This window comes from Euprymna scolopes, chromosome 26 (genome assembly GCF_053919585.1).
Source record: "Euprymna scolopes isolate OS-2025 chromosome 26, ASM5391958v1, whole genome shotgun sequence".
Lineage (NCBI taxonomy): Eukaryota > Metazoa > Mollusca > Cephalopoda > Sepiida > Sepiolidae > Euprymna > Euprymna scolopes.
The window spans coordinates 67,799,131-67,871,219 of NC_136507.1; the positions used below are offsets into that span (position 1 = coordinate 67,799,131).

The 72,089-nt window shown below is 33.3% G+C and overlaps 4 non-coding genes across 4 annotated transcripts; all 4 read right to left on the bottom strand.

The window, feature by feature from the left end:
- Positions 1-30,560: 30,560 nt before the first annotated feature.
- On the bottom strand, positions 30,561-30,633 carry Trnar-acg (transfer RNA arginine (anticodon ACG)). Its single transcript has one exon. It is a non-coding gene; the product is annotated as a tRNA-Arg (tRNA).
- A 36,769-nt stretch (positions 30,634-67,402) lies between these two features.
- Positions 67,403-67,475, bottom strand: Trnar-ccg (transfer RNA arginine (anticodon CCG)). Its single transcript has one exon. It is a non-coding gene; the product is annotated as a tRNA-Arg (tRNA).
- Positions 67,476-69,198: 1,723 nt separating this feature from the next.
- On the bottom strand, positions 69,199-69,271 carry Trnar-ccg (transfer RNA arginine (anticodon CCG)). The gene has a single exon. It is a non-coding gene; the product is annotated as a tRNA-Arg (tRNA).
- A 1,883-nt stretch (positions 69,272-71,154) lies between these two features.
- Positions 71,155-71,227, bottom strand: Trnar-ccg (transfer RNA arginine (anticodon CCG)). Its single transcript has one exon. It is a non-coding gene; the product is annotated as a tRNA-Arg (tRNA).
- Positions 71,228-72,089: the final 862 nt, after the last annotated feature.

Genomic DNA, 72,089 nt, shown 5'->3' on the forward strand with positions numbered 1-72,089 from the left:
ATGCAATCTGAACGTGAAAATACTTTAGAAGAACGATATGAAATAACATTCTGTTTTAAACTTGGAGAAATGCTACAGAAACCTATGAAATGCTTCAGACTGCTTTTGGACTATCTTACATGAATCGAGCATAGAGTGGCATAAGAGATTCAAGGAAAGCAGGGATTCTGTTAGGAATGATGAGAAGTGTGGGAGGAATAAGTAAGTTAGAACATCAGAATTGATTGGCCAAATAAAGAATTTCACGGATAAGGACCGTCGTGTGTTTAAAGAGACAATCAGTACACAGTTTGATGTTAGCGTGGGAACTGTACGCACAGTTATTCGGGAAGAACTAAAGATGAAGAAGATTTTATCCCAGGATGGGCATCAAGAGAGTTCCCCACCCTCGCTATAGTTCAGACCTTGCTTCCTGTGATTTTTTGTTATTTCCTAAGCTCAAGGAAAACCCTAGAGGCTGTTGTTATGAAATAATTGAAGAGATGAAAGAGGCTTTAACTACGATCATTGACACGCTCACACAAGATAACTTCCAGAGGTTGTTCAAACGGTAGAACAAGTGCATTGCAACCGGGGAAGATTACTTCGTAGAGGACTAGGGTTTCATGTGTGTACTATTATGAAAAGTGCCCATACAAAAAAATCTGGAAACTTATTGAAGGCCATATTAGTTTGGTGTAAAAATAATGTCGTTTTTTGACGTTCAACTATATATATATATATATATATATATATATATATATATATATATATATATATATATATATATATATATATATAAACGACATTGTTTTTGCACCAACCTTATAGATATATATGTTTATATATTAATGCAAATCTGAATAAAGATAACAGGATTTCCCTTATGTTTGTTTTTTTGTTTTATTTTTTTTGTAATTTTTTCCTCGATTTTGTGAACTAGCTTCCATGTATCTAGTTTTAAGTGATGGAATATGGATCCGAGAATTTTTTTTTTTGGTCAACTCAACCGCTTTTGATCGTTGAGATCGTCAACTCTCTTTTTCTTTCTCTCATTTTTTATCTTTCCTTCTTTCTCTCTATATATATTCAGAGAGAGAAATAGAGAGAGAGAGAGAGAGAGAGAGAGAGAGAGAGAAGAGAGAGATTGGTGAAGTTGTCTTGTTTTTTCTATTATGCACTTTGCAAGAAAAATGAATTTCATTTGAGTTTCTTTCACAATATAATTATTCCAGCTAGGAAGATTATTATACCGGAGATATATTAACTTAGTGACCGCCAATCGATCGAAAACTGCTTATTTTTTTAAAGCTTATTAAAATCTATAAAAATCCCTTATTTCTGAACAAATTTTGGTTTTATCAGAAAAATAAAACCCTGAAGTGTATTATGTTAAAAGCAGAATAATATAATATATTTCTATAATTTTAAATAGAATTTGAAGTTTTAAATTAAAAAAAAAAAACGCGTTTAACCCAGTTTTCGCAGAATGTAAATAAAATATAAATATTTTTAAAAGGTTTTCGAATCAATTAAACTAACTTTTTATGCCTAAATAAAAATTACTATGATTGGCTATAAGAATATACAAATATATTAGAAAATAATTGCCTTATTCCTTCTCTTCTCTTCCCTATCTTCTATTCTATCTATATAAATAAAATGAACTCATTTTCTCTCTTTGAGTTTGACCTTAATAGGATTAAAAATTAAGACATTTCATGCGAATGTATTATGCACAGACTGCAGCACGATATCTCTTGTGTGTTATAGGCATATTACCTATCCACTTCCTCAATAATCTTAGATCCCTATATTTTTCTGCTTAGAGTTCACGGCCAAAATCTGTTACAATCAATGGAAGTGGTAAAATCTTTTCTCTCTATTAGATTCATACTCCCCCGCGACCACTTAACACCGTTGCGGGTACGTCCACAGGGGAATTTATGAGGAAACACTGGTTTGAGTTCTTAGTTGCTTACAAAAAATGGATTGGCACTTTACCGTCAGGTGAAACGCAACTTTCGATTACAGCTATTCTATGGGTTACTTATGCCATTTTTTATATTTCTTTTTCTTTTATTTTTTTCCTTTTCCCCCTATTTTGCTTTTGGGTTGGGGGCGGCGAGTCGAGAGGTTACTTAAACGAAACGAAGTAACCTTGGATTCCAGGTTTTAGAACAAACTCTACCAGTCAGCCGCGAGCGTTATTCACATGTTAAAACGATTACTTGATTTAATATTTTATTTAGTGTAGTTTTCCTTCTATTGTGTTTGCAGTGATGTTTTTACGTGATAGTAGGGAGGAGAGCTGACTTCTTATTTTCGGATTACTTATTCATTTTTTATTTCTATACATTGAATTACTGGGAGTTTCATTAGCCCAATTACTACTACGCTATCGATATGGAATCAAACGACATTCGAATTGGTAAAAAGCGATCACAAAGAAAACAATACAAAAAAGAAAACAAAACTAAACATAGAACAAACCGTTGTACATACACATAACAATTATACGGTTAAAAATACTTTTTTGCAGAAAACAAACCAACATTAAAAAAATATAAAATCTATTAAACATATTTTCATTATACACGGTCCGTTTTCTGGTTTTATTTTTTCCCCATGTGTATTTTTTGCAGTTTATTTTGTTTATTGGATTATATTGCAGAAAACAAACCAACAATAAATAAACAAAAATTAATAAAATACCATAAACATTTTTGCATTTTACACGGTAAGTTTCTTGGGGGTTTCCTATCCCCCCACCATTTGTATTCTTTTCAATTCGTTTTGTTTGTTTGTTTTTTTCCGGTAGTCTGCGGCTGACATTGATGATTGCCGGTCTCGCACGATCAATGCTTGACGGGAATTCACGCAAATTCAGGTCCAATTGTGCAGGACTACCTTCATTTTTCCAATTTTCCCCCCTTTTCTTGGGCCCTAAACACCTTCAAATGATTTTTAACACCTTTTCTTACATTTTCTTCCCCAGTTTTGCCATTAATTCTTTCAATTTTACGCGCATGAAACAGACAGATAAAAATAACATTAAACATATTTGTGTCCTTTTGCTTGCCAGGGGGGAGGTAAAATAAAGTTTCATTTCTTCGCCAGATTGGACACTAACAAAACAAATTCCACATAAATCATTACTGGTTTATTTCGTTTACAAAATAAAGTCCGCTGTTTGCATTTACAGAAAATTTACCCCCGTCATATATTAGCTAAACAAGGGGGGGATATATATATATATATATATATATATATATATATATATATATATAAGTGAATGTGTGTGTATGTATGTGTGTATGTGTTTGTGTTCACTCGCTTCTTCTTGTGTATGCTCGCGAATGATTTGGCTTGCTAAACTAGGTCAGACTTCCTCACACCTGTTTATTTCCCTTCATAAACATTAATATAACGCCCTTATGAGTTCCTCTCCGTTGTAGCCCAGATGGTTAGGTGACTGTCATTTTTCCCCTTTCGTTTCCACCTTTACGTCAAGGCTTCGGGGTTCAATCCGACCTTCCGATCAAAACTTTCTTTTACACCTCTCTTTAACACACACACACACACACACACACACACAAACGCCGGGTACCCCACCCCCGCTAGTATTTTAATAAATTCAAATAATTCCATTATTATTATAAACTCGTACATTGTACCAAGCGCCGCCATTTTGGATATTAGGTATGGGAACCCAGTCGCGTCTAAATATTTATATAAGCATTTTCATGGCTTTAAATGTAACTAAACGGGTAAATACATTTTTTTAAATAATTGAATTAAATTATAATTTATTGATGGTAAAACATATTATTTTTAGTTTTATAATTTGTTCCTTCATAATAATTGATCAATCAAGCTTTAAATTTTTTCTAATACTTGTTAAAAGTAAAGAAAAACTGCTTTTTTCTATTTTTTACATCAAACAAATTTTTGGCATTATATTTCTCAGTTTTAATATCACTTTTATTTAGTTTTTAATTTCATGATTAAAATCAATTTTCCTTTCTTATTTTTAATTAATAATAACTAATAAGCCTCACTCGTTTTCTATAAACTAGACCAACTTAGTGGGATATCACAACCATCACCTACGGAAATTCACGTCTTCATAGTTATAGTTAACTACACTACCCGTGACCCGTTGGGTCAGTATGTTATATTAGCTATGGAATTAATGTATGAGCGTGACACTTGTGACGTAAAGAAACTAGTTTTTCTTGTGACATAATAGATACATTTCTATGAAAGTATATTATGATTGTTTATTTTTGAAAAACAACTTGCAGTCATTGGATTATAAGTGGTGTTCACAAATACCATAATACTTCAAGTTAAATTCAAATTTTGATATATCTTTTAATTTAAACGTGAAAAAAATAAGTGGGACACTGAAACGTACATAGTAAAACAATGCGTTTTATTGTTGCGTTGATTATTTATTTGTAATGCAAATTTAAAAAAACATATTTTCGGGGTTATTTATTTATGTTGGTGGTGTAGAAGAAAATGTATGAAGGTTTTTTAAGAAAGGTGTATTAAAATGGAGAATAAATTTAAAACAAAAGGAAGGAGGTGGTAAAATCGCCGTTGTAAAATTCTCTTATGGTTGTCAACGGGTTAAAGTAGATTTATTTGTAAGAAAGTTGCGTTTAAATAACTTAAACTTTATACGGAAATGAACGATGTAAAAAATGCAGAAAATGTAAACAATTGTAAATTTTGATACTTTAAACGCGAGAAAAAAACAATTGAGACGCTGAAAACGTACACAGTAAAACAATACGTTTTATTGTTGCGTTGATTATTTGTTTATGTGCACATACGTAAGCGGAAGTCGTAAACCAGATTTTGGGTTACAACACCCGTTACAAGGTCATTTGAGTTTTATAATTATATAGATTTTCAACAAGGGAGATAACAACATTTTGTAAACGGTAACAAGTTACCGTCTCTTGAAAAATCTTGCACATATAATTGATACTTATAATATTCACTCCCTGTTTTTTATTTTGTATTTATTTTTTGAGTATCAATTCTTTAAAGCATTCGTAATGTACTGGTACATGGGAAGTTTACACATTCTAAAATTTAAAAAAAATTATTTATTTTTAAAGATTTAAAAAGTATGCATATTTTAACGTTTTCGTAAAAATTCTTTTTTCATCCTCATCCGAAAGATAATAATTATTGATAACATATTCAAAACGCAAAAGATAAGAAAAATTGAACACATTCAAATTTCGGATTTCAATCTTCGATATCGAAGGCACCCTGGGAATCTTTTTTTGTTCCGTTTGTTGTTCTACACGCATTCCTCCTCTTACCACAAAATGAGTGTGTGCTTAGTGGATCGCTTGGATTTTAAGGGGTGGAATAAGGGACAACTGAGGATGGGAGTACGAAGTCTCCAAAAATATATTTAAACAACGAATATAAAAACAGTTACACGCATATAGAGTGAATTCCTTTCATATTGATGAAATGATTACCTGATTGTTGGTAGATTTTTAAAACAGACTCCCTTACGAAAATCAAAAGCACTCCATAAATTTGGCGGTCACTATATTAATTCATAGCGAAAGACCCTCACGCGCTTAATCTATATATTAATACGATAGCATGTGTGTTACGAGGGGCGTACAATAAGTAATGCCCCTGACCCACTCCCCCTAGGTGTAGAGCCACGAAACTTGGCACAGTTATGAGTCTTTCTCTACATAGGAACCACCCAGAGTTATGTATTTCTCCTATTGTTTGATGCAGCTCTGGAGACCGTTTTTGTAGAACACCCCAGGTTGGTCCTCCAACCACGACGTGACTTCAGAAATCAAGGTTGCATCATTTAGGAAATGCTTTCCTTTCAAAAACAACTTCAGGGCTGGAAAGAGGTGAAAGTCAGAGGGTGCATTATCAGGAGAGTAGGGAGGATGGGGAGGATTTCATAACCACACGCCCGTGCTTCTGATCTGGCGACATGCGAGTTGTGAACCGGAGCGTTGTCCTGCAAGAGGAAGATACCTTTGCTGATTTGGCCCCGCCTCTTGATTTTGATAGCTTAACATTATTTCCTCAAAAGTGAAGCATAATAGGCTCCTGTAATTGTGGTACCCTTTGCCAGGAAATCTGTCATCACTACTCCGTCCTGGTCCCAGAAGACTGTGAGCATGACCTTGCCAGCGGAGGGTTGCACCCTTGCCTTCTTTGGAGGTGGTGAGTTCAAGTGCTTCCACTGCATTGACTGGGCTTTGGTCTCTGGATCATAATGATGGACCCAAGTTTCATCCTGTGTAATCAGTCTTTTGAAAAACTTTGACTCATCTTCTTGGCAAATCTCCAAATTCATTCTCGAGCATCGCGCGTTCTCGCTTCTGGAATGGTGTGAGCAACCTGGGAATCCACCTTGCAGACACCTTATGCATATGTAAATGGTCATGATTGAGAGTTTCCACAGACCCTGTACTAATCTTGACATCTTGGGCTATTTGGCGAATAGTAATGCGCCGATCTTCCAAAATAGCAGCCTCAACTTGACGGACAGATGCCTCATCAATGGCAGAAGGGGGGCGCGACCAGGTCTGGGAGCTGTTTCCACAGACTTCCGGCCATGTTTGAATTCACGATGCCAGCGTTTTACAAGATCATACGATGGAGCATTATCACCATAAGTTTCTTTCATATTAAAAATCTCCTTTGGTGTGCGTCCTTTCAAATACAAAAACCGGATCACTGCTCGATATTCAACAGGCTCCATTTCACATTTGATTCAGTTCAAACACCTGTAAAAAAGAAACCGCAATTAGTTCAGAGCTGTAATTTGCCACATAACTCGTAGAGATATAAATCATTTCAGCTAGATCAGACAACTGGAAGTGGGTCAGGAGCATTACTTATTGCACGCCCCTCGTATTTTCAGTGTCATGCTAATATCTTTTTTCTCTTGAGTGTCGTTTAATTGTTATGACCTATTTCTTGTAATAAATAATTTTACTCCGAATTCTTCATAAGTTTTGGTTTTAGTTTCAAATATAGCTAAAGGAACTCGAGTTATATATATATATATATATATATATATATATATATATATATATATATATATATATATATATATATATCTTTACAAATTTTATGTCTCGGTTTCAATTCAAGCTGATGGAACCAAGTCATATGCATATATTTTTTACTTTTTAAATCACAACTTTATAATATATAAAAATCGATAGAAAATTGACTCTACAATAATATGTACGAAATCTTCTTGATTTAAAATATCATATTTAAGCGTATGTTACGACCGGACATCTTGCTAGCTTAGATAAATACTTTTCAGTTTTAACAAAATAGCTACAATAATATCAGAGCGTCTCGATTTACGCTGGAATACCAACATCAATATATTACATATGAATGAGTCTGCTGTGGAATTTTAACAGACCCCGCTAGTTAAAGAAATTTCTCTCTCTCTCTCTCTCTCTCTATATATATATATATATATATATATGTGTATATCTAATACAGGAACTTGTGAACTTAGTATGAGGTGAATATTTGAATAATATTAATGAACATAAGCACCCATATTCACTTGTCACCGAGAAATTTCCGTTGTTTAATTATGTATGCTAATTAACGTTCGCTGTGTTCATATATCTATGTAATTTATTTTTAATGATATTTCTCTTTGAGACACTAGATTTATGTAAGATTTAATTTTTTTAATTTTAATTTGTCTTTTTCTACACATAAAAAGTAAATGCAATTGTCAGTTAAATATGCTTTAAATAAATTTAACGAATATGTCGCTTCTTGACATATTTAAAACAACATATATTCTTTGATTGAGATTGTCGGACTGACTCCTAATCTTGGTTGTTAGAGTTACAACGTTTCGGCCCTTTTGCCCTCCGGCCTTCATCAGGTGTTTTGTATCGAACTGGGGAACCATTTGTTAGGAGTCTCGAACCCAACCCTTTATTATTATTACGGGGGTACCGTAATAATAAACACCTCATCTCAAAAATACAGACAACATATATTCTTTTTGGTATCATCATGAAAAATAATTGTTAGCTAAGTATGTTATATATTTATATATTGAACTAAATATTTATATATTTACATACTTTACCAAATGTTTTAAATATTTAGATATTCGGCTAAATATTTTATATATTTATATATTTGGCTGAATATTTTATATTTAGTTAAATATTTGATATACTTTTATATTTAACTAAATATTTTTATATTTATATATTTATCTTAATACTTTGTATAGTAAAATATTTTACATATTTTTATATTGAGCTTAATAGTTTATATATTTATATATTAAATCAAATATTTTATATATTTATATATTTAATCAAATATTTTATATAGTTATATATTTATATAGTTATATATTTTATGCATTTATAAATTTAGCTTAATATTTTGTATATTATATATCTAGCTAAATGATTCATACATTTATATATTTTGTTAAATATTTTATATATTTTACAGCAAGCTAAATATTTTATACATTTTATATCTATCTAAATATTTTATATATTTAAATATTGAGCAAAATATTTTGTATATTTATATATTTATCTAAATATTATGTATATTACAATCTAACTTAATATTATATATATTTAGATATTTAGCTAAATATTATATACATTTATATATTTTTATATTTCTCAGATTATTTTATATATTTACATGTTTATATATTTATATATTTGGCTAAATGTTGTATATATTTATATATTTTTATATTTAGCAGATTATTTTATATATTTAAATGTATATATATTTGACTTAAAATTACATATACTTATATATTTTATATTTATCATGATATATTATACAATGACATGTTTAGATATTTGGCTAAATATTATATATATATATATATATATATATATTTACATATTTAACATAATATTTTTCCTATTTATATGTTCATATATTCATATATTTGGCTAAACATCATATACATATATTTTTTATTTAGCATATTTTACATATGTATATGTTTATATATCTATATATTTGGCTAAAAACTAAACGTATTTATTTATTTTATATTTAGCATATTATCTGAGGTATTTACATATTTATATAGGTATATATTTATCTTAATATCATATATTTTTATATATTTTTATATTTATATTTTATATACTTACATGTCTACATATTTGACTAAATATTGCACATATTTATATATTTTATATTTAGCAGATTATTTTATATATTTACATGTTTATATATTTTATATTTATCATAATATATTATGCATTTACATGTTTAGATATTTGGCTAAATATTATATATATTTATTTGTTTTATATTTATCATAATATTTTGCCTATTTAAATGTTTATATATTCATATATTTGGCTAAATATTAAATATATTTATATATTTTTATACTTAGCATATTTTATGTACGTACATGTTTATATATTTATATATTTGGCTTAATATTACATATATTTATATTTTTGTATTTAGCATATTATCTTATGGTTTTACATATTTATATATGTATATATTTATCTTAATATTATATATTGTTATATATTTTCATATTTAGCAGATTATTTTATATATTTACATATTTATATATTGATATAATTTGGCTAAATATTATATATATTTATATATCTTTATATTTAGCATAATATTTCATATATTAATATGTTTAGCTAAATATTTTATATTAGTGTATATATAGCTAAATATGTTACCTATATGAGTTAAACGAAATGTATAACATTTTCCATTCATTTATTTAGAATTTAACTACAATTCGTTTTATATTAAATATAATTTTCCTTCTTATCGTAAAAGTAATTATCAGTATTACCATTTAAATAAATAAAACGCATTTCAAATTTTAAAAAATACGTATTGCTTTGCATTTTAGAAATTGAGGCGATCGAAGCTTTCACAAAAGTGGAGATTGGCGAAAGCTTACCTACAAATAGTGACGTATTTTTATGCAAATTGTTAATCCTATGATCGTCTATAAGAGATCTTTTAAAAACATATTTATAAGAAAGTAAAAACGAATCTGCTACAATGAATCTGGCTCCCGGTCTAACGGATTATAAATCTTCGCTGGTCTAGAATCCTATATTTCTACAGAATCACTATTCACTCATGCATAGAGTATGGTTGCCACATTTGGGCTGGTGTACCGATCGATACTCTCTCTCTCAATTAGAGTTGGTAAAAAAGCCTCTGATTTAATAGGACCATCACTGCCAGTCAAGTTCCAGTTCTCTTTTCTATCGCCGCTATGTTACATCCCTGTGCTTATTAATGCAAGTGTTAGATAATAGCCGTGTATAAGCATCTAATTTTATCATCTGTTTTTCTATCTATATATCGATCTATACATCTATCTATTTATATAATTATCTTTCTATCGATCTATATATCAATCTACATATCTGTCTATATAATTATTTATCTATGCAGCAATGAGTGGGCAGCTGAGATTTAAATGGTGACATGCGTTGACATGTATCAAACCTTCTGACCAGTCAGTTTACACCGGAAGTATCCGAATGGGGACCAGACGTGACGTGCCACGTGTCACGTGTTCCAGTTTGCGCAAGCATATTTGGAGTTGGGTTCGAGATGCCGAGAAAGACGAATGGGTTTTCCCATGAGGAAAGAGACGGTTATAGAACGGAGACATAGGAACCCCCACAAGCCGAGAAGTCCATCGATCACTCCTTTCTGCTATGATGAATACCTGAGAATGAATAAAATATGTAAAATTTTACAACGTCTTGGTCTGCGTCTTGTGAAGTATCTTCCTTAAAGCAGGTTCGGCTCCCGAAGATGGTTGAAGAAGCTCCCAGAAGCAGCCAGCCGAACAGGTTATATTATCACGTGTACCAATATATACCAACATAAAGCAATTTGAATGTAAAAAAACAAACATCTTGATGCAGACTCCCCTCTTTAGGACACTGAATTCTCAGTAGCCATTTCCTTCCACATGGCAATGTGCCTTATTTATGTTACAAGAAAAGGGTCCCCTTTTCTTGTAACATAAGAAAAACATTAGATAAGTGGAAAACGAGATTAGAATAGACCGAGATTCGAACTTGTGAGCAAGGTACAGAGATAGATTTAAAAAATGGAATGTTGAAATTTGGCTATTGTTAAATTTCACATATTTCTTTTTACACAGGCACCACCACATTATCAAGGCTAAGAGGCCACTCAAGGATAAGGGTTAAAGAGTGTACAGTAGAAATTGGACAATATAGTAATCATTAGTAATGAAAATTCGCTAAATTTGATAACTTATATGGAACGGCTCATCAAGAACTTATTTACGTTAGACTTGAACACAACCATATTGTAGTCAGCCGGAAAGCAGGAAAACGGAAGACAATTCCAGAGGCGTGCAGTTCTAAGAAAGAAGCTTTGTTCATGGAATCTACGTTTAGGTTTAGGCACAGATAAAGAGTGGGGGGATTATTGATAGTGTTTTCAGCTAAACGAGTGTTTAAATAGTTTAGATATGTTTGTTTGTAAAAAGAAATAATTGTTCATTCTTTTATGGAAATTGAATTAAAAAAGGTCAGCTGAAAAAATAATGAATAATACAATTTAAAAATATATTGAAGCATGTTTTGGGAACATGTGCCGAGCCACGTATGTTTATGCTGCGGGAGTCAATCGCGTGTAGAGCCATACATATGACGTCATAGAAGAAAGGGAGATTCTCAGTAACAGAAGTTAGGTTTAGCAGAGAGGGAAAGTCGGGGATCAGAAGGAGATGAGACCGGATCGAACAGTCAGCAGAGTCGGTCGGACAGAGCTTACATGATCAGAGGAGGGTCCCTTTAGAAGCGAAGGGAGAACGTTTAATCATGTAGGACGACTTTGAATTTCTTGACGTCATCATCATTCGATCAGTTGATCTGATAATAAAGATGTTATCATCATGTTTTTGTAAAACTGCGTCGTGTCATTATTCAACAGGAAAAGGTAATGTGTGAGACATCCTTAATATGAACTTTGTCTCCCACGTCGTTATTATGAACTTTATGTAACTCTTACACGAAATGTATCTCTCTCTCTCTCTCTCTCTCTTATCATCTCAACCGTATAAATGTATCCCCCCTCATCATTGTTATATATATATATATATATATATATATATATATATATATATATATATATGTGTGTGTGTGTGTGTGTGTGTGTGTGTGTGTGTGTGTGTGTGTCCGCCGTCTCTCTCCAATATGAATGTCCGCTATGAAACATTTAAAGCGAAAAAAAAACACAATAATAAAAGACAAAAAACAAACATTTTATTCGTAAATTAATATGTTGATAACACGTATTGCTTCTATAATGTTACCTTATTAGGCCGTCGGAAGATACTGGTTTGCTGACCTAAAATCCACCAAACAGTGATTTGATTGTTTTTTTTTATTTGCTGTTCACTTTGCAAAACTCAATCATGGTTTAAAAAGTCAAAAACAAAAATCGTGTTTATCACTATACTCATAGATTGGAAAAAGTTATAAAAGAACAAATATATAACAAATAAATGCTATCACAAGCAAGAGAAGTTACTTTTCTACCAAACTGAATACGTTTTTAGTGTTTTTATTTCATGTAACATGTTTATTCAGTTCGAAAAACATACAGTGTTTACCGATGGAAAATTTAAAACGGCACTCGACTCTGTTGAACACGATAAATTTGGGGAAATGAGTTAAAAATAAAAAACTATACAAAATACTGTTAGAAATTTGCTCAATATTTTACCGTGACATAGGCTGACATATATTCAGTGAGTTTCTAACAGTATTTTATATAGTTTTTTTTATTTTTAACTAATTTCCACAAACTTATCGTGTTCAACAGAGTCGAGCGCCGTTTTAATTTTTTTATTTTTAACTCCGTCTATATTTGTTAGAAGATCCAGTTTCTCTCGCATCGTACTGACACGTGCTTCTAAGTCGCTGTTGCCGCAATGCAGTTCCAAATCTCTCTCCTCTTTTTTTCTTTTCTCTGTCTCAGCTGCGACGTCGCCACGCGTCACGGCTTGGTTATTTGCATACGTTGAAATGCTTCTGCTGCTACATAGTGTCTGTGGCTTCGTTACATCAAGATGATATATACATTACGTATGTGTATTTCGTAGGTTATTAGCTTTCTTCAGCTATTTAAAGGGTGAAAAGTCCATTACTGTCGTCTTAAACTAGTTTTTCCTCGAACTTTTAATTTTGGATGACTATCTTTCTGTCTGATTGCTATCGTTGATGTAAAAACCAATGCAAATGGAACTACCAGGCCGCGTTTGCCGCACTCCGCATAGCAAGAGAAAACTCTGATGTAATACTGCAGCTAAATTGATTGCCTCAAGAGTATTAATAATGATGACAGCGATGATGTTGATGTTAAAGTCGAAACTTCATCAGAACGTTACCAAAAAAGAAGTAAAAGACGACCCGATTATTTTGTGGTCGACAATTTGAAAGATTATCAAATCGACTATTGCTATTCCATGGATAATACGACAAAAAACTTTAACGAAGCAATTAATTCAGAACATTGTCAGCAATGGAAAATAGCAATGAAAATCGAAATAGATGCTTTAATATAAAATAATGGCTATTCGGTAGTGCCTCTTAGTGCCTTAGCTTATCATGAAATTATAAGCATGAAAACTTAAAGATGGTACAATAGATGTATAGTGTTTGCCAATTATCTGTAAAAGCCGACTACTAACTCACGGAAAAGAAAATGATGAGAGTGGTAAAACGTAATGAGACATTAAGAACCATCTTGCATCTTTCAATCGTAGGCGTGTCCCTTCTTGTCTAAAGATTCTCATTGATGACTTTGCTCTAGATAAGAAATCGACTTTGAAATTTATTAATATTTCTTTCTCATCAAATCTTTCTTTGGGTTCAGATCCCTTTCTTTTTTTATTTTTGCATATCGTAAAATCAGTTAGCTCTATAGCTCTAACAATGTTTGCACACCTGAGACTATTCTCCATCTAAAAATCTGCTATACATATACACGTGACGACATACCTGTTTCTGCTACCTGCTTCTATGAGCTTCTTCAAACATCTTAGGGAGCCGGACCTGCTTTAAGGAAGATGCTTCACAAGACACAAACCAAGACGTTACAAGATGTTATATGTTATATTCACTCCCAGGTATTCATCATAGCAAAGGGGGAGTGATCGATGAACTCTTGGCTTCTAGGTTTTTATATGTGTCCGTTTTGTAACCATTCTCTCTCTCATGGAGAAACCCATTTAGTCGATCCGTCTTTCTCAGCATCTCGAACCCAACAAACTATGCTTGCGCAATCCGGAACATGTGACACGTGACACGTCACGTCCGATCCCCATTCAAACTGACTGGTCAGAAAGTTTAATACATATCAAAAGATGTCACCATTCAAATTTCTGTTGTCTACTCATCGCTAGATAGATATAATTATATCAGAGAGGCGGTAGCACTCTCTATATAGAGATGGCCCGTACACGCCTATATACGCCTACAAAACAAAACTATCCAAATCTCAACTAAAATCAACTTATAAGTTTCAAAAAGCACATATTCTTACAGAGAAGTGTCTTACGAATCCAGCGAGTGTCAGAACGTCGGTTAAAATGTCAAAAGAGAGCAAAAAAAAGGGTACAAAAATGGCCAATTGTTCTTCTTTCTTCTTTCTTCTTTCTTCTTCTTTCTTCTTTCTTTTGAGACGATGTATCTCGGTGTACGAACGGTCTCTGACAACAGTTCAAGCATCAATCGACTGCTCTTTACACGGAGAAGTGCAGTGACCCATCGCTTTTTAGCTGACTCCATAATTAAATAAGATTACGTGTAATAACAAGTTTTAAACACTATATATAGACATATATATTGATTGATATTTAGATCGGTAGATAGAAAGAAAAAACAGATAACAGGCAATTCTCCATCTACAAATCTACTATTGAGTACTCTTGTCATATTTGGGCTGAGTAATATATATGCCCCATTTGAGTGTTCTTGAGAAAGTATGGAAAAAAGTCTGTTATTTGATTGGCTGTACTTTTTCTTCTTTACTCCCGTCATGTGGTAGTCTGGATCTTTTTTATAAATACTATTATTCCATATGTGCCTCAGAATTATCTGATCTATTCCTTGTTTCCTTTATTCCAGCTAGTTTGACTCGCTGGTCTACTTGTCTCAAAGGGTTCAAAAGAGAGTCGCCAACCTGATAGGTCCTGAACTGTCATCTAGGCTTCATCCTCTGTCCCATCGACGAGATGTTACATCCCTCTGCCTGTTCTACAAATACTTCAATGGTGAATGCTCTGACGAACTGCAAACACTTGTACATCCCCGACGTAACTACCCCCGACAAACCCGACAAACTACTAAGTCTCATCCCTTTACAGTAGAGATCCCTAGGTGCAAGAAACCTTTTACTCCAATAGTTTCTTCCCCAGAACTGCGGGTCTTTGGAACTCCCTTCCGGGATTCTGCTTTCCCAACTGCAATGACATGCAGAAGTTCAAGTGTAATGTTAACAAACATCTTTCTACTCATCTCCCTTCATAATGACCCCGCTAATTAAGTCCCTGATAGTAGCCCCCTGCTTTAAAGTGGCACTGTGCCTTGTTTGGGGTGAAAATTGAATTAAAAAAATAAATAAATTCTTTATTTTGTTACCTCGTTGTAATGCAGTCAATCCTATAGCTTATTTTCAAGAACTGCTTGTTGAACTGTTTTCGTTTCGACTATTTTCCTCTTATCTTCATCTCTTCAAGACTAAGGTCAATATATATCTTATGTCTTTGCAATATTCATCTTTCCTTCTTGTAGCTCTTTATATCAAATGGCTTCATGCGTTGTGTAATGCAAGGGACATAAAAAAGGAAAAGGAAAGAAATTCAACTCGACTTCCTTTATTTCTTATGAAACAACCGACATTTATTTATAGATATTTATTTGCAGTTTTTTTTCCTGTCGCCCTTGGCCACGGTGCGTAACACGTGTTTCTCTGTCCTTTGGCGTGAATCCGAGTTTCTTTAATCTCTTTCGAATATTGATCCTTCGATCTTTTTTTTTTCAAATAACTCAACTACAAATTTCCTTCGAATACTGCTCCATCTCCGTGTACATGTTCTTTTTATAATGTTTTCCTTCTTCCTCACCGTGACGTCATCTCGCACCCGGTTCGGTCATTTGCATACAGCTGCCATACACATGCCCGCGCTCTATTACATTTGTATGGAGCGATTTTTATAAAAATTATGTGACAAAGCAATAATCATAATATGTATACACTTATACAGTGTTATAGAAATATCTAACGCTTTTAGAACAGAAAAGTAAATGTCATATCTTGGCCAATAAGTGATGTGTTTTTTTTAATTCTGCATGCCTCTTTTAGAGGATCTTTTGTCGAATACGGCTTACCGATCAACATAGGATTTCAAAATAAAGCACATGATGTACACGGTGTCATTTGAGGGACGCTTGAACACTGGTTTGGTTCAATTAATCAGCCCTTCCTTGTTATAAACTCTACGCTTTGTTTTCATCTCACATAACAGCCCATATGGTTGTAATAAAGATGATGTTTGAATTGGCAACTTCGTAGAAAAAAAGTCTGACTGCCCACAGGCACATGTTTGAGAGTGTCTGAATCAACACAGAGTGATAGGTGTCTATTAGAATACATAACCAAACGATAGACGAGTGCATTGTTTAATTAATTACAATTACAGCTAGTAATAACGGATTTTAAGAATGTTATTCGGGATAATTGATAAACGTTTACCTAAGGCAATAATCTATCAAAAAGTATTAATGCATATATGCTGTACATATAGCATTAAAATGCTTGTTGCATGGAATCAATTATAAATAAACACAATGCAATTCAACAGTAAACAAAATTAACAATCTATATTATATTTCTTTTAGTCTGTCTGTCTAACTGTCTGTCTGTCTGTCCATTCCACTTTTTCTTGGAAACTGATTGACCGATCTGGTTGAAAATTTGCATGAATCTTTGTTATGATAAGGTGCAGCAAACTAAGTATTATAGTATCCGTTCAATGCGAAGTTAGAGATAAATAGGGATTTTTCACAACTATACAACAATTGCATTTTACGTTATCTTAAAAAATATGTGGCCGACATGACGGATATTTTGTGTTGACTTTTGATATTATAAGGTGCAGCGAGCTAAGTATTATGGTATCCATCTCATGCGCAGTATGCATTCATATGGATGAATAGGATTAGTATTTAATGCAAAAATGAACACACATTTAACCATATTTAACCGTCAAATTGGCATGAAGCCCTCATTCTAAGTCAACGGGCTATAATTTTGGGCCCTTTTGTAACAGTCTAAAATAGCCAGTAGTAACAATAATAGTTGTTTCGATTTAATTAATTCTAATAATAATGCTAACTTATTTAATTTAATAATTAATAATTAACTAATGGAGAAAGGTTTATCAGCTAATGCAATATAAAATGCAACATTAAATAATAATATAAAATCCCAACAAAATGTACACATAGTAGACATGAAAATAATTTCAAGCATAATCACTACAGAAAGACATTAAACAACCAAAATGCAGCAGTAATTCACACTGTGTGAATAGATATGAGGAAAACATATAAATATAATATATCAATAGGAAAATCTTTAAATTTGTCACATTGTAAATTATGGTTAGATGATAAACTTATAAACATTTTAATTAACAAAAAGCAAGAATAAATAGCTAACTGTAGACACATGACACATACTCATTTTACTATTTAACCCCATATTTAGTAAAGCATACCTATACAAATTCATTATATAAATAAAAGAAATGTAAAACAATACCAATCACCTAAATAATTTACATTCAATTATATATATATATATATATATATATATATATATATATATATATATATAAAATAAAAGAAAATTATAAGTAATTTGCAACTTCTCTTCCAATTTCCGGATTTTTAATCATGTCCAAATGCATTTTATTTCCTTTTGATGGATTGATTGTTGCTATTTCTTCTGATGAGGTAAGGGCAAAATAGATTCGCCGCTTGGTATAATAATTAAGTAATTGATTTTGTGCTACTAAACAGATACTGTTAAAAATTGTACGTGTCAACTGAATTAAAACAATAAATTGTAAGATGGTCAACATCATGAACCCTAGAATATAGACTTTTGTATTTATTCATTATATATATATATATATATATACATACATATATATATATATGTATATGTATATATATATATATATATATATATATATATATATATATAGTCTGTTTATTATACAAGCATTGTTGATTACGTATGCGCATAAAAGTTTCAGTAGAATCCTAATTCAAGGAGATCACCTCATCAGACCAAAATAAAAGAGCGATATTGATTTTTTTTTCAATATCGCTCCTTATTTGTCTGATGAGGTGGTTTCTTTGAAAAAGGAGTCCATTAAAACACGTATGTATATATGTTACCAATAATGTTTGCATAATAAACAGGCTGTATACCAGCTCTGTCCACCACTGAGTACTGTTTAATTTCATTGGATTTACATCCAAGAAACCAATCTATACAACCATGAACCCCCATATATATATATATATATATATATATATATATATATATATATATATATATATATATAACTACTTCATTTACTCACATAAAATTAATATACAACGGTATAAACTTATGTGTAAACTTTAAGTATTTACTTCAAAAGTACTCAATACGTAGGTAGAGCTAGCTGAGCTAGTTAGTAAGTTATAAAATATATATGGCGATTAAAATACACTGAATATTCCACGTTTCATCCACTCTATGACTCTTCAGGCTTATATATATATATATATAATGAGAGAGAGGGTTAGAGAGAAAGAAGGTGAGAAAACAATAAAAATCGATATTAGTAAAGTAATAATTAATAATTAATATATTAAATAAAATTAGCTAATTAAAAACTAGATAAAATACATCAAATCGCTACAAAAGTTCTTGTCGTTTTGTAGAAACGCACATTTTAAATCCTTATAATTTATTTTATATCACCATGATTAATAAATACTTTTTCTTTCAGATTTTTAAAGCATCATTTTCTAATTTTCTTTTCTCTTGCAGGTTTTCGTTTTTATTCTCTCTCTCTCTCCATATATATATATATATATATATATATATATATATATATATATATATATATATATATATATATATATATATATACGCACAGAGGGGGGAGAAAGAGAGAGCGAGAGAGAGAGAGAGAGAGAGGGAGAGGAACCCCGGGATACGGCATTAATAATCAGTAAGAAAATACATAACAGTATATAATACACACGTAAATAACCAAATACCGTTAAAATAACACCGTAAGGCGGGGCAAATACCATAACCAGAGGCTGAAAAAACAGCATATTCCACATCATAACTTGAAAAAAAAACTATTCTAGGGCCATTGTATCCTGGGGTTATATATATATATATATATATATATATATATATATATATATATATATATATATATATATATATATTATGTATTAATTCTTAGAATTTACATAAACAGTGCTCAATAAGTGTGTAGAGCTAGGTAATAAGCTATTAAAACATATCAGTATTAAGGTACGCAGAATCTTCTGCGTTTTAACTACCGTAGAGAACCGTCAGGCTAAAATGTCTTCTATGCTGACGTGTTCCTACTTCATATATATATATATATATATATATATATATATATATATATATATATATATATATATATATATACCTCCCACGTTTTAAGTCATGTCAGCTCATTAGTACACATATTAATGTCTGCAGACGCTCAACCCCCACAGTCAGTGGCCATAAATAGCTTGTATTCATCATGCACTTACATCCCCCCCCAAACATAATGACACTGGGACACACCCTTTGACGCCCAGTAGACAACTTAGTTTTTCTTTTTTCAGTTTTCCTCGTTTTTTCCCCCTAGTTTCTTGTTTCTGTTTTTTAAATTACTCGACTTCTTTCGTACCGCCTTTCCGTCGTCCCTTTCTCTTTCAACTTCTTCTTCCTCTTCTTCTTCTTTTATCATTTAACTGTTTTTTTTTCCTCATTTACTCTGCACTGCTTTCTCTATTGATTCTAATGTTTTCATCCTGACGAGATACCACCTATCTAGGCGAAAGACAACTGCACGATAAGATTTAATGATGCTTGTAATTAAATGACGAACTATACTATGAAAGGATTGAAAAACTGAATGAGATAAACAAAGAATGGTTATTTAAGAGCGATTGAAAACGACCACTTTGTATTTAGCAGGCAAGCAGTTCCTTGGTAATGTGTTCCACATATAACATATTCGTGAAAATAAATTTTCGCTTGGTTTTACGGACACAAAAAGAAAAAAATAACATTGTTACGGTGTTGATAATAAACCGAGACTCTGTTGTTAACATTTTAAAAAGTAAGAAACAGAGCTCAGAGTTTAGTCGAACACCTAGCATGAAAATAACGATAGTGAAAGAATAGCAACATTTCTTCTGTACGAGACGGGATATATAAAAGAAAATAGATAAGCCCACTAGATTTTGAAGTTGCTTTTGTACTTTACTAGGACAGAGAGCAGCACCTCCTTAAATGTGTGAGCAGAACTCCATCTGAGGGCATATTTGATTTTCATGCCGATAGTGGATGTTCTAGGAATTAGGAGTAGAATGATTTAACTATTCTCCAACGACTTCAGTAAGAGATTTGATGTAGATCTTTAATGTCAAGTCTGGAGTAAAAATAAATAACATCAAGAAGAGAACCATATATTGTGTTTTAAACCGTAACCAGGGGCCGGAAAAAATCATATTCCATATCGTAATCTGAAAAAAAAAAAAGGTTCTCTTCTTTTGTCTCAACATTTTAAAATTTCCCCATTCGCCATTTTTTTCTGTTTGATACTCTTTTCTTATTTCTTTTTTTTTTTTTTTCATTTTTTCTTTCTATCACTCTTGTTTTATTTTCTTTCATGTCTTTTTTTTTAGCTTTCTTTTTATTTTGTTTCCTTATCTTTCTTTTTTCATTCGTTTATTGGTTCCCCAACAAAAGGAGGGTGGACCTGTAAATTCACCCTTGTCCGTTCGTCCGTTCGTCCGTCCACACTTTTCTCAATAACTACACCTTGGAATTTTTTTGAAATTTTGTACAAACATTAAATATGATATGAGTAAAAAAGTAACAGAACGGATTTTTCGGAAAAACTGGTTGCCCTCCTAGGTGTGCCTTTCTGGTTAAAATGGCTACAATTGACACTTGCTTATTAAAAAAAAAAATGATGCCTTTGATTTTTATAAAATTTTCTGGAACGTTTTAATTAACTGATTTCTATATAATTTTGTTTGTCTATATTTCGCGATAACTGTTGGGTGAGTCCCAGGAGCTTTTTTAGGGCTAATAAAACACTCCATTTTTTGGGACTATTTTACCATATTTGTCCAAAAATTTTTATGTATGTCTATTTAGCAGTTTTTCATGGTGCTGAACTCAAATTTAAATATGTTAAGGTCTTTGGAGTTAAATAATGGGGAAACAAGTGATGGACTTAGTCATTGCTTTTTTTTTTGCATGGTGCAGAGTTCAAATTTACATATGTTAAGACCTAAAACTTCACCATTCGTTCATTTTCACCAGGGTTTGGCGTCCCCTGGAGGCTTTTGATGCTAAATGCCGGGGGGGGGGAATGCTGAACTCTGCTTGAGAGAATTTTAATAAATACTGGAAAATTTTGAATGCCAACTAGACACTATTTTTGAGTATCAAGTTTGGTTGGTTGATTATTTTTGTTTTACGGCATATCAACCCTTTTCAGGCTATTTAATCCCGAATTCAATGATTTTGAAGAAAACAATTTTTAATAGAATATTTTCTTTTTCAAATTGGTTTCTATTTAACCCATTGTTGGGACATCAACAGGCACTACCACTCCGGGCCAGAGTGGACCTGAGAGCAATGTCAATTAAAGGGTAGCTCCACACCCCCCAAAGCCCGCAAGCTGGGGCCTCACAATCGGATATAGTTTAAGGTCATCCTGAGTGTCAAAGATCTTTTTACAAATGTTAATCACACCAGCAGGCATGGGAATACATTAGCCTCCAAGTAAACCTTGACTAAATATCTAAAACCACATACAATTCACGGGCTATATACGATCTCTTCGGTATAGATAATCTACACTGGCTTTTATGACAAATGGCGCACTTTTTTCAAGTGATGTTACTTATAGTAACAGCATTTAGTTGGATACTCCACCAGACTAGATGTATACTTGTCCTAGAATACGGAAGGACTAAGAGATCACAGGAAAAATAAACTATAACCTATGTAAATGTTCAATTGGGGGAGAGAAATATCATGTTATCAACTCCATCATTGAGTGAATGTTTTAGAGTAAATAGAGAACATTCGAATATCTATGTATCTTATATAGAGATGAAGTGAAAACCCCCAACATGGGGTCCCTAGATATCTGGAAACTTCGACTGAAGTAAATAAATCAATACATATATTAGGGTTCCCTGTCTTTGACAGACTATGGTATACCACGAAGGGTTGCCTGCACGTGAAAGTCTTATTGGCAGGAGGTGCGCAATCTCCAACCACATGTGTCCTGAGTGGACATTGTTAAATACTAGTGGCAAGTGAAGTGTGCGTAACAGGTCGATTCAAAGCATGCTTTGAATCGACCTGTTACGCACACCATTTGAAAAGGGAAAATTTTTCCGAAATTAATAATGGAATACGTCGCATGAATACAAGTAAGACATTTTACCATACAACTGAGTAAATATATATATAAAAAAAATAAAAAAATAATAAAAAAAATATATATATATATGTACTTATTGATTTGTAAATCGCCACTTGTTCTCGTCTCTTCTTACCAACAGCGACTATAATTCATTCCTCGCATTGTGACAGCCTTCTAAATCTCTTTTACATATACATATATATATATATATAATATATATATATATATATATATATATATATATATATATATATATAGTGATCGTCACTTCTTGAAAGAGGAATACCATCTTTCCTTTGCTTTATTGCTGATTATTTATCCATGTACTTTTAAAAATGTTCTTTTGGTTTTGTTATTTCATTTAATACGTTTTATATTTTTTTATATTCATTTTAATTTTTTTATATATAACACTATATTTATATATACCACTACGGCCACTATATATATATATATATATATATATATATATATATATATATATATATATATATATATATATAGGGTCACTCTTATCATAGGGCGTATGCCGGTGTTATACACACACACACATACACACAAACACACACACTCTCTCTATTATATTTATATATATATATATATATATATATATATATATATATATATATATATATATATATATATATATATATATATATATATAAAAACATATGCAGTAGAACCCCGGGGAACGCCTTAGGATAAGAGTGGCCTTAGGATACGTTATTGCAGTTTACGATGTGGAATATGATGTTTTTCCTTGTTACGATATTTACCCCGCTTTACATTGTTAATATAATGTTATCTGATTATATACATGTGTATTATATACTGTACTGTATTTTGTTACTAATTTTTAAAGCCGTAGCCAGGGGTTCTACTGTATATATGTAATTATATATAATGCACATGCATATATATATATATATATATATATATATATATATATATATATATATATAGAGAGAGAGAGAGAGAGAGAGAGAGAAAAGTGAACGTGTCTCTGTGCTTGTGTCTATGTATCTGTGTGTGTGTGTACATTTGCCTACGCAATAACTCTGTCAATTTTTAGTCTACAGACTCAAAATTTGATATACAGGATACTGAAATTTGGAAAAATCGATGTGATCGGTTTTTAGCCAGAAATTTAGCGATTAAGGGGTTAAAGTTCAACGATATGACCTTTGAGAACTCTAGAAAACTCCTCTGACAATTTTAGGTCTGCGCGCTTGAAATTTTAGATATAGGTTCCTTGGACATGGATCTAACTTAATAACTTGTTTTGAGCCCAAAACTATAAATTTTAAGGGGTCATAATAGGGGTCCAAGTTTTAAAAAATTGACCTCTGTGGTCTCTTCCAAATTACTCAGACAATTTCTGGTCTAAATATTTGAAATTTTACATGAAGGATATTCAGAGATAGGGCAAGCTTTTTCACCAGTTTGGGTCGAAAATTTTTAGTTGTCAATATATAAATGTATGTATGTATGTATGTATTTTTGCATGTCTGCCTTAAACTTTCAATAGAGGCGACGGATTTTACCAAGATCAGTATCGTTTTAACGTTCGATCCTTCATATGACAAATATCGAAAAATTGGCTAAAAACATTAATATCTTCCTCTTCAACTAGGCACTTTTCTATAGGTGGAGTAACATTTTTCGCCGATATTTTTAAAAGTTATCCTCTCCTTTAGATTGTCTAGCCTTAATTTTAAAAAATGTCGCTTCCGGTTTGGCGGTGATCGTAACAGTATAAACGTAAGGTTTTACCCCGTTCTTTTCCTCTATTGCGGTACGGGTTCGAGCCTGCCTTCCTACTACCACTTTTTGTTTGCTCAGCATACACATCCAAACATCCGGGCAACGCCGGGCTGAAATGCTAGTATATATATATATATATATATATATATATATATATATATATATATATATATATATATATATATACGCGGATTATCAGAGATCATTTACAACGAATAGCGCGAGATAAAGTTACACAGCGAATCTACAACATTTCTTGTAGATTATTTTCGATAAGAGTGTAAAGATATGCATCGATTACTGCAATTCGAACCGATAAGTTTACATGTATCAAATCAATTACATATACCTTATGTTTGTCAGGCTAACTTATCTAAACTGATTTGCGTGAGGATTACTTCGTCTCGAACTTTTTATTATTAATACTAAACTAAAAGTAATTTCAGTTTATTATTTTTCAGATCACAAACATTTCCCCCCAAATTTCCTGTTGAATTATTCGAGATATGCTAGCCACCTTAGGTTTACCCCTCTTTTCAAATTGCTTTCAGTTCATAGATGTGTGACTAAAACCTTTCTACACCATGTCACTATTTTAAATATTACTGTTCCCACCAAACAGCGAAGATAAAAAAATACGTATGTGGTCGTGTATTTATAATAATAATAATAATAATAATAATAATGTAGAAATATTTCGTCATATTGAAGTTAGTTGCATAAAAGTAAGGTTGAAAAATATATTTCCACGTAAGCCTAGATTAAGTATGAAAACACATTTCTCATCAGAAGTTAGAGCTACGTGTACACGAAGTTGCATGATATAGTTAATTTATAATTACTATTTGAAAAAAATTAGAAATGCCGACCATGGCCGTGTGCTTGTTATAGATTGCAACACAAAAAAAGTCAACATTTTCTCGGATTAATTTTTCACGGATTGTTAAATTTCAATTTTTCAGTTATATTAAAAGAAAAATAATTTATTAAAATAATTTTTATTAATAATAGCAGTTCAGCCTGGCTTTGTTCGGGCTCTATATACTGTTCATAACTTTATGTGCATCTCTCTCTCTCTCTCTCTCTCTCTCTCTCTCTCTCTCTATATATATATATATATATATATATATATATATATATATATATATATATATATATATATATATAAGTTTGACTTATGTCCAGGTAACCTACATCTAAATTTTTAAGTGTTTGGATCCAAAATTGCCGGAGGAGTTTGGTAGAGTCTACGAAGGTATCTTATGACTGGGCAACGCCGGGTGACTGGCTAGTATTTTAATATAATAAAGTACGCGATAAAAGATTCCTTAATTTAAGCATGTTAGAAAAAGTCAATTTGGATCCATCTGATGTTTTTGTGTCCCTTCTCGGCTCCAAGGTACGGGTTAAGAATATGTCAGGATAAGTGTTGTCCAACAATAGGCAAACATACTTAAAGGCTTATCATCCCGGTGAAAAAATCGTTATGAGAACTATAAGCTTCTTTAAAAATGTTGCAACAATCATTTAGAGAAAAAGTAAATACACACGCTGAGATATTGCGATAAATAAACAAAACTTCAACACCTGATATTTAAATATTTCCACGCCGGATCATTTAACGAATAACATCTTAAAATCAGATGCTGGGCGTAGAGATAATCATGAACATTGTTCTTCTATGGATTCAAGAATGTCTGGATTATTTTGAGAAAAGATGTTAGGTTTTGTTGAAACGCATATGACCAACCACTTCTTACTTGTTGTATGTGGGTATCACAAAGTTTTAAGTAGTTCAATGTAGCCAATAGGAACAAATACATAAAGGACACTGCCAAGGCTGCTGCAAAGAAGGTGGGCTCCCTCTACAGTACTAAAAACTTATTAACACCAGAGAGAATCCTATATCATTACAAAACTACAATTTGGCCATGTATGGAGGATTGTTGCCACATCTTGCTAGTTTCTCACTCTTAGACAAGATACAAAAATATCTTCTCATAGGTTCTGAACTGTCGACCAAGCCCAACCCTCTGTATCATCGCCGCAATATTGCGCCCATATGCCTGTTTTATGAGTACTTTAACGAATTGTGTACTGATGAACTCATAGCATTTGCGCTCTCTTGAGGTAAATACCCCGATTACTTTACAAGTAGCAAAATCCCACCCTTCACAGTCGATGTCCCTAGATGCCGAAAAGTCTCCTACTCTAACAGTTTCTTCCCTCTGACTGCTAGACTTTAGAATTCTCTTCGTGTTTCCTATTTCTCTGACGATATTACCCTGGAGAAGATGAAATATAAGTTGAACAGACATCTCGCTACTCAAATCCCCACAGTAATCTGTTAAACACGACCCTAACAATAACCTCTTATATTATAAGTAGCAATAACTCTTGTTTCGGGTGACAAGGAGTAATAAAACCAGGTATTAACTGAATTAGAAGTAATCTTATTAAAGAAATTTATTTTCCGTTTAAAAATTCAAGTTAGCGATTTTTAAATACGTAGATTTAGTAAAAGTGACTGTCACTTCGACAATTACTTGTAATATAACTATTTACTTATTATTTCTATTTAAATATTATATTATATTATATTATTATTATTATTATTATTATTATTATTATTATTATTATTTCTTACACACGAAAAAGACATATTTTATATTAATTTAGAGTTCAAGTAAAGAAAGCATAAAGAAAAACTCAGTTTCTCACTAAATATTAGATCGCGGTGTTTTGTGTTACGGGAAGAGTACATGCAACTTAGGGAGTAAGTTTTCTTCCACGTCTTCTAAATGTGACTAAAAAGTAAACAAGTATCCATTAGTCTAAAATATCGAACAATTGAATCCAAATTAAAGAGTTTATTTCTAACAGCGAGCAAGATGTACGCTAATCCACTTAGAAAAATAAATGGACTGTCATAACACGTATGTATTATTTATGTATTAATACGATAGCTTACATCTTTTTTCTTCCGAGTGACTGTCATTTAATTGTTATGACCTTCCATTTCTTGAAATAAATAATTTTACCAAGAATTATTCGTTTTTTTGTTTTGTTTTTGGTTTCAGTTTCGGTTTCGATTATACATATACATATATTTTTTCTTTATAAGTTTCGCTTTCGGTTTCGATTCAAGCTCATGCACCCAAATCATATGGATATATTTTTTATTTTTGAAATCACAACTTTATTATTTATAAGAATCTATAAAAAAAATTAACTTTATAATAATATATATGAAATCTGCAAGAATTAAAATATCATATTTAACCGTATTTTCCGACTGGGATACACCGGGCGCCATTGCTAACTTAGATAAATACTTTTGAAGTCTTAACAAAAGAGCTACAATAATATCAGGGCGTCTCGATTTACGCTGAACATCCACAGAATGCCAACATCAATATATTACATATGAAAGAGTCCCATGTTAAATTTCCACATGTCCCGCTAGTAATTATTATTACACTAAATATGCAGTTCACAAATGCGTAACATCTATGCATCGTGTGCTATGTGGTATTAATGAATGGAAAAATAATTTACCTTATCACGGTGCCAAAATTAAGCATCCAGTGTAGCAGCAAGTCCTGGGAATATCAACCTGGAAGAACAGTTGGAAATGACTTATTTACCATATATTACGACCATGTAATCCCTACAGTCACCTACATTGAAAATGCTGTTGTCAAACCTGACAGTTATATGGAATAAGTCAGAGAGAGTAGCAACCTTTGTTGAAGATTGTGTACCTAATGATGTAGGTCTGAACAGAGATGAAAGGGAGAAACAGACCAAATATCAAGGTCTCATGTATGATATGAAAAGAAACTGGAATCTTAGGGAGATTTCAATCATACCAGTTATTATAGGTACCACAGGGCTTATGAAGAAGAGCCTGAAGTCCTACCTAACTAATATGATTGGTGAACCAAGTGAAAGAGAGATTTAGACAATTGCAGTTAAGGGAACAGCGAGGATACTAAAAAGAGCTCTCGGTTGAATTCAATATAAAACAGGGGAATTTTAGCAGTTGATTTGGCTTTCCCATATCCAGCATTATTATCTTCAAAGAAAGAAAATGTAAAAAAGAGAAAAAAACGCCACGATAGTAAAGATTGTGTCTTAAATAGATAAACAATGCGCACGAACAAAAGTGATGACACTTGCGCATAGTTTTTACTAACTAAGTACAAACTATGCGCACGTGTCATCACTTTTGTTCTTGGATTTGGACAATTGAATACCTTTACATTGAACAACAGGCTCCTTCAGTCTTTGACAGACTATGGATACCTACCGTAGGATTGTCTGCGCGTGAAATTTTTGTAGCAGGAGATGCGCAATCTCCAACCACACCTCTCCTGAATCGACATTGTTAAATACCAGTGGCAAGTGAAGTATATGTTCAGGACGACTGGAAACAAATGCCGAGATAAGCATAGAGCACATACAGCGCCTAGAATTCCCAAATGGTCACCCATCTGGTATTAACCATGTTCAACGTTGCTTAACTTCGGAGATCTGACGAGAACCGGTGTGTAAACGCGATTATGCCGTACATTTTACATTGAATACACATGCAGCAAATCCAAATCATAAAATATAATGAAAAATATATTTCATTTACTTTTATATATAGTTTCTCCGGAATATTTTAATTCCTCTGACTATTGTTCTCCTCTCAAGTTGTATTTTCACGTCGTTTCGGCTAATGTAACTAATAATATAATTTTAACAAGTACCTTATTCACTACGCCACAAGTTCTTGTAAATTAGTGGATGAGGCACTTGCCAAAATTGTGTTGTAAGCGAAACTGTTCTGGAGGTCGAAGGTTCAATCTTTAGTGCGGCCGACACTTACATTACGACTACAAATTCCGTAGTACTTCTACCCAATCATATCTAACAAAACGAGATTCATGTGTGGATGAAAAAATAAAAAGGGTTCCACTCAATTTTCCGATTTCTGTTACATGAAAAGGGACAGACCCCAGTAATTAAAAGAGCAAACTAGATAAGTTTGAACATGATATTTGGAAACGTTTAGAATCGAACCCAGTAAGAGACGTTAAAAAAAAGAATACATATTGAAATCCGAGGAATGTAGAACGATTGACATTGTTCTTGGAAATAACTAAATATTATTTATGTCGAAGTTCGATATGAACAATGCAGTTTAGAAATGAATGATGAAATAAATAGGTTATAAATAAAACAATTCATTTAGGAATTTCTTTTTCAAAAGCGTGTTTTGGCATACATAAGTGAAATCCACGTGAATGAATTTCACGTGGCGAGGCATGATTTGACGTCATAAAGAAGAGAGAATTCCAATATATTGAGATGGGTTCGCGTCAGTTAGAAGAAGAGCAGACAGGGTCGGAGAGCGACTTAGTGGGAGTCCAGACAGAGTCGACAAAGGTCGAGTCAGGTTAGCTGAAACCCTCTTGAAGCGAAGAGGGGAAGATTCAACAATGCAATAGTTAAAGCTTGAATTCCTGATTCATCAATCAACCAGCTGGTCGAATAAAGAATCATCAATTATATTTTGTAAAAATGTCTTCGGCGTCGTCATTACAACTGAAAGCGAACTTTGTACAACTCCCTACCAAGTATAATGTGTCTCCTCCGCAATCATCAATAATGACCCCTCCCCCATCTGTGTTAACAAGAACTGTTGTATTAATCTCACCCAACTCCATATTAATAACTAGCGGCTGCGCCGCGTCGGCGCACACAATGCCGAGTCAAACACAAAATCGAGTACACTCAACATCAAGTATACTCAACATCGTCTTACCATCAACGCTTTTCCTGTGAACTCGGAGTATGGGAAATTCCCATATGCACAAAACAAAATCAATGAAAAAACAAGGGCACAAGGGTAAGAATAATGAGTAAATGTTGGATAAAATGATAGTTAAAATTATTACGAATTTGCCAGGATTCGAACCTGGAATCTTCTGATCCGTAGTCAGATGCGTTATCCATTGCGCCACAAGTCCTTTCCTTATGCCTAAAGATGTTACCTCAACTGTATACAAACAGTGGTAAATTCCGTTGACATGGGCAGGTAACTTTTTCGACAATTGTACGAAATGACCCAAAAACCCTTATTTCGGGCTTTTTGTGTGACTCGGCGTTGTTCGTTACGAACCATATATAGATGAGGGCAATCTAAGGACTCACACCTTTCAGGGAAAAAAAGAATTTTTTCAATTTGGTGCATCTGTTCGAAAGTTTTATTGGTATATATACACACACACACACACATAAATAAATACACATTTAGAATTTTATTAATAGTATAGATATAAATAGAATTATCGCCACCGTCGGCGCCGTTTATGTCGCTATACAAAATGTCTCGTCCTTCGATATATACGACCCCGATATACGTTCTGATATGTGTTCTCAATATGACCCCCTCTCCGACTACACATTTCGACAATGTACACTTAAAGAAGGTCGGAGGTTACATCGACTGAAACGTTGTAAGAATAACACTCAATATGAGACCAGTAGTCCGAATAATCCAAATAATACGAATAATCAATCTTCATTTAAAAAAATTCAGAAACAGTTTATTTTTTCACATGGGAGTCACAATTTATCAAGGTCTAAAGGCTACTCGAGGATAAGGGTTAATGAATGTAAGGTGACAGGGTAGTAATCGTTAATTGTGTAGATTGGGTAAAATGTGATTATTTATGGGCATTGCTCAACAAGAATTTGTATACATTGCATTTGAAGGCTGCCATGTTGTATTCAACCGGGAAGCAGGCCAGCGGAACAGTTTTCCAAAGGCTGGCAGTTCTGAGAAAGAAGTTGTTTCATTGAATATTTTTTTATTGAATACATGAGTCATCTAAAATGGCGTTGGTGATGCTTGGTTTTAACTTTTTTTGATATTGTATTTCGTTTATATTATTATGCGCATGATGTGGTTGAGGTATACTTCAAGTGTAATGATCCGGTATAGAATGGGTAATAAAAGTGAAAATAAGAGAGAATAATTTTAATAAAAATGATTAACACAGATGAGCTGATACAATAGATGAGGATGCTTATGGTTTTATGCCAATGACATAATAAAGATCAGGATGTTTTTGACAGTTTGGCCGTCTTAGGGCGGATGATTGCATCACATCATGACCCCTTATTCAAATTATTGTTTATCTATATATCTATAAAAGTTTAAGTGTCTGTCTGCGTATCTGTGTACATTTCCCTACGAAATAACTCTGTCAAATTTTAGTCTACAGACTCGAAATTTGATGTACAGGGTACTGAGATTTGGGAAAATCTTTGTGATCCGTTTTCAGCCAGAAATGCGACTGGTAAGAGGTCAAAGTTCAACAATTTAACCTTCGAGAACTCTACCAAACTCCTCCGACAATTTTGTATCTAAACTCTTGTAATTTTAGATATAAGTTCCTTGAACATCGATCTAACTTAATTACTTGATTTGAGTCCAGAACCATAAATGTTAAGGGGTCATAATAGGGGTCAAAGTTAAAAAAAATAACCGCTTGTTTTTTTTTTTTTGTTTGTTTTTTTTTGCTCAACGTGCATCTCCAAACACCAGGCTGAAATGCTAGTTTTCTATAATTATATTTCTAATAGCTTTGGATCCTGTCGGATTCTCAAACTTCACACACACATACATATATATACATACGCATACATACATACATACATACATACATACATACATGCATACATACACATATTATACAGATACATACATACATATATACATGTGTATATGTACATATATGTATACACATGTGTGTGCATATATGTGTATATATATGTACATATGTGTATATACATATATGTGTGTGTTTGTGTGTATGTGTGTGTGTTAAATTCTGTAAATTATAATTTACAAGAATTTATTATTTGATAGGAAACTCAGGAAGCAACATTAAGAATTTCTTAATCCGCGGAGTTTCAAAGAATGCATTCTTTTCATCATTTATATTTTTAACAACGTCATTTTAAAAAGTTTTTATGTGTACATACGTGGCTCATATGGTAACGAATAATGCCGGAGAGCTATATGTTTTGCTTTCGATTCTAGCTACTGGCACACAAGTCATATATTTTTAAAACTTTTGAAACCGTTACTATATATTGGATTATATATAATAATCAATAGAGCTCTATAATAATAAATTCGAAATCTGCATAAATTAAACTATAATACTAAAGCGTATATTACGACCAAAGTCAGGCGGTCTGCTAGTATATATATATATATATATATATATATATATATATATATATATATAAATATATATATATATATATATATTAGTGATGGGACGATTCCATTATTTTCCCCGATTCCGATACAATTACCGATTCCGTACTAAATTCCCGATTCCGATACAATTACTGATTCCGATTCGTTATAAATCTCTAAATAATTAACTGTAAAATTGGTATTTTGTCTCGATTACTGCAAAATCACATCTTAAATATGCATATATTTTCTTAAACGCAAAAACATTTTGGAGGGGGGGCTTAGTAAGGCTTAGTTGGGCTAGCAACTTTCGTAAGATTTCGAAAGTTCTCGTATTTCTATGAAAATAAAAACGAACGAGTCCATATCCCCTTTTTTAGGTACTATAGGTTTACATTTATCTTTTTACTTTGAAAAGGTTTCAGAACAGAAATGCTTAATTCGACTGTACAGAGTTTATCGAAACAGGTTACAAGAAACATCTCTGTGTCAGGACACTTATCTCTCGTTGATTATAGTTCATAGCAAGACTGATATTTATTTATTTATTTATTTTACACTTTCTCAAAGTATTCAGTTTAAAATAAGCATGATAGACCGTATAGCATTTTAACTTGATAGAGATAATTCCATAATTTTACACAGTACCCATCTGACAAATCTCGCACCTTTCATACATTCTGAGATTCCTTAATGGCGAGCTTATAAGGATCCGTCGACTCGAATTGCAAAGCTAAGCGTAATGAAATGAATGTCGGTCATCATCCTACTCACGGTGTCTGTGTCCGTTTTTCAGACATGTTCTAACCGGTAGTGCAACTTGCCAACGGTGTTGTTAATACATTATGGCAAATCTAATATGGGGCAAGTCTAATAACGACTGTGTACTCTTCGCATTTGGGTTAGTTTACCGTTAAAGAAGAACATCAAGAATAGCAAGTTTTGCGATTAAATCATTCCAAGAAAGGAAGAACGTTCCAGAGGAGAAAATATTAAACATGCGAATTAGATGTTACTGAATTTTTGAGATGAGGATTGGTAATTCGTGTTTTTGTGGATTATGATTCTCACATTGAGTGTTATCTTCACGATTCGGCCGGCGCAACCTCCGACCATCTTCAAATGTCAAACTGTGGAATCTTATTGTCGAATTCTGGAATCTGCATGGAATTTCGAACATAACCCAGCATTAAATAGCATGTCCTCGTTTTGTCAGCCATAAATGACCTGTAGCGTAACGGGTAAAATATTTGCTAAAATTCAGTTGTGAGCTACATTCTTCTGAAGGTTGAAGTTTCTACCCGGTCATGGTTGATAGAACGAGAGCATGCTACCCCGTAAATAAAATAAAAGGTTTATGTTAAATTCCGAGCAGGTTCTTGAGTTTGACAAAAACATTTAAAGAAGATCGGATGTTACATCGGCTGAAACCTTGTGAAAACAATATCCAGGTAATCTGAATATTCCAAATAGCATGAATACAAATTAGATATCTTACCGTAATATTAGTTGGAATGCGTGTCTGATGGAAATGTCGTGATGCTAAGAAAGCCAGCTGTAAAATACTGTTATGGGAACGTATCTAGTCATTCATAATGGACTCTTCTAAGAATTATAAAAAAAAACCCTGAGAACTACAGACTATCTAACTCAATAGTCGGAAAAAATCGACAACATTTCTTTGTATCACTTGTTAGTACAATATATTTTTTCTACGTAAACCTGTTGTTCGAGTCTTTCTTTAGTACCCTTTTCATAGGGCCACAATCAATATTAAAAAATACCGCAATGCATTCTTGTTTTATTGAGTGTAATCTCGTAAAAATAGCGATTACACCACCTAATTTATGTAGTGTATATTAGGCTTACTTGAGTTCGTTGAAAGGCATAACCAGATGAAAAATTGTCTGTCAAGTGTTCAATAATAATAATAATAATAATAATAATAATAATAATAATAATAAATAATTAAAAAAAAAATTAAAAAATAAATCATGTGTGAAGGAAAAAGTAAGGAATACGTGAGTCACGAGAAGCCAATTTGAAATGTATAAAATGAGGTCTAAAAACATTAGTTAAAAAAAAACTGAAGTTATGTCTCTCTATCGGTCTTCCACCTCTATACTGCTCCGTGAATAGATAACATAATCGTCAATGTTAATTAATTGTAATTTTCCAGCAAATAGGTCCGGTGAAGAACTCTCCATTCATTCATCAAAAAGAAAAATTACTACGAAATTCCAAAAGTTTACGGTACCGAATTCAGGTCAGGGCCATTGAAAATCTTCAAAGTGTGTTGAAAAAAAAAACAGAAGGCTGTAGAGATGATTAAAACAAAGTTATATTTAATTTTATTAAAAAATCTCCATTCCAAAGTTTAAAAAAGTGCATTTGAGAAGTTTATTACCACACAAACCGAAGAGCCCGACATATAAAATCTACAGTATGTTCTTTGATATGACAGGGGCGCGTTCGAAATAAATGTTTCTCTTTAGATGAAATATTACGAAGGGGAATTATATATTAAAATGAAGTAAGATTAATGAAAATTAATGAGATGACAATAAATAATTATAATTTACGTAATAATAAATTTAATTAAATTAGTAATAAAACTGAATTATATATAGATATAAAATTTAGGGAAAATCAACAATTGGTATAACCGAAATATATATATATATATTTTGTTAATTAATTTTGTATAAGATAAATAAATGTATAGAAATATGGTATATATATATATATATATATATATATATATATATTAAAATTATTAATAATAACTTAGTGAATGTATATAGATTAATTATGAATAATAAATAAATAAAATACTAAATAGAATATTTTTAGAAGTGTATGCAAATTAATTAATACAATTTATAAATACGAATATTTAAATGTTAGTGACTTTATTTGAAAATTCGAAATAGCGTAATAAAAGATAAAATAAAAGGTAATTGTAACCTCTCTTCCAATTTCGAATTTTGTAATTATGCCCAAATGCATTTTATTTCCTTGGGTGAATTAATATTTGCTACTTTTTTCTGATTAGTTAAGGGCAAAATAGATTCATTGATTGATATAATAATTTAATAAATGATTTCGCACTACGATACTGTTGCTGTCAAGAATTGTATATATCAACACAAAGGATCCAATTGTAAGATGGTCAACAACATGAAATTTGGAATATAGACTCTTGTCATTTATTATATATATATATATATATATATATATATATATATATATATATATATATATATATATATATATATAGTCTAAAGAAGCTTTGAATAAAAAAATTCAAAAATAAAAGTAAATAATGTAGTTTAAATTCCTGGAAAGAAAAAAAATTAACTTTAACCTATTGCAGACTTAGCACCTACATAATTTAAAAAGTTTATAATGACAAAAGTTAATTCATGTATATAAGGATGAAGGAAAAACAGGCATTAAATAACTTTAAAAAAGGTTGATATGCCGTAAAACAAAAAACAACCAACTAACAGAAACGGCTGAACCAATTATACACACACATATATATATATATATATATATATATATATATATATATATATATATATATATATATATATATATACTCTGAAGTAAAGAATTAAGCTAAAGACATTCTAATAGATACATAATTTAACACGGAATCAATATTTAAATCGACATCTCGCCAGATATAGATCTTTTTCTTTGTTAATTATTTTGTGGACAAATAATTATTTATGTTTCGATCATTTCAACATTGTCAAATGAAAACTGTATTTCTTCTTTGAGAGGAAATTGATTAAAATGTCTATTTTCTATAAGAAGCAATTAAAAATAGCCTTTGATTTGAAAACAATTCTTTTGACACGAGAGATGAAGTTAATTTGCAAAATATGCGTTTGTTTACGTTTGTGGAAGGCGCGGGGTTATGGTAACGCCCTCATCTTTTAACCTACACATCTTGCAAATGACTTGTTGATTTATAATTAGTATCTAATTTGCTGCATGTAAAAATAGAAACATTTATAAAATGGAGATTTCGTGTATGTATGTTCTTTCTATTACTTTGATTCGTCCCTAACAAGGTATATTCCCATTGAAACGTTATGGACTAAGATAGTAGGTGTCAAATTTGAAGGAGTAGGTGCAACGTGGGTGAGGATATTAACGCACTGTCGAAAATAGTTCGGTATTCAAGATTAGCTCCACAGAGTAAAACGATACATTTGTCGCCTTAAAGAAAACAACACTACAACTTTATTGTAAAACTTTTATAGGAAAAATCAAGTCAAGTGACTTGATCATGTAGTAGAGCTGATATCTATTACATGTAGCCGTCTTCAGCCTCAATTACCGCCTCGATACGGGTCCGGAACAGGGAGCATACCTTTACCACAGCCGACGGCAGGAGTTCGGCGGATAACGGTGATCAGGCTGGCTTTGGTTTTGTGGGAGGTCATGTTGGTGATGTTCTCGAGGTATGACAAAACGAAGTAGTCCAGTGGGTTCAGATCGGGGGAGAAATGGGGTGCAGTGAGAGAAGGGTACAAAGCCGTAGCACTCCTCTTGAAGACAAGCCTGAGTCTCTTTGGACTTGTGGGCCGGCGCCGAGTCGTGTTGCCAGCGACCACCTGATTGCACTCTTCAGCACATCCAGGTACACTTGTGAGTTGATGATTACGCAACCCTTACTTCACTATAAACTACTCACTGAAAAATGTTTCCTCTTTCTGTGGAGATATTTGTTGTCTCTAAAGACAAAAGAAGGCTTTAATATACAACTATCCTCGCTATATTAGAAACGTTTCTTTCTGTATTTCGGATACGAGGATTTATATTTGTGAAAGAGGTTTTTTTCTTGATACCAAAGCCAACAACAAATGACCATTTTCCATGTTGACTTCGGCATAACTCTGGTCCTGTGTAATTCTAGAAGATCCACACGCATAGGCATTTCCTTCTCTTTTTGAGAATTGGGTTAGTTTATTGCTGATTGCCATAGGCGCCCCTAACGGAGAATACTGACAGTGCTTTCCATTTATATTTTACAGGCCAGTGTGTTCGTTCTCTGAGGTGCTGACTTTTCAAATCTCACTTTCCGACCGACCCTTGTGTCACATCATCCGCCATAGAGGGGGGATAGATGAATAAGCTGCTAGGAACCAGGAGGATGGGCGGTTGTTTTACGATAAACATTTCGTACAGAGAGTATGCATTGTCTTCCGAGATGAGAAAAAGAAGGTCATTTTCCTTCAAAAGGAAGGGATTTACCATTATTTCGAAAGCTGAGATGTGTTTGTCTATGAGTAATTCTTTTTGTCATGTTCATTTTTGCCGGGATCTGAGGAAAACAAAACTTATTCTTTTTCACTAATTAGTCATCAGTAGTCGTGAGCAAAGTCGCCTTAAATAGTTGATTCTGCTAAGCTTTAATACTCTGAATAAAAAAGGGTCAATACTAAGTGTATTCTAGAGACGACCGGATGCAGAATCTGAAGAGTCAGGCCGAAATGCCTTTGTAATTCAAGTCAGTGAAGACAAAAGAAGTAAATGTGGGTCAGCGACAACCGAAAAAGTATTGCACGCACACACACACACACACACACACACACACACACACACACACACACACATATATATATATATATAATTTCACTCAATTCTTGCGTTCATTTCTGGTGGTCTGGAAGTTACATACCAGCTTTTGTTTCGTGGTTCGAATCTCACAAATGGTAACTACATTTAAAAAATACTATCGCTATTATATATATATATATATATATATATATATATATATATATACTAGCAGGGAGAACAGACGTTACTCGGAATTATATAATGATCAACGAATGTTTCACATTCCCATATTTTTATTGTCATTGAAATCGGTGAAATCGACCATATTTCAATTAAATCGATTGATTGCCTGCTCTTGTTTAGGACACATCGCGGTGCCCTAGAAGAAAGCTTCACACGCCTTCCCGTAGTGACTTAGTTCACACTACATTTAAGTACCTTACTATTGATTTTATATGTTATTTTTTTTTTGCGTGGGTGGTAATAAAACTTCTCAAATGTTAACTTTTGTCATAATCGCCTGTTCCTTCTTCCATCGGGATTATTTCGATTATTGATTATCAATACGTATCGAACACATTTCGATACAGAACCTTTCTAATAACACTGCCAGGCGCATAAAGTATTTTCGTGTGAAATTTCAAAAAAATCATATTCAATTTCATAGAGAACGGACTCACACATGCACACAGTTCATTATATATATATATATATATATATATATATATATATATATATATATATATAGGCAACCACATGCAGTACTGCAGCTAGACAGAATTGAAACCCGAATGTTTATACAAGAGTCAAGACTCCTAACCACTATGCTATTGGCGGCTGCTGCGTGAGTCATGAGTTTAACGATGTTTTGACATCGTCCGAACTACCTCTGCTCAATTTGTTTGCACAAAGAGCATCGCTTATACGCTAATGGTAATTTGTGTATCACTTCTCAATATGCTCAACTCAAGATAAGGAGCATTATATTCATCCACATACAGTACTGTTTCGCTGTTTCACAACTCATCAGTGCGGCTAGACAGGCAACTACCTCAAGCCAGGATTCACACCCGACCGTTTGTACGACAGTCATGTGTGCGTGTGCGTGTGCTTGTGCGTGTGTGTGTGTGCGTGCGTGCGCGTGTGCGTGTAGACAATCCAGTCAAGCACATATTCTTTTCATCCCGTACCGTACCTAGAATCACAACAAATTTATAATTCCAAGTTTTGGTTAGAATTTTCCACTTATTTATCGGTCCACATCTGTTTATCAGTCTCCAGGTGTATATGTACGTACATCTATAAACGTGTGTGTGCATATACCGTGTGTTTACGCATACGTGTATAAGCATATATGGCAGTGTGCTGTTGTACATGCATGTATGTTTACATATGCGAGTGCGTACGTGAGGTGCGTGAGTGTTCAATTCGATGTTTTATGAAAGATTTGGTTTTGAATAGAGGCCAGACAAATTCCTGACAATTTCAAGTCAAAAATATTGGAAGGGTCATATTCAGATAGATCTTAACCTCACGGCTATACCCGTGCCCCTCCTGCTGCTAACCCTGCCTGCCCCGCACTTATGTTTCTATCATTCAAACTGAAGAAGCCTGGGAGATCGGCCGAAAATATGTGCTTTTGAAAGGAACATTTTCGTTTTTTTTTTTTTCCAAAAGACATTTTGTATTCCTACATGTCAACACAGTAAATAAATACAGAAAAGATAAAAACATTTATATTTTTTCGTATTGATTTTGTACCCATATATATATATATATATATATATATATATATATATATATAGTCCTGGTCCAAATCATAAGACCACTTAAAAAATTAGCCGATTTTCTTTTTGGATGAAAGTATAGTGTTTTATTAAAGATAAATCGATGGAAAAATTCAAAGGAAAACTGTTTAAAGAATAAACCAACAAAGTGGGAGACCATTAATAATTCAGAATAAAGAAGGAAAGATGAAAAGAATGTAAAAATGTTGTAGGATAAGTTTTCAAAGTTTTTTTGTTGTTTGTTTTATTCCAAGAGAATATAATACATTGCTTTCAAATGTAATTTAATGAGAATATGCGCAAACATTTTGGTGCTTTTTCTTTATTGTTGCTAATTCACAAATCGAAATATTGATTTTCAAGCGAAAGTAATAGTATCTACTGAATTGTCATGTCACAGTAATGAAAATAGCCAAAACTTACGAAAAACGATGAGGGAGAAATTAATGATTAAGTGAAATAATTTTCGAAGAAATTAGAAATTTTAGCTATTTTCCTTGTGTTTACGTCACATGTCACGTGACCTAACAAACATAGCCGAAATCATGTTTTCGAAATAATTATCACACAACAATTAGGTATATTACATTGGTTATTGTTGTTATTGACAAACAATGTAAGGAGTTATCATGTTTGTTTGTTTTTTTAAATTAAATATCAACTTTTCAGCTGGCCGATTTCACTACAATAAATAAGAAGCGCCCATTTTATCGGCAGATCTGTACAATGAAAAACCTCGTATATTTTTGGTACTCTTGCATAAGTTGACCCAGATCCATGTTCGTCAATTATGATTCGAGCTTGACCGGCAGTCACCGGAGAAGCCGAGCAAAGTAACAGATGCAGACGAATTTCAAAACAAACTGGAAAATATAAAAATACAATTAATATAAACTAACAAAACCCTACCGCAAATTTATTGAATTTTTTTTTTTCAGAAAAGTCGCATTTTGTATTGTGTAGTTACTTTTATTTTTTCGCAATTGTTTTATTAAAAAAATTGATATTTTTACCGTAAATTGTTAGGTGAAAGTTTTTCCCAAGAAAACTTACATTTTTTTATAGAAAATTGCCATAAACGTTTCTCTTTGCAAATAGAATTTTTTATTATGAGAATGCTTTTTATGAAAACTGTAAATTGTTAGGTGAAAATACAGATTTTTTTTTATTTTCAAGAAAATGTATTTTTTTGTCACAGCCTCATTATTTACGCAAAAAAAAAAATGTCGATTTAGTGTTTCAACATTTGAAGGACGCTCGGCTTAATCCGGTAATTGCTGGTCTAGCCCTAACCATAATTGGACCCGAGGATTCAGGTCAAATTCTGAAAGAGTACCATTCTTCCTAATTTCGTCTTTTTTTTCAATTTTTTGAGTAGATTATCAGCGATTGCAAACCAACAAATTTAACCAAAATGTAAAAACTTCAATAATTAAATATTTTTAAGGGGTGCTCAGTTTCTAATACAAAGTCCTAGTAAATCTATTCCCCTTATTGAAAACAAATCAAATTATTGCCTGTATGGTTGAGAGAGGTTCTTTTCGATTTTTGGTTTGTTTGTTTTTTTTTGGGGGGGGGGGAGATCCTTCACCCCCTAAATTCCACAATTTTCACTTTTTTTATAACTTTTTTTCCTGTTATTACAGACTTAAGTTACAGGTCATAAAAAATCTGAAAGAACATTTTTATAACTCCACGTGAGGGTTCAGTATTCAATAAATTTTGTATTCAATTTAGTACAACGTTATAATTGAAAAATGAACGTCCACGTGAAAAGTTATAAAAAGTATTTTTTCAACTTAAAACTTATGATATTAACAGGAAAAAGGTTGTTAAAAAAGTGAAACTTGTGGAATTTAGCAATCTTGCTAACGTCCGCCATTTTTTTTTCGTTCCGTTTTGATAGTTTTTTTTTAATTGTACCCCTAAAAACGAACTTGATCGAAAGAATAACATTCAACAATCTTACTTTATTTATTTATAATTATAAAAAATAATATTGTATTAACAAATATGAAACATTTTAATTTAAATGAAAAAATCAATTTGGTATATCTTTTTAGTATATTTTTTTGTTTTACATCAGTCCAACTCACCGTTGACATTAGATATGTCGACATTTTCGATGAATATTTGACAGGAAAGCGACCACATGTGGTTAATTTAAATTAAATTTTAATCACATTATTACATTTTCAATAACCACGTGATTAAATGTTATCCATTTAAAATTTACCCATATTGTAAACATTACGAAGCGAGACGAAATGTTCCTTTTAGTGATGTCACGTTATGGTGGGCGGTGATGTGACTTTTCCCCAAATAAAAAAATGACCAGATCGTAATAAGTAAAACCACCTAATTTATTAAATAAAAATTAAGTATAATGTTATAATTAAAAAAGAAATATATGAAAACACGCACGAGTAAACTGAAAATATTATACCAAAATGTCGAAGCAATCGGTTCGGTGGGTTTTTAGTTGTTCAAAAAGTAACAAACCAGACGTTTCATTTGTCTCGTGATACGGGGTTCGAATCGTTCGACTGGTAGTAATCGTGACACCCTGCACTGAAGATTCCCGAAAGGATGAAACACTAGTGTCTGTAGGTATTTAATTATTATAGTAAAAAATAATTATGACAGCCCCTTTAAGAAATTCGTTTCTTATCGTTGAGCACTTTCAGTTGAATTAAAAGTCGGTCAATTTAGCTCTTATGCGTAGATCATCGTATAACGATTAGATCACTGTCTGTCTGGCGTAAATGAACACTTAAAATTAAGATGTTTAAAATTTAACGTTATTTCAAGCGGTTAATCGAGCCAGAGATGTCTCGTGATACGGGGTTCGAATCGTTCGACTGGTAGTAATCGTGACACCCTGCACTGAAGATTCCCGAAAGGATGAAACACTAGTGTCTGTAGGTATTTAATTATTATAGTAAAAAATAATTATATATATATATATATATATATATATATATATATATATATATATATATATATATATATATATATATCTTAATAATTATAAAACTTTGTGCACCGTAAGGGCGTCTTTGTATATATATATATATATATATATATATATCTTTATATATATATATAGTCATCCGCATACAGTACTGTTTCGCTGTTTCACAAGCCGGGATCATAACTCGACCGCCCAAATGACAGTCAAGGCTTCCCACCATTGCGCTATACGGTTGCTGCTGTGTGGGTAGTGAATTAACGATGTTTTGACATGAGATAACTATTCCATATACTTCCACATTAATCCCTGTGTATCTCTCGGATATCATAATACTTAGTTCGCTGCACCTTATCATAAATAATGGATTAAGAAATTTTCAGTCAGATCGGCAAGCAGTTTCTGAGACAAATGAACGGACAGACAGACAGACAGACAGACAGACAGACAAACAGACATGCAGACAGACAGACAAATAGACAGACAGACAGACAAATAGACAGATACATAATGTAGACTTAAGAATGGTTAAAGGAATATAGAGTTTGAGTCAGCGAGATTACATAGATAACAAACAGTAAAATGAGTAAGTCGTTAAGTTAATTATAAATTACGGCTAATTAGGTGAATTAAAACAGCATTTTATGTCAAACTTTATTTAATCCCATATATAAGCAAACATTCCTTATCAGCGTCGTCGTTGTTGCTGTCGAGTTGAGTTTAATGATTCGTCGCACTAATATTGTTATTAAAAAGCAAGTTTTCTATTGTTGCTGATTGCACGTAAGTGTATTTCTAAAAAAAAAAAAAGAACAAGTGAAGCATGTATGGTCCCCTGTCACTTCACAGTAAACGAGGCATAAAAAATGACTAAGTTCAGCATCTGCCCCCATTAACCCCAAAAGTCCCCACGGGATTTCAAATCCTGCTGAAAATGAACAAACGGTGCAGTTTCAGGCCTTAACATATGTAAATTTGAGTTCTGCACCATGCATAAAAGAAGAAAGAAATGACTAAGTCCATCATTTGGCCCCCTCCCATTTAGCCCCAAAAGTTCCCAAGGCCTTAACATATTTAAATTTGAGTTCAGCACCATGCTAAATAGACATACACAGGAAATTTTGGACAAATATGGTAAAATAGTCCCAAAAATGAAGTGTTTTTATTAGCCCTAAAAGAGCCCATGGGGCACACCCAAGAGTTATCCCGAAGTTTAGACAAACAGAATTATATAGAAATCAGTTAGTTACAACTTTTCAGAAAGTTTTATAAAAATTCAAGCCATGAAATTTTTTAATAAGCACAAAGGTGTCAATTTTAGCCATTTTAACCTGAAAGGAACCCCTAGGGAGGGCAATCAGCTTTCCCGGAAAATCCGTTCTGTTACTTTTTTTTACTCATATCATGTTTAATGTTTGTGCGAAATTTCAAATAATTCCCAGGCGTAGTTATTGAGAAAAATGCAGACATACGAACGGACGAACGGACAAGGGTGAATTTACAGGTTCACCTTCTTTTTGTCGAGGGATCCAAAAATTAAACGCATTTAAACAAAAACAAACAAAAATAATATTTTAAACAAAAATAATATTTTGAACAAAAATAATACTAGTACGTATTTACGTGTCATATCGAAATAAGTAAATATTTTTTAAAAAATATTTTTTTTTTAATTACTGAGTAGAAAATAAAAGTAAAACGAATTTTATAGTTCAGTTTTATCGTATTTTTTAATTATTTTTGAAGTGTTTGAGAGTACATGCGAGGTAACTCTAGTTTATCAACTTTAGCAAATAATTCTTATGTTTGGCTCTATTTATTTATTTATTTATTTTTAGAAATTGCTATTATTTCGATGTGCGATTTTTTCTTTTTTTTGATTTCTTAAAATGACAAAAAAGTTTCTTGCGTGCCGTATGATAAACTTTTTTCCGCCATTTAAAATTTTAAAATGGCGGATCAAGAATAGCTAAGTGTTTTTTGTTGTTGGTTTTGTTGTTTTTTTTTTCGTTTTTTTTTTTGTAAAAATAGTTTTATCAGATTTTATATTCGACCATTTCTTTTGTTATTTTTTGATTTTTTTTTTTTACTAATTTCGTCATGGCACGTAAGTACGTACTAATGCTTTTTTATTGTACTTAAAGTTCATTATTTTGTTTTAGTTTTATTTTAGTTATCTATATATATATATAAAAGCGAAAATGTATGTATGTTTGTTTGTGTGTATGTATGTGTGTATGTTTGTGTATCTGCTAAAAACTTTCGACACACGCGACAAAAATTCACAAACTCAGTATCATATCGAAGCCCCATCTTTCGCTTGAAAAATATCGAAACATTGGCCAAAAACCTTAACTTTTTCACCCCGAAATCGACAATTTTCCACGGGGGGGGGGGAACAAAAACGGGTTTCTCGTAACGATGCCCAATTCTACGCATGCGTAAGATGACGTCATGACGTTGTGACCTTATTTACTTTAAGTAGTTGAAAAACCGAGTAAACTTCATCTCCGTCGCTTTAGCGCAGTTGGTTTACGCGTTTGTTCATGATCTAAACGTTTTGGGTTCGAATCGTGGTGTGAGATGTTTTTCTTTTTTCGATTCTTTAAATTTAAATATTGAACCCTCTATTATTTAAGCCATTTTTCACGTAACGTTCGTTTTCCTGTTTTTTTTTTTTTTACTTCGCTTATTCTTAGCGACATCCCAAAACACCCGGGTATCCACCGATTTTTTAAATTTTAATATCGAAACAGGCTTATTTAAGCCATTTTTCACGTGTTCGTTTTCTGTTTTCATCGTTCGTTTGCCTTACGTTAGTTTTTTTGTGTTTTTTTTCGATGTTTTGATTACCCCCCGCTTAATTAAAACGTTGTTTTCTTTTCTTACTTCGCTTATAACAATGCTTACATCGTCATCATCGTCGTCGTCGTCGTAACGCTCAACGACTTTCAAACATATTTCACTTATTCGCTTATAACAATGCTTCATTCTGGCTGGTCGATTTTATTTTCAAACTTCGCCTCAGGGCTTAGGCTTCGATCCTACCCCCCCCGGTTTCTTTTTTATTTAACACCAGACACACCTACAAACACTCGGGCAACGCCGGGTACCCCTCGCTAGTGCACATATAATGCACGAAGCGTCATATTTTCTAAGTAAAGACACCTTTCTGTCATACTTAGTCGGGAATATGCGAACGACTTTTTTTAAGGTGTAACTAATTTGCATATTCCTTTACAAAATTAACTCTCATGAATTCAATGTTGGGGCAGATGACATCTTTTATGCGTCTGCTTCTAATTGCCCTGAATTAATAATGTCTGTTAACAAAATAAGTTTAGAAACGTTATTTTTATTTGCCGTCAGATTGGAGTGTAGAGGATCAGTCGGGAGGTAAATATTTGTAGACAAGCAAAACAGAGATCTATTTTTATTTCGTGTTTATATATTTTCACAGTTTTCGCATCGGGAAAGAAGTGACTTCCACGTGTCTATTTTCTATCAGGAACTGTTTTGGCCCCGAAATCGTCTCTATCTCTCTCTTTCTATCTTTCGTATAACAGGTGGTCAGATAATTGGAACCAGAGGAAGCCGACGAATGTTGCGACTATACTAACACTCGGTAGAGCGCATACATCCGCCAGCATTTAACAATCAAACTAAATATGACTAAATTAAATAAAATTAAAAGAAAATAATGGAAAACTAAAATTCAAATAAACATATGTTGTAATAATAAGAGAATTGTTTAAAAATGTAACATAGTCATGATTGAAAATTTAGATTTTGTCATCTTTTTTAATTTTTTGTGTTTTTGTAAGTTACCTTTGCATGAAGTGAGGCCAAATATAGCAGATTAACCGCCATTTTGATTTACAAGGTGAAAACGAATTTAGATCTTCGACGGTGAATAAATTCTGAGACGAAGCCTAATTAAGGTTTCTGATCATCCGATTATTTACGATTTAAAGTCTTGATCGTAACTACATTATGAAGAAAAATCAAAGTTAGGGTTTCGATCGCTCACGTATTTATAAGGCTAAGCCTAATTTAAGGTCTCGATTATGAGGCGAAGCCAAATTTAAGATTTGGATCGCCCACTAATTTATAAGGCAATGCCTGATTTACGGTCTCAATCGTAACTGGATTATGAGCGAAAATAGAATTTAGTATTTCTATTACTTACTTATTTATAAGCCGGAGCAGAAATTATGTTTTTGATCGCGACGAACATATATGAGGCGAAACCGCATTTGAAACTTGACTTGGACGATGGTATTCTTGATCGTCGACACGGACGTGTTGGTATTAACGGGGGGGGAGGTGATTTTTCTTCTCATCATCGTCGAATGAACAACAGATAAACGTCAATAATTATTATTATTGTATCACATAACGATGGTTACAACGTTAAGAATCGCGTATTTTTTATTCAAAATTATTTGTTTATTTTTTATAAATATAAATGAATGAATAGCATATTTATTGGTTTCCCAACAAGGAGGGATTGGATCTAGCAATTCATTTCCCTTCGTCCGTTCGTTTGGTGGCACTTATAAGGAAAAATAATCTTAATAGAGTAAAAAGAAAAAGTTGCACAATCATAAGTCATGGTCAGGGCTATGATAACAGCATAATCTTTTCATTGTTTTGACTCTCGAGTATATATCTGACACAGTTAGACACAAATAATCAACCAAGAACCACATCACTTTACGTAAAAAAATATAAGATATCAATGGATACATACCTGAGAATCAAAGCAATGAAAAGACTATGCTGTTGTCATAGTCCTGGTTATGATAGAAGTAAATTTTGCCTGAACGGATCTTTCAGAGTAACTCTGGTTGGCCCTAAGGGTATTTTAGGGGTAAAATTGCGTCCACGTTGTTCATCAGTTCATTTGTTTTCACTTTTCTCAAAAACCATGCTTTGGATTTTTAAAAATTAATTTTACACAAACATTAGTTATGGTGAAAGTAAATTTTCACTTGTGGAGGAGCCCCCACATGCTCAGCTTGTTTTTCAACTACAGTTGTTTAAATATTAAAAGCTGAAGTTAAATAAATTCCAAACAATCGTCAATCATTACCACACCTAAACATTGACTTCCTAAATTACACCAGTCGTTCATTCCTTTCGTAATAATCAGATCATTGTATTGTTGGCATTGGTTTCTCTGATATCATTCTAGTTAGAATTCTAAAATAACATCGGGTACTTAAACTCTTTGTCATCGTCATCTCTTAAATAAAATCGTAACAGATAGCCCACTAGTTCGGATATTAATATATCATGAAGTATGCAATTGTAATTGGGAATTATCAACTGCGAACATTGGCTTCTGTTGCCGAGTTCGAATCTATCGACTGGTGTTAATCGTGACACCCTGCACTGATGATTCCCGAAAGGATGAAACACTAGTGTCTGTAGGTATTTAATAATTATTATAGTAAATAATTATGTCAGCCCCTTTAAGAAACTCGTTTCTTATCGTTGAGCACTTTCAGTTGAAATAAAAGTCGGTCAATTTAGCTCTCATGGGCAGGTCATCCTACAATAATTAGATCACTCTGTCACGGTTAAAAGCATTTAACAAATAAATATTTAAATTTCAACAGTATGACTCGCGGTTAACGGTAGCCGAATGGATAAGTTCCTTGTGAATGATGCTAGAGATGGCTTCTGTTGCCGGGTTCGAATCTATCGACTGGTGTTAATCGTGACACCCTGGACTGATGATTCCCGAAAGGATGAAACACTAGTGTATGTAGTAAATGATTATATATATATATATATATATATATATATATATATATATATATATATATATATATATATATGCTCCAAATATATTTCAGTTTCTAATTTTATTTGCATTTATACGCTAGTGACAGTTTGTCTTTTTACTTTTCAATTCACTCAACACAATAAATAGAGCATATTTTAGTCATTAGTAATGGAAAACTAAAATTTACAAAAGAAATAGTGTTGTAGCTGGAGTGTAAAAAGTCATATGTTTTATCATTTAATAACGGGCAATGCCGAGTCTTCCTATTTGCATATTTAATTTTCTTATGTCTTTTGTGGTGTTTATAGTGTAGAAAGCGGGCATTAAGTGTATATTCGACAACTTTCTAACTCCCTTCGCTTCCCTTCTTTTTTCTTTTATTTCTGTATTCAATGGGCTATGTTTCTTACAAAGGGGGAAAATTGCTGTTTTCTGGGTCGGAAGTCATCTATCCCACACATATCATTGGGTGGATTTTAACCTTAAAAAATATTTACCACTATATCTCAAGTGGCTTCATGCCTTGTCTGGGACGATTTCCATAAAAAAACAATCTATTTGCGCCAAAACCTCGCGAAAGAATTGCACAGACTTTGTCATGAAGCATTTTTAAAATAGCGGATGTGTGTTTAGTTACAATGCGTGACGAGACAAACGTCATTGCGGCGGACGCAGAAAATGACACTTGTCTGTACTCATTTGCATAAGCGTGGGCCCTGGGTGAATTTCTGAGTTTAGCGAGTCTTGGTTTCTGAGTCAGGCAGACCCCCGCATGTCGTTCGTTTTAACTTCGTCGTTGTAGAGAAAGCAGAGGAAGAATAAGCAGAAGACAACGAAACAAAAAACTCAGCACATTGTGATAGGTGGGCGAATATTGATATTATTTCTAAAATTAAACACAATATACACATGTTGACATGATTGCACTTAATGGCACGCATTATCCTTTGCACACCGGATGTGTCATCAACGAGCTACTAAAATTGCTACTACTACTATTACAACTACTGCCACTTCTACTACTGCCACTACTACTACTACTACTACTACTACTACTACTACTACTACTATTAATAATAAAAATCTATATAATAGTACGTTGAAGCATGTCATGTTGGTACATATATCATCACATTTAAAAAAAATGAGATGGCCCGATTAGCAAAGATGATTGGAATTCGATAATGTAAGAAAATTCGATTTTACCCATTTTCAAATAAATTGTTCCAAAATCAAATTAAACACTATTATTTGCAATAGATACTTTTGCTCTGAATTTTTTAGATGAGCGTTGATTTTGCAACCATTTTTTTTTCACAAATTCAAAACAATAACCATAAAATAGAGACTAACTCACAGAAAACACAAATATCCACAGAGCCAGTAGCTTTTATTTTTTCTTTTCTAAACAACTGCCAACATGCCTGAGGACGGTCGAAGGACAATCCTACCAAAACATTGCACAAATAACACTTAACCCTTAGTCTACGCTGGCTGTTAATTTTTTAACACCTAGTTTTCTATTACAAACAGCTTCAACAATGGTGTCTTCAAGGACTATGGAATGCTTCTTTGACCTAACTGAATTAATCAATGAATTAAACCCATGCGTGAAATCCATGTTTGTATCTTTGTATTGTTTTTTTTTTAATTCTTTTTCAAGGACCCTAGACTTGGTTTTATGTGATGTGAAAGAAATTCACACTCATCGTAGGCAATGTTTGTAAAAATACTATCGTAGCCCAAAGATGAAAATAGTCAGATCAATACTTGACATAGATACGTTTCAAAGGGTGGAACATGTTTTTACGTATTTGAGAGAGAATGTTTATGATGTTTTTAAAACAAATTACTTACTACTATACGGCATAATCATGTTGGCACATCGGTTCTCGTCCGATCATCGAAGTTAAGCAACGTTGAGCCTGGCTAGTACCAGATGGGTGATCATTTGGGATTCCTAGGCGCTGTATGTGCTTTCCGTTTATCTCGGCATTGTTTCCAGTCTTTCTGAACCTCCACTTGCCATTGGTATTCATAAATGTCAACTCAAGAGAGGTATGGTTGGAGATTGCCACAAAATTTTCACGCGCAGGCACCCACTTTACAGTGGGTATCCATAGCCTGTCAAGACTAAAAGAAGGCTTGGATTACCACTGAACGCCACAATCGCGTCCTCGTCAGATTACCGAAGTTATACAACATTAAGCCTGGTCAATACTAAAATGAATGACCATTTGGGAATTTGGTGCTCTCCGCTTATTTCGGCATTGTTTCCAGTCAGCATCTATTGCAAATGATAGTGTTTAATTTGATTTTGGAACAGTCAGTCTTTGATCTCTCCTTTCCACTGGACTCAAGCATAGTCGATTCAGAAAAAGAGAGGCTGGGATTGCGCAACCCTTGCCTCACAATTACACGCGCATCTACCCTAACAGGCGTGTCCATTGTCTTTTGAGACTGAACGGAGGCATCGAATTACTACTATTTTCAATAAATAAAGAGGAATCATAATCGTTTTATTTATTTAAAAATAAATCTAACTATGACAATTATTTTATGAAAGGATAAATAATCATATTGTTACTTTATTTTATTGAACCTGACAAATATTTATTACTAGCAGGCTTCCCGGCATTGCCCGGTTGTAAAATACGCTTAAATATAATACTTTGATTAATACAGATTTCGTATTTATTATCATATTATATTCGACCAAATATATGGCAATGATTTAAAAAGTTTAAAAAAGAAATGACTCGTGCGCCACCATCGAGAATTGAAACCAAAACGTTTAGCTTATGATTTACTTTTTTCCTTTAGCGTTAATGCCTGAGCTATGAATACATGATTGCTGCAAGGCTAAAAATTAAAACCTGAACGAATAGCTATTACGTTACGCATGCATATTCGTAATGCCGTCGTTCGACCATCACCTGGCAAATTCAATTTGTTTTAATTTTCACACTTTTGTACTGGTTTCCACCGGCTAAAACCCAAATATAAAGTTTCGCATGCGTTCGAATACGCTATATATTAACTTACATGTCTGTAGACCAAAAACTCACTGAGGAGCTTGGTTTGCAAAATCTTTAAACATATATATATATATATATATATATATATATATATATATATATATATGCACACATAAATCTATATAGAAAGAGTTTGTGTTTACTATAAACTTTTTACGCAACTATTAAGCAAGTATAAATCATGTAGATTATCTGCATGAATATAATTACACGAAATAGTAAACTAAAGATGGTCATCGCGTGAGAAAATCGAAAAAAACTAAAAGGGAATTAATTAAAATGAATGTTTAAAAGAATATGCAAATTAGCTAGATTTTTTTCAGATGAATGCCATTTCACGAGCCATATATAATAAAGTTGAATTTTCTTTTTAAAATAAATAGAAAAAAAGGTTTTTAATATAAATATCAATACACACACACACAAAAAATCATAAGAGTATATATATTTCAAAACGAATATCATTATTCACCAAAAGATCGATGTAGAAAGCACCGTGGAATTTCCAGGAGTACCAGTAATAATAATAATAATAAGAGTTCAGAGAGTATTTGAAGCTCGGGGAGGCTTATTGTCACACAGATACTTTATAAGGTCAACAATCTTAGTCAGAAAACATGAATGACGATTGGCCGCTACGATAATGCAAAATGGCTTGCAACAGCTCTGACAAATGCCTGAAAAGACTAGCTATCATTAGGACTATGAGAAGAGAATATTCTTTTCATTGTTTTGACTCTCGAGTGTATATCCGATAAAGTTAGACACAGTTAATCAATCGAGAACCACATCACTCTAGATAAAAACATATAAGATAATAATTGATATATACTCGAGAGTCAAAATAATGAAAAGAATATTCTCTTGTAAAAGCCCTAGTCATCACTCAGATGCCATAGAACACCGCTTGTTATTATCAGAGCAATCAGCGATAAGGACTTGTCTTAAAACTCTTCGTGGTTAACTAATTGTTGTGTAGACGCCCACTAATTAGCATACGTGGATGAACAAGATATAGATAAAAGTATCAAATCAGCAAGACCGGAGAGTTGCGTTCGAATGCCGGATAGGCAAGACGCATGTGCCGGTTGCTCCATGAAAGACTTTAACACGCCCTCTGCCGGACAATCTTCAAACTGCAGTACAACTGCACCTTTGTAAATATGTATTATCTTTTCGTCTTAATATATTTATTTTACCTTTACTTTCTGCGTTCGTGTTGTTATTGATACAGACACAACAATAATGATTATAAATACTTATCAGTTAAGTAATATTTGCTAAAATTCTACAACATTTTACAAATGGAATTGTCATGACGTAAAAGGTGTGATAGAGTAGAGTCAGAATGATACTACTATGAGTTATACTACTATTACAACTTCCACCACCACTCCCACTACGAATACCAATACTATTATAACTACTAATGCTGCTATTACTACTAAAATCATCGCCACGGCTACTAATATTACTAATACTACAGCCATTTACTACGACTACTTTAAGATATAGATTCGAACCTATTTGGGAAGCTTTCCAATAAATGTTAACTAGGTTAAAGAGCGATTTTTTTACGAACATACATATATATATATATATATATATATATATATATATATATATATATATATATATATATCCACAGCCAGACAACATTGTAGCTCACAAGAGTCATGACAGCCAACAAACCGTTTTGCGTTTTGTCGCTGGAGAAAAAGAAAATATCGCGAGGGTCAGATTGTGAATATTTCAATTTGAAATATTTAAACAGATTTCAAACTCAAGACTCGAGATGCGCCCTCATTTGGGCTCATCAGTTCGACATATCCGAACCCGAGATTCGAGACCCGAGCCTCTTGCGAGTCGAGTATTCTACCAACTGAGCAAACCGCCACACACACAAGAGAGTCTGTTAGCTAACGAAGATCAAGCAAACGCAGCGAAAATCCGACAGTGGATTGAACCTACTTCGTCTCGAACAATGGATGCGGTCATCATGACCAGCTATAACCCAAACCAATGTCTCACAGGAGTTTTATACTAGCTAAGGATGCCATCACGGCGAGCTTACCTAGCGAGCCATCAGCAATAGAACCTTCAGAATGTGAGAGAATATACGATTATTTCCACAGCGAGACAACGTCGCAGCTCACGAGGCTTCCAGTTTCAGTTTGTTGACTGTCATGGCTCTTGTCAGCTGCGACGTTGTCTGACTGTGAAAATCATTGAATATTCTCTCACATCCTTAGTAGGCCGTGGAATATTTCTCTCAACTCTCACAGCCAAAATTTGAAAGGTCTCTTAAAGTAGTTATCCATGTGCTGAAATCCGAAGCTCACAATATTAACGCTGTTGTATCTCAGTGATCTATCCTGAGCCCAACTCTCTTCCCAACTCAACGACCTCTCAAATAATATTGTTCCTTCATTCGTCGGTATCTATACAGTTGATATAATGATTTATGGCAACATTTCAACTGATTTTTCTTAAGGTGGCTCGTATTCTGTTGACTAAGGTACCACCTTAGCTCCACCTTCCCAGGCTTTGTATTTTCACCCTTTGGAAAGGAACGCGTTCCTATTGGGGAATCTCGAAACATCTGCAATTTTTTGTTGGCTCGGGTGGTCTTCAGAGAGTGGTGGAAAATCTCCTCTTACAACCTTGTGTCACAGCTTCCCGCCGTGATAGGAAGATAAAAACCAGCCTTCGACCTGCAAGTCAACAAAGATGGGTTTTAATTACAGTACCTGGTATTTCCAATTGGTTACCCATCTAAGTACTGACCAACCTCGGTCTCCACTTATTTTTTTCTCTCTCTCATTCATGAATCGGCGTGTCAACGTGATTATTCTATTGAACAATACAGGATTGTCAAACTTTTTTTGTAATTAATGTTTTGACTTATTTTTAATCTTGTGATTTTTTTTTTCTTGCTAAACTTATTTTTCTGTCACTTATAATTCTTTCTGCTAACTTCCTTTCCGTTTTGTGTTTCGTCGCGTGAGAAAAAGAAAATGTCGCGAGGGTCAGTTTGTGAATATTTAATTTTCAAATATTGAAACAGATTTTAAAAGATTTCGAAGCCCGAAAAAAAAAAAAAAAAAAAAAAAGAAACAGCTGATGTGTGCGTGCGTGCACGCGGTTGTTTCTTAATTTGAACTCGACTCCAGAAAAGCAATTAGAATTTGGGGAAATCTTAGAATAGCCTAATAAGAATAAAGAAAAAAAAAACATGTAAGCGTGGCCTACTTTTTATTTAAAAGAAATGGTAAAAGAACTTATGAATTAATACGAATATATTAGATTACAATCTGATGGCTTACAACTTGAGATATATATATATATATATATATATATATATATATATAATGTGGTTTTGCTAATTAACGCTCATTTCGTTCATGCTGTTTTCTATATGTCTTAATCACGGAAAATACATGCAAAAACAGTGACCGGCGTAGATATTTAGGTATGTTTGAAAAATATTCCATTGTAATTATTCTAATTTGCAAATAACTGATCAAGTGACTTATGCCTACTAACTTTCTACCATGTATTAATTTTTCATTGTATGTTGTTTGCGAACTAATTCTTTTTCAGTATGTCGTCTATGGCTCCAACTTTATCAACTGAATTTTTTTTTTCAGAACTAATAATGCTCTTAGTGACATCCATACGTCTGTCCGAGATGCTTCTGGACTCATCAGGAACATTAATTCCAGCAAAGCAACTAGCTCTGACAATATTTCAATCATAGTTCTCAAAAAGCTGCAACCGCAAAACAGTTCTCAAAAAACTGCAATCCCAACATAGTTATTCAAACGTTACCTTAAGGATAAATATTTCACAACAACTTAAAAAAAAACTCGAGTGTTCCCCGTATTTAAAAGATATGGGGCATCAGTCTTTTGCATCTCAGTACAGACCAATCAGCCTCTTGTGCGTCATAATCAAGTTGCTTGAGTCCGTTTCAACCACCTCAGCAAAAAAGTAACCTATTCAGCGACATGCAATGTAGTTTCAGTTCTGAGAGATTAACAGCTGATCTGCTGTCTTTTCATTATTTGATGAGAGACTATTTTTTTTCTAATCGCCTGTAGCATTCCTACTGAGGAATCCCGATAATTCTGCAATTTTTTGTTGGGTCGAGTGCGCTTCAGAGAGCGTTGGATTTTCAAATCCCATCTTTCGACCTTATGTCACAGCATCCCACTGTGGGAGGAAGATAAATACCAATCCTCGGCCTGCAATTCCACAAAGAGGGGTTTAATTACAGTACCTGGTATTCCTAAGTGGTCACCTATATCGGTTATATAACACAGGATACGTGAACTTATTGAGGATGGCTTCGATTCTAATGCAATAGCTCTTGACATATATAAGGCATTTTATACGCACAAAGGTTTATTTCATAAGATTTCCAGCTACGGAATAGTTGAAAATGTTCTGTCAACTATAAAATCCTTTCTCTCTGAAAGGCATATTTAAGTGGTCGTAGAAAGGCAGTAATCTGAAGCTCACAAACGCTTACTTACCTCAGGGATGCGTTTTTGGCCCAACTCTCTTCCTGATCTTTACCAACGACCTCCCCAAATAACATCATTCGTTCATTCGTCAACATCTATGTAGATGATACTACCATCTATGGCAACACTTCAAAGACCGAGAAAGATCAGCATCTTTTTTAATCTCTCATCTCAGACCTGGAGCATGTGCTACAATGTAATAAACAAAATGGCTAGTTACATTTAATGCATCCAAAACCAAATTCTGTCTTTTCATCACCAACGCTCATATCCCCACTTTGCCCCACTTGAAATGAATGGTTCTTATCTTGAAGAAGCGCTCTGCTTCGACAAACTTCAGGGATTGACCTTTACCCCTGATCTGAAATGGAAGACCTATGTCAGATCCTTGCATAGGGAATTTTATATTCCAGAATTTATTTGTTTGCATAATCACCACAATTCTCAGTACAGTTTTGTCAGAAATTCAATGACGCATCTCAGCTTCTGACGCACAACGACAGAGGTTGCTTTCTTAGAGGCTCACTCCAATATCTGCAATAAAGAAATGAAACTATCAGGTCATGTATGCATAAGTTCAGACATCATCACAATACAAGTTATATTACGCTATGATCTATTTGGGCGGAATAAAAATAAAAAGCCTATTATAGAAATAATCGTTTCTGACTATTAATCTACAAAATGAAATTAATCTACAAACCAAGCACGCACAGAACATATGTATGATTTCAGTATAAAATTATCCAATGGGGGTTGATATGGTATAAAACCCAACAACCAATCAAATCTCGACTTCAGCTGGTTGATTTTTTTTATTTTAATGTCGTTTCTGTCGGTACAAAATACGGGAATCCTTAATTTCTTTATACTTTTGTTTTAGCCCATACAAGGCATATTGCAACTTGGACGCAAGGGGTTACTATTTGGCGTCGTTGGTTGGTTGGTTGTTTTTGTTTTACGGCATATCAACCCTTTTCAGGTTATTTAATGCCGAATTCAAAGATTTTGAAGAAAACATTTTTTTAAGAGAATATATTTGTTGTTTTCACTTCGGTTTCTATTTAACCCATAGTTGGAATCCTAACAGGTACTACTACTCCGGGTGAGAGTGGACCTGGGAGCAATGGTAATTAAAGGGTGGCTCCACACTCCCCAAAGCCCACAAGCTGGGGTCTCGCCACTGGATATAGTTTAAGGTCATATCCAGGACCCCCATTGAGGGACTTTTACCCTCTGCAGGGGGGCAGTCGGCGTATTCTAATGCTCCACCGACAGGGCCGCTATTTGGCATCGTGTCTAACAGGGAACTGTGGGAGAGCTGAGCAGCGAGATGTCTATTCGCATTCGATTTAAACTCCTGCGAGTTGTACAGACAATGAAGTGGGAAACATGGAGGGATTTCCAAAGTCTAGCAATCCGATGAGAAAAAAAAACTATCAGAGTAGAAGACTTTCTGAAATCTAGTGATCTCAACAGTGAATGGGTGGGACTTTGCTGATTGTCGGGTAAATCGGTATTATGTATGTCGAGGGAGCACACGCTGTAGTTAGCAATCGTAGTCGAAGGTTCCGCCTTCCTTCATGTGGCGCGTTTTTGGCGGGAAATTAGTTGCAAATAATAAGGAAGAATGGCAACAACGAACGTAAGATTAACAGACCTGAAACGATGATATGAATCGAAGGAAGCCATCATGAATTACGCCCCCAAGTAAGCATGCAGAAACGTGGGGTCACCTTTCATTTGTCCCCGGTTCTAAACAGATGGTTTTTAGGTGCCTATCTCTACATCACTTTATTTGATATAATAAAAAACAGTCGCATTAGTCGCGCACAACGTATTTAGATTATTTGTAGAAAAAAATAATTAAATTAATTCTTAATTCACTTACAACCAAATTTCTCAATTTGTATAAATTATTAACAATATTATGAAAGTACACTGTCCTTTCGTAAAAGGAGTCCATTTTTGTTTTTGTTTTTGTTGTTGTGAAAATTTAATGTTTGGATGCGTCAACGCCTTTCCGTTTGTCAGTCCGTCAATTAGTATGGTATACTGCCGCGAATCAGTTATTCGCGTTTTAATGTAGAAACATCCCATCATTAAACGCGCAGATTTACTCGACGCACATTAATAATCTTTTTTTTTTACAAGGGCGACACCACTTATCAAGCCCCGAAGGCCACTCGAAGATAAAGGTTAATGGGTATGGTATTCATACGGACAACAGTATAGTAATCGTTAGTAGTGAGAATTTCGGTATAATTTGATTATCCAAGGTGACGGCTAAGTAAGAATTTGTTTCCACTAGACTTGAAGGCGACCATATTGCAATCAGCAGACAAATGGAACAGAGTTCCACAGGCGGGCAGTGATAGGAAAGAAGTTCACTTCATGGAATCTACGTTTAGATTTAGGCACAAATAGAGAGTGATGGAAATTGCTGTTACTGGTTATAACTAGACGAGTGGTTTTTTCTGAAAGTTAGGCAAGGAGGACTATAGATTGGAGCTCAGACAAGCAGTTGTAATGAACATAACGATAGATTGAAGACAAGCTAGCAACGTCTCTTCTGTTTGAAAGAGATTGTAGGGAAGAGAAAAGGGCATCACCCATCAGGTTTCAAAACCGGTTTTGAACTCTGTCAAGGCAGGAGAGGGGGGCTCTGAGCAGCTCCTGTCCAGATGTGGCAACAGTACTCTATCCTAGGAGTACTTGGCTCTTATACAGGTAGAGAATTGCATCGGTAGTGAGATATCTACTGAAGCAGTACAATGATCTAATGATTTTTCTGGCGACTTTGGCAACGGACTTGATATGTGTGCTTAATTTTAGATAATAATAAAGGTCAGTCCCAGAAGCTTGTCAAAGCACGGTGCTTTCCAAAGACGAGAGCCATTCCTTTCAATTTGGGAAGATGTGTTCAAGCATCTTTTGTCTGTCACTGTTCTTTGAGATATTATTTACTACGGCCTTTCAAGTTTCAATGCCATTTTATTTAATCTGTTGGGCTAATGTTTGAAATATGTTTTTTTATACATATATTTTAATACTAGTTGCAAATATCATTTCCTTTGGTCTGTCAAAGTAAAGTACGACATTTTTTTATTTAGTCTTTCTGTAAGAATTATCATTTGCTTTGTTTCCCCCCCCCTAAGTTTGAAATAGTCTTTTCCTTTAGTTTGTCACGCCTGATTGAAATATTATGCATTGGGACTGTATTACTTAAGTTTTTCTTTTTTATTTCTGATCATTTTATTCAAGCTTGGGATGGAGCATTCTATCGGATGCCAGATAATCACAGGCTATACCATACATTCTAACCAAGAGATCTTTCAAAGATTCTACCCGTCACTTTAATGTAACAGACTGTGTACGAGTGCGTGTGAGAAAATATTAGAAGCAGCAGCCATTAAAACACGTATGCAAATTAGCAAGTGTGCGTAAGTTTGCGTCACCATAAAAAAGAAAGAAAAAAAGACAGCATGTGGTCGAGCATGAGAAGGGTAGAGCTTACCGGTGATGATGGAAGTATGAATACGGGGACGAGAAAGTGCTAGCTAACGCCGACGCGAGGTGGCGGCAATAGAGACTTTTAAAAAGCACGTGTGCATGTGTGTGCGAAAAGTCTTCGGAAAGATAATGGGATGTGTTGTTTTAGAGGAATCACGAATAACTGCAGGTTATCTACACTTATTTTTTTCTTTCCTTTCTTATTTCTTTCTTTTTTATTTTTCTTTCCTTTTATTTTTTTGCGGTGTCGGACAGCGTGTGGGTTCGAGAGGTTTGAACCTTAAGAGTAGTTAAAAAGTAATGACCATGTTATATAAGTGCAATTGTTTGAATCTGTCTTTCCCTTGTTTATCTAGTATATTTGCTGGGGAGTTAATTAAAAAAATCATGAGTCTAGTTGTTTTTTATAATTTACTAGAGGGATGGAGATCTTCCTAAGTTTCTTTTCATGTCGTTCATAAGACCTTGGTATGTCGTACATAAGACTTTGGTATGTCGTACATAAGACCTTGGTATGTCGTTATCTTTCCCATATCAGCTCTACTTAACTAAGCATTATTGAGGACACTAACTTCCACTAAGATTGTTTCTTTTTTCCCCTTTTGTCCTATATCATTGTGTCAAGTTTAATAGCTCCGTTTTCTATATGTGTTTGTCTACACCAGTGGTTCTCGATCTTTTCTTACTCATGGACCCCTTTTCCCTTCTTCTTTACTTGGTGGACCCCTTCATAACTATTGGTCATAAGACAATCTCCTATTTTTCACTAATATAAATTTTGAACTTTTAATAATCAAAGAAATATTATATAATTAAGCTTTACTTTTAAATGAAAACTAATTTAATGCAAATAAAGTATTCTACAACAACTATAATAATAATGATAAGTTTTGTTATGTTTTGCCTGTGGACCCTCAGAAATATTCAGTCGACCCCCCGGGGTCCATGTGGACCCCGGTTGAGAACCTCTGATCTACACCCAGGCTTACGTTTAAAATATACGTTTCTTTTGCCCGTCCTGCTTACGTTTAAGATATAATCTTTCTTTTGTCTGTCAGGCAATATTATTGCATTTGTTTTACCAGGCTTACGTTTAAAATATCATTTTCCTTGGCCTGCCACTTTTGATGGAAGTAGTTTATTAACTACAAGAAATACGGGTCCCATTATGCAAGGCTAACAACTGGTGTGTTTTCCTGTAATATCACATGGAACTAGCGAATCTTTAGACAGGAGCTTTGCATCCAGAGATATAGCGCTCGGCATTTGAATGTTAAGTCATAGAATCATGTTGTGTATCGTGTCTTTCTGACAGGAATAACACAAAAGGATTTTTTAGTAAAATTTTGTTATACATTTAGATAAAAGCTTTTCAACAGAAAAGTTGTATGTTTTTCTGCTCTTTATTTGAATTTAAATGGCATAGGAGCGTTGATATCATTGATCGAATCTTTCTGATTGAATTTGAAGAACCACGCCGAATTGGATTCCTTTACACAATCTGAAACCCCCGTTAATATTAAATACTATAAGAGAGATTTCTTGGACCGAAGGTCAAGAAAAATTAAACAAACTAGTTTTTATACATTTTTATGTTAACAGATTTATTTCGTTGATTATAAAAAATCGATTTCAATAAAATTAAATTAAAACTTTAAATAAAAAAAAATAAATTAAAAAAATTAAATTAAAAAAATAAATTAAAAAAGTTCATTGATTATAAAAAAGATTTTAATAAAATTAAATTAAAAAAAAAACACACACAACGTACGATATGATTTGAGAATCTTAAGTAGGACGACCCCCGGTGTTCTTGGGGTTAGGGTTAGGGTTAGGGTTAGGGGTATTGTTTTGAATGAAAACCTTAGCTAGGATCAAGCATAGGCTAGCAAAGGTGCAGTGATAAGTATGACCATAGATAGCCTCTCCCCAATTTTTGAGTGGCCTTGTGCCTAATTCTTTGTTTATTTCTGCTTTGTTTGTAAACTTTCAGAGTAAATAAAAAATATAACTCAAAGTGTAGTATCTGTTCTGATGCTACACTTCATTTTTTTTTTGTTCTCGGTTAGTGGAGAAGAAATTCTTCACGACTGAGAAAATGTTTATTTTTGTTCGTTTTCTCCATATGAAAACACGTATCCGGTGTCTAACTCAGCCCTTGTGGAGAGGCAAATCAAATAGGAATTTCACGTGTTCTTTAATGAATCTATTAGGATCCTTCCCGAAATTAAAGAAATTATCTACATAAGCATATTTATTTTTAAAATATCAGCTTGCAGATCATCTTATTTAGCTATATAATTATAAAACTTAAATCGTCTTTTTGAGTTTTTAAACCATCCTTCCGGTTTAAGAGTCCGGTTTAGGATCTTCGGTTTGGGACAAATACTTGATACATACGGATGATATAAGCGAGATTTATTAATTAACAACAAATGACGATAAGACAATTGTTTAAAAGAAACAAAAAAAGGATCAATTTATGTGATTCAAAAATATTTTTTTCTTTGTCCTACTTGTGTGTGAGTAAAACTGGAACTAGATTAAAAAAAAACAAATATCCGTTTTTCGTGTCCGAAATTATTTATTTACGATTTTTTTTTTTTGTAATTTTTATTGCAAGTTGGAATTATTTTTAAATAAAATAAATCAAAGCAAATGTGTTTTTCTAATGTAAAAAAAAAATACTTCTAAGTCAATATTAATCAATCTTAGTCAATAATAGTTATATTGAAAGAAAAAATATTTGGGTTAGGGTTTTTACGACATAACCCAGCGTAGTTTACATCATTAAAATAAATCAAAATCTACTATTTTTTTTTTTTTGGCTAATAAGTTTCAACGACCTTTAAAGATAATATAATTTTTTTTTTTAATAATTAAAATTACACATTTTAGAGTGAGGGATAACTTTCTGATATAAATTTAACGTAAAATGGATGAGAGTGGGATCACAAGTTCCAAACATTAAAAAAAATATGTAGAAGAACTTTAAAACGTGTGTGTGTGTGTGTGGGTGGGGGAGTTTTCATATATATTTTTTAAAAGATTTGCTTTGAAAAGATCTCACCGTTAAATATTACTTAATCAGTTAATTGTTATTTCCTGATATTTTTAAGGCTGTTAACACACACACACACACACATGCACACACACACACACACACAACTGGGCTTCATCTGTACAATGAACACTCCTTTGTTGTATATATATATATATATATATATATATATATATATATATATATATATATATATATACTAGCAGTATTACCCGGCCTTACTCAGGGGGTTACTTTGGTGCCTTTTCTGTGTGTGCCTATTTTGATCTGTATCTTCGGTAATTCCAATATTTTTATTTTTTTATTTTTGTAATCCTAAAATTATTTTAGTAAATTTCAGTTATATTGATCAACGTAGCCCCTATACACAGCATTAATAGAATTTCTTTGAATTGTACCTTTAGCAGCTATTCTTCCCGCACACGTAAATTTCGATATATATATATATATATATATATATATATATATATAATGTGTGTGTGTTTGTGTGTGTGTGTGTGTGTGTGTGTGTGTGTGAGGCTACTAAAGTACATAAGCCGCTTACCATTCACCTAAAAATAGAAAATTAGGATACTTGGAGACAAAATACAATCGACATTTTCCAATTAGGCTATGAATAGAATATTACAGAAAAGAAATAAATAAAAAGGTGAATCTCACGCTCTATTCTTTGATAACATCGACTAGTCATAAAAGTTATACAAAGAAAGGGAGAATAACCCGAGAATAGGTCACGTGGTATCAGATGAGGGAAACAGCCTGGAAATAATGTCATGGGATCCTGTAAATTATCAATCGACAACTGAGAGGTTCCATTTTTTTTGTGCGTTTGGACAATATACGTATTTTTTTTCGATATATATATATATATATATATATATATTTTGCTAAATTTATGCATTAATGTATTTATTGTTTATTTTCTTTTGAACTTCTCCGTCAATTATTGCTTTTTTTTTAGTGAGGATAACTGTGAGATATAATGTTGACTGTTTTATTATTCGACATATGAACACACACACACAAAAAGAAAGAATGGGTTCTATGAGATTTAATCTGGCCGTTTAATTATGAAAATATTGTTTCAGACAAACGAAAATACTCTTTAATACTTAAGCATTACAGGCAAATGAAAATACTATTTAAAACTTAAGCGTTTTGTATTTACAAGAGAGTCATCACATATCAAGGCCCGAAGACCATCCGAGGATAAGAGTTGATGTATGTAAGGTGGTAGTATAGTAATCGTTAATGATGTAAGTTAGCTAGAATTTGATTACTTAAAGGAATGGTTCAACAAGAATTTGTTTACATTAGACTTGAAGCTACCATTATATAGTCGGCCGGGAAGCAAGCCAGCGAAACAGTGTTCTACGGGCGGACAGTTCTAAGAAGCTTTATTCATGGTATTTGCATTTAAATTTATGCACAGATAGAGAGTGGGGGAAATTGTTGATAGTGGTTGTAGCTAGTCGAGAGTAACAAACGGGCATTCTATTTAAAACTAAAGCGCGACTAACAAACTAAAATGCTATTTTAAAATCAAGCATGACAGACTACCAAACGTGCTTTATAAATTTCCAGCATAATAGACCAATGAAAATGATATTTTAACTTCGTAATCTAGTAGCTGGTTCCCTTTTCTCTTCTTTGCAATCTCTTTCCGACAAAAGAGACGTTGTGAGCCTGTCTCTGCTCTATCGTTATTATCATAGCTAGTGCTTGACTGAACTCCAATATATGGCCCCCCTCGCCAATCTTTCACAAAAATATTCGTTTAGCGAAAACCACTATCAATAATTCCCCCCGACCCAACTTATCGATGCCTACATCTAAACGTGGATTCCATGAACAGAACTTCTTTCATAAAACTACCCGCATGTGGAACTGTTCCGTTGGTCTGCTTTCCAGCTGACTACAATACTGTCGTCTTCAAGTTCAACGTAAACAACTTCTTATTGAACCGTCCTCGTAAATAATCTAATTATACCAAATTTCCACCACTAATGATTAATACTCTACTATCCCAATGACTGCCATACACACATTAACCTTTATCTCCGAGTGGCCTCCGGTCCTTAATATGTGGTAATCCCTTTGTACAAAAAAAAAGCTTGAACCCTTTTTATAGCCAATAAATGTGTCATAAAATGGATACTTATTTCCTCTAACGTTGAGTAATCCTAGCAAGGATTTTTGGTCACACGATGATCAAACACTACACGATATAATATTTTTTAATAACCCTTTTTTATGTCTTCATCCGGAAACCTACAAGAGTTTGCTGAGGAGTCAGAGGCTTCCAGACATTCACAACTGGCGTCTTCGAGTGGACATTGTGAGCAAGACCTTGTTGAGCCGCTCTTGTTGATAGTGAAGTCATTGAAAAGTGCCAAGAACAGCAGTAAATAGTTAATATATAATGTAATTAAATTTGTGAATGGAAAAAAAAAGATAAAAACATGAATTTTACGAATTGGTCAGCAATTCAACCTCTGTCCCATCGACAAAATGTTGCATTCCTCTGCCTGTTCTACAAGTACTTAAACAGTGAATGCTATGACGAACTGCAAGCACTTGTACCCCCTCGACGTAAATACCCCCGACCAACCCGACAAGCAGCTAAATCCCACGCCTTCACAGTAGAGATCCCTAGATGTAAGAGAGCCTTCTACTCCAGTAGCTTCTTCCTCAGAACCGCTAGATTTTGAATTCCCTTCCGGGTCCCTGCTTCCCCAACTTTGAATTCCCTTTCGGGTCCCTGCTTCCCCAACTGTACTGAAATGCAGAAGTTCAAGTGTAACGTGAACCGACATTTTGCTGCCCAACTCCCTACATAATACCCCTAATGCTTATGTCCATGATAGTAGTCCCTACATCAAAGTGGCAATGTGCCTTGTTTTGGGTGAAAATGTAATTTAAAAAAAAAATTAGTAACAGCTTATACAAGAAAGGAAATTTGAGAATGAAACGAGAAAATATGAAATAACAAACAAAACATATTTATTGTATTATTTTTGCTGGAATCTTTTGAAATGAGGCTTGGCGCAGTGGATAGAGGCGTTGAGTCTCTTCGGTTCCAGGTGAACATTGTCCGAAAATAGCGGTTTCAATCCTACCAAAGCCGGCAAGATGATTAGTTTGCCAAAATATAGCGAGGCAACAACTATGGAAGGCAGCAATTACTTGGGATACATTGATAAGACTTAGTATTCCTACCCCGGTAGGTTCCACTTGGTCATGCCTGTTTTTGTATTCCTTCTGGGCCAGTTTGCTGCATTCACTTACTATATGGTTTATCGTTTCGTCTCTTGTCCACAGAGTCTCCATTTGCGGTAAACCACTTAAAAAAATACAAGAGAATGAGTTGGCCAAAACGTAGCGAAACAACAACTATGAAGATTAGAAGAGTCCGCAAAAAGAATGAATACAAAAAATCCAAAAAAAGTAATATATACTTATACAGACCAAAGTTTGTCGGGAAGTTTTAAAGTACTTCAATTAAAAGTATCGAAAGTGGTGCAGATTATCGAGTTCGACAGAAAGATTCTTGTGTTTGACAGGATATACTTGAGGAAGGTACAAGGTTTAATTGGTTGAAACGCTGTGAGAATAAAACTTAAGATGAGAATTGTTGTCTGAATAATACATGGTTTTTAGTACATTAGTTTTTATAGGATTTTTAGATTTAGGGGTTCGTTACATTTTAAAACAGCGAACAATTTTGAATACGTCTAAACCAATCAATATTCATATTAACATTCAAGTAATGTATTCGTATTGTGTTCTATAATAAACGTGTTAACTACCCTTATATACAGTGTAACCCGTATTTAAGAGACTTTGTATCCGGTCCCAACAACTCGATATATATCAACTCGAATATAAGAAAAACGGATATAAAAGATATTTTCTCTGGTCCTCAATTATAACCTGTGTAAATGTACGGAGTAACCGATATAAGAGACTTCGTATATGGTCCCAACAAATCTCTCTTATATCCGTTTTTCTTATATCCGGGTCTCTTACATCTGCGTTAAACTGTATTATCGTATTCAGTCGGCCATTCTTCCATCGATATAGTCAACAGATTAAACACACTACATAGAGGGCTCACTTTAAAAACTGTTTAAAACAGTTTTACATGCGTAACCGTAACAAACCTACAAAGTATCTAACGTCTTCCGCTTTTATCAATCGGGACACCCTGCTTGTCTCGTACATTTAATTTAAAAAATACAGCGTGAATTATACGACCTTGATGGGACTTGAACCCACAATCTTCGGTTCCGGAGACCGACGCCTTATCCATTAGGCCACAAGGCCACTCCTACTAAACTTATCAGTTTTATTTATTTATTTAAGTGACGCATAAGATTATATGAAAAAGCGTGTTTGGCTTAGCTTAAAAGGTGAAGCAATTATTATTGTTTGAAAAGTTTACATATTGTTATTTTTTACAATTGTGATTAAACATTTTGTTTCTTCGAGTGGCAATACACGATACAAATTATTATTATTATTATTATTATTATTATTATTATTATTATTATTATTATTATTATTATTATTATGCAATTATTATCTTACGCTACAATAGTATACCGACCAATCTAAGTTGTTTTTAAGGGGTATGACATCGAAGCTGATAATCAAATCCGTCGCAACTTTTACCGTTTGCATGGTATGAACCCCTGGACCTTTGGACTATTTTGCGCCATTTAACTGCACACACACATTATATATATATATATATATATATATATATATATATATATATATATATATATATATATATATATATAATTCAAACACGGTAGTGTTTTAATGTATGGCTATTTGCAGATTTAGTCGTTTAGAACTGCTTTAAAACTTCACCCCACTCTTTTTAAAACCAAATTTCAAACAATTATTGCAGTTTATGGTTAAGCTTCTCAGCTATATTGTGAAAAAAAAATTAGTTTTCGTTCAGTAGAACAAAATTTACTGAATGAATTTACTGGTGTTCAAAATCGTAAAAAAATATAAGGAGATAGCGACGTTTTTATAATTGGTTTCCATAGCAACCACGTGTCTTTAGCAACTACAGTTGTTACCAATTCACGGCTCTCGCGAAAATAAGTAACAAGTGAAAGAGAGAGAATGAAAGAATTAAAGGGAGATAATTGGGAGAATTTTATTTAAAGCAGAGCAAGATAGCACGGCATGATGCTGTTCCAAATAGAAAATCAATACAGCTATGGGTCGCCAATTTCTTAGCTAACGGTTCGGAATTTAAAAGAAAGCTACCTAGAAGGTCTCGGAACGCTCAAACGTCAGACAATATTCAAGCTGCGAGACTTCCTGTTATTCAGTTATCTACACGTTCAGCTCGCAAAAATGCTTTGGCCGTGAGGTTGTCTGATCGAACAGTCAGAAAAATTGTACACACTAATATTCAGTTCCATCTGTGTAAATTAATGATTGTTCAGAAACTGCACGAGAGCGACTGGACAGATGCATGTCAAAACGTGCAAGATATTTCTGCAGCAATTTGTACAAACAAAACGCCTACGTAACAATCAGCTAGTATTTTTTGCTTACATTTAAAACAGCGAACAACTTGAATACGTCTAAACCAATCAATATTCATATTAACATTCAAGTAATGTATTCTATAATAAACGTGTAAACTACACTTATATACAGTGTAACCCAGATATAAGAAACGTAGTGTCCTGTCCCAACAACTGTCTTATATCTGGGTTCCACTTATATGCGGGTTTCCCTGTACATTAACACAGGCTCTAGTTTGGGACCAGAAAAAAAAAATCTCTTATATCCGGGACTGCGTTAAACTGTATTATCGTATTCAGTCGGTCATTCTTCCAGTCGATATAGTCAACAGATTAAACCGACTACATAGAGGTCACACTTTGAAAACTGTTTAAAACAGTTTTACATGCGTAACCGTAACAAACCTACAAAGAATCTAACGTCTTCCGCTTTTATCAATCGGTACATCGTGCTTGTCTCGTACATTTAATTTAAAAATAGAGCGTGAATTATACGACCTTGATGGGACTTGAACCCACAATCTTCGGTTCCGGAGACCGACGCCTTATCCATTAGGCCACAAGGCCACTCCTATTAATCTTATCAGTTTTATTTATTTATTTAAGTGACGCATAAGATTAAATGAAAAAGCGTTTTTGCCTTAGCTTATAAGGTGAAGCAATTATTATTGTTTGAAAAGTTTACATATTGCTATTTTTTACAATTGTGATTAAACATTTTGTTTCTTTGAGTGGCAATACACAATACAAATTGTTATTATTATTATTATTATTATTATTATTATTATTATTATTATTATTATTATTATTATTATTGTTGTTGTTGTTGTTGTTATGGTTTACGTTATTATTATAATCATCATTATTATTGTTCTTTTTGGGGTTGTTATTTATTATTATTATTATTATTATTATTATTATTATTATTATTATTATTATGCAATTATTATCTTACGCTACAACAGTACACCGACCAATCTAAGTTATTTTAAGGGGTATTCGAGGTCGCTGACATCGAATCTAATAATCAAATCCGTCGCAAATTTACCGTTTGCATGGTATGAATGCCTGAACCTTTTGGACTATTTTGCGCCATTTCACTGCACACACACACACACACACACACACACACACACACACACATATATATATATATATATATATATATATATATATATATATAATTAAACACGATAGTGTTTGAATGTATGGCTATTTGCAGATTTAGTCGTTAGAACTGCTTTAAAACTTCACCACTCACTCTTTTTTCAACCAAATTTCAAATTATTTTTACAGTTTATAGTTTACCTCAGCTATATTGTGAAAAAAAATCAATTTTCGTTCAGTAGAACAAAATTTACTGAATGACTTTATTGGTGTTCAAAATCGTAAAAAAAGATAAGGAGATAGCGACGTTTTTATAATTGGTTTCCATAGCAACCACGTGTCTTTAGCAACTACAGTTGTTACCAATTCACGGCTCTCGCGAAAATGAGTAACAAGTGAAAGAGAGAGAATGAAAGAATTAAAGGGAGATAATTGGTGGAATTTTATTTAAAGCAGAGCAAGATAGCACGGCATGATGCTGTTCCAAATAGAAAATCAATACAGCTATGGGTCGCAAATTTCAGAGCTAACGCTTCGTCATTTAAAAGAAAGCGACCTAGAAGGTCTCGAAACGATCAAACGCCAGACAGTATTCAAGCTGTGAGACGTTGTGTTACTCAGTTATCTACACGTTCAGCTCGTAAAAATGCTTTGGCCTTGGGGTTGTCTGATCGAACAGTCAGAAAAATTGTACACACTGATATTCAGTTCCATCTGTGTAAATTAATGATTGTTCAGAAACTGCACGAGAGCGACTGGACAGATGCATGTCAAAACGTGCAAGATATTTCTGCAGCAATTTGTACAAACAAAACGCCTACGTAACAATCAGCTAGTATTTTTATTCTTGCTTACATTTAAAACAGCAAACAACTTTGAATAAGTCTAAACCAATCAATAATCATATAAACATTCAAGTAATGTATTCTATAATAAACGTTTTAACTTCAATTATATACAGTGTAACCCGGATATAAGAAACAACGTGTCCTGTCCCAACAACTCTCTTATATCGGGGTTCCACTTATATCCGGGTTTCCCTGTACATTAGCACAGGCTCTAGTTTGGGACCAGAGAAAAATATCACTTATATCCGTTTTTCTTATATTAGGGTCTCTTATATCTGCGTTAAACTGTATTATCGTATTCAGTCGGCCATTCTTCCAGCCGATCTAGTCAACAGATTAAACCGACTACATAGAGGTCACACTTTGAAAACTGTTTAAAACAGTTTTACATGCGTAACCGTAACAAACCTACAAAGAATCTAATTCTTCCGCTTTTATCAATCGGTACACCCTGCTTGTCTCGTACATTTAATTTAAAATAGAGCGTGAATAATACGACCTTGATGGGACTTGAACCCACAATCTTCGGTTCCGGAGACCGACGCCTTATCCATTAGGCCACGAGGCCACTCCTATTAAACTAATCAGTTTTAGTTATTTATTTAAGTGACGCATAAGATTAAATGAAAAAGCGTTTTTGCCTTAGCTTAAAAGGTGAAGCAATTATTATTGTTTGAAAAGTTTACATATTGCTATTTTTTACAATTGTAATTAAACATTTTGTTTCTTCGAGTGGCAAGACGCAATACAAATTATTATTATTATTATTATTATTATTATTATTATTATTATTATTATGCAATTATTACCTTAGGCTACAACAGTACACCGACCAATCTAAGTTATTTTTAAGGGGTATTCGAGGTCGCTGACATCGAATCTGATAATAAAATCCGTCAGAAATTTACCATTTGCATGGTATGAATGCCTGAACGTTTGGAATATTTTGCGCCGTTTCACTGCACACACACACACACACACACACACACACACACATATATATATATATATATATGTATATATATATATATATATAATTAAAACACGATAGTGTTTGAATGTATGGCTATTTGCAGAATTAGTCGTTTGCACTGCTTTAAAACTTCACCACTCACTCTTTTTTCAACCAAATTTCTAATTATTTTTACAGTTTATAGTTCACCTCAGTTATATTGTGAAAAAAAAATCAATTTTCGTTCAGTAGAACAAAATTTAGTGAATGAATTTACAGGTTTTCAAAATCGTAAAAAAATATAAGGAGATAGCGACGTTTTTATAATTGGTTTCCATAGAAACCACGTGTCTTGAGCAACTACGGTTGTTACCAATTCACGGCTCTCGCGAAAATGAGTAACAGGTGAAAGAGAGAGAATGAAAGAATTAAAGGGAGATAATTGGTGGAATTTTATTTAAAGCAGAGCAAGATAGCA